The sequence below is a fragment of the Hyla sarda genome, chromosome 8, assembly GCF_029499605.1.
Source record: "Hyla sarda isolate aHylSar1 chromosome 8, aHylSar1.hap1, whole genome shotgun sequence".
Taxonomy (NCBI): domain Eukaryota; kingdom Metazoa; phylum Chordata; class Amphibia; order Anura; family Hylidae; genus Hyla; species Hyla sarda.
This window is the reverse complement of record NC_079196.1, coordinates 111,194,310-111,266,398: the sequence shown is the minus strand read 5'-3', so window position 1 is coordinate 111,266,398 and position 72,089 is coordinate 111,194,310. Positions and strand designations below refer to the sequence as shown.

At 41.7% G+C, this 72,089-nt stretch overlaps 3 protein-coding genes across 3 annotated transcripts in view; all 3 read left to right on the top strand.

Moving 5' to 3' along the window:
* Positions 1-14,341: 14,341 nt before the first annotated feature.
* On the top strand, positions 14,342-19,603 carry LOC130284497 (gamma-crystallin 1-like). The gene is made up of 3 exons (XM_056534899.1): positions 14,342-14,350; positions 17,221-17,463; positions 19,328-19,603. The coding sequence occupies exons 1-3, from the start codon at positions 14,342-14,344 to the stop codon at positions 19,601-19,603; spliced, it is 528 nt and encodes a 175-aa protein (XP_056390874.1).
* A 7,675-nt stretch (positions 19,604-27,278) lies between these two features.
* LOC130284496 (gamma-crystallin 1-like) lies at positions 27,279-46,608 on the top strand. Its single transcript, XM_056534898.1, has 3 exons — positions 27,279-27,338; positions 42,458-42,700; positions 46,333-46,608. Exons 1-3 carry the CDS (start codon positions 27,330-27,332, stop codon positions 46,606-46,608), a joined length of 528 nt encoding a protein of 175 aa, XP_056390873.1. The 5' UTR covers positions 27,279-27,329.
* A 22,546-nt stretch (positions 46,609-69,154) lies between these two features.
* LOC130283935 (gamma-crystallin 1) overlaps positions 69,155-72,089 on the top strand; it is a 3,226-nt gene continuing 291 nt past the window's right edge. The window contains exons 1-2 of the mRNA XM_056533717.1: positions 69,155-69,163; positions 70,654-70,896. Coding sequence (XP_056389692.1) covers positions 69,155-69,163; positions 70,654-70,896 — 252 coding nt within the window. The remainder of the gene's footprint in view (positions 69,164-70,653; positions 70,897-72,089) is intronic.

Here is a 72,089-nt window from a genome sequence, read left to right as displayed (position 1 = left end):
GGATAGGATGACGGGATAGGAGGTTGCGATAGGAGGACAGAATATGAGGATGAGATAGGAGGTCGGGATAGGAGGACAGGATAGGAGGACGGGATAGGAGGTCGGGATAGGAGGATGGGATGGGAGGACAGAATATGAGGACGGGATAGGAGGTCAGAATAGGAGGTCAGGATAGGAGGTCGGGATAGGAGGTCGAGATAGGAGGACGGGATTGGAGGATGGGATAGGAGGACGGGATAGTAAGACGAGATAGGAGGTCGAGATAGGAGGTCGAGATAGGAGGACGGGATAGGAGTTTGGCATAGGAGGGATAGGAGGTCGGGATATGAGGACAGGATAAGAGGTCGGGATAGGAGGTCGGGATAGGAAGTCGAAATAGGAGGATGGGATAGGAGGTCAGGATAGGTGGTTGGGATAGGAGGACGGTATAGGAGGTCGGGATAGGAGGAAAATATAGGAGGTCAAGATAAGAGGTCGAGATAGGAGGAAGGGATAGGAGGACGTGATAGGAGGCCGGGATAGGAGGTCGGGATAGGAGGTCAGGATAGGAGGTCAGGTTATGAGGTCGAGATAGGAGGTTGAGATATGAGGACGGGATAGGAGGACGGGATATGAGGACGGGATAGGAGGTCGAGATAGGAGGTCGGGATAGGAGGTCGGGATAGGAGGTAAAGATAGGAGGTCGAGATAGCAGGTCGAGATAGGAGGAAGGGATAGAAGGATGGGATAGGAGGTCTGCATAGGAGGTCGTGATAGGAGGTCGGGATAGCAGGTCGGGTTAGGAGGTCAAGATAAGAGGTCGAGATAGGAGGACGGGATAGGAGGACGGGATATGAGGACGGGATATGAGGATGAGATAGGAGGTCGAGATAAGAGGTCGAGATAAGAGGACAGGATAGGAGGACGGAATAGTAGGACGGGATAGTAGGGCGGGATAGTAGGACGGGATAGGAGTTTGAGATAGGAGGTTGAGATAGGAGGACAGGATAGGAGGTCGGGATAGGAAAGATAGGAAGATGGGATATGAGGACATGATAGGAGGTCAGGATTGGAGGACGGGATAGGAGGCCGGCATAGGAGATCGGGATGGGAGGTCTGGATAGGAGGTCAGGATAGGAGTTCAAGATATGAGGTCAAGATAGGAGGTCGAGATAGGAGGACAAGATAGGAGGACAGGATAGGAGGATGGGATATGAGGGTGGGATATGAGGACTGTTGGCATTATGTAAGCAGCGAGAGAAGGTGGGTTCCCCTGCACGCAGACTTGGTAAAAGTCCCCTAAGGATGACGACCTTCAGTTCCATGAAACAGCAGATGTAATGTTTCGGGTTGTTTGGATACCCGTAGTCTTTACCCAGAGCTGCCTCATTACTATAGGATCATAACAAGTAAATCTACGTTACCCCAAATTTAACATGAGCGAAGCCGCGGGCAAAAGCTAGTTGCTAATATAATTCAGTACACATGTTGTTTAGTATAACACTGCATCTGTCATCACCATATATCAACATATAGAGGCCACTCTCTATAATAATATGTATACATACCAGAGTCAACATAGCCTTCAACATAAAATTGTATTTTTTGTGAAAGGCTATATTGACTCTGGCGTTCTTTAGGTATAAAATACAGTATATTGATGGACAGTACAGAGATCTCATTAGTGATTTTTTTTTTTTATACCCAGGATGGTAACCTTGACAAGGTGGCATCCTCTACATCTAGAGGAAAGAAGGTTTCACCATCATCACAGACAGATATTCTTTACTTTAAAAGCAGTGAGACTATGGAACTCTGTGCCACATGGTGTTGTGATATCTGACTCAATAAACAAGTTCAAGGGGGGGGGGGTCTGGATTAAAAAATAAATAACAATACAATATTAAAGGTTATGAATATTAGATTAAGGTTAGTTTCCACTTGTTTTTTTAGGTTTTTTTTAATACCTAAAAAAACGCCAGAAAAAATGACAGAGAAGCTGTCACAGCTTTTTCTTGCATTTTGGCGGTTTTTCTGGCGTTTTTTCTGGTGTGTGGAAAAGACAATTTTTTACACTGTGGCAGTTTTCTCACTGCCTTCAGGGTACCATGTGGCAGAATGGGCATTTTTATTGACATTTTTACCAAAAAAAAAGTGGAAACGTAGCCTTAAGGGGATAGAACATTGATCCAGGGATTTATTCTGATTGCCATATTGGAGTTGTTTGGGGCAATTCTTCCTCTGGATCAACACAGTAGGTTTTAAGGTTGAACCTTATGGACTCTTGTCTTTTTTCAACCTTATAAACTATAAGGGAGATTAATCAAAACCTGAGAAGAGAAGGAGTTGTGCAGTTGCCCATGTCAACCAATCAGATTTATTCTTTCATTTTTTCAGAGGTCTCTTTAAAATCAAAGAAGAAATTTGATTGGTTGCTATGGGCAACTGTACCACTCTTCCTCTATACAAGTTTTGATAAATCTCCCCTATGTTACTATGTTACAAAAGATGTGACATATTACCTCATTTTAACTTTCATAGTTGATGTATAATTCAAGTGTGCTAACTACTGAGTAAAGAGATATGAGCCATAAGCTGTAGCAAAAAAAAAAAAAAAAAAAAAATAGAACAAATGATGCAGTCCATTTTCATCTGGTCTCTTCTAGAATCAACTTGGACATGAATGTTTGCTTCTTGTCTTAGGCATTTTTGTAAGAAGAAATAGTATCCTATGGTATTGGAGGTGTTATCAGGGGAACAAGTGAAAGGTCTTGCATGGTGGCCCAGTCTGGGATTTGTAGATGTAGATATAGGGCTTGTAGTAAGACATCCTGGTCCGAGTAGGTACAACAGTTGTTGCACACCCAAATAGAAAAAGTCCCCTGTGATGGTTTCTTCATGGCAACTACACTCATTAATAGGGTGCTGTGAAGGGTTCCCATTGGTGTAGGTGTTTGGACATAGCACCAATCTGTACAGTAGAGTTAAAAAGAAAAAGCAACTATAAGAGGTAGCACTTAAAGGGGTACTCCCGTGGAAAACTTTTTTTTTTTTTTTTTTAAATCAACTGGTACCAGAAAATTAAACAGATTTGTAAATTACTTCTATTAAAAAATTCTTAATCCTTCCAGTACTTTTTAGGGGCTATATACTACAGAGGAAATGTTTTTCTTTTTTTTTTTTTATTTCTCCTCTGTCACGACCACAGTGCTCTCTGTTGACCTCTGCTGTCCATTTTAGAAACTGTACAGAGCAGCATATGTTTGTTATGAGGATTTTCTCCTGCCCTGGACAGTTCCTAAAATTGACAGCAGAGGTCAGCAGAGAGCACTGTGGTCGTAACAGAAGAGAAATCCAAAAAGAAAAGCATTATCTTTGTAGTATACAGCCCCTAAAATGCGCTGGTCCGGCTGGGGTACGGGAGAGCCCGGTTTGCCCATCCCCCAGCTGGATCCGGCACCCGTAGTGTAAAAACGAAATGTGAATGCAGCCTAGGGCTAAGTCAATGTCAAAGTTAATGTCGACATGCAGTAACCCATGGTAATCAACAGCTTATTTGAAAACATATCAGATTTTGTATGCTTTTTAACAGTAAAATAAAGATGCATAAAGTATTGCTTTTTGTTGTCAGATGCCTGCCAGTGCGAAAATGCACATGAATGTATCAGAACACGCAATGGCATTTTCCAAGTGTTGCTTAAATTATGCCTTTTGGGAGTACAGCAGAATTGGTGTCCCAAAATATTGAAGTATAAAAAGTAAAAAAAATATTATCCCTTTTTTTTTTAGGGATCACGGGATGTGTATGATCAGGCCTGGCTGGTAGTAGCAGCAACAAGGGTGGTAGTCATGGTAGTTGTAATGGCCAGTGGACAGCAGGAAGTGGTGGACTAGTGATAGCTGTAGCCAGCGGACAGGAGAGCAGGCATTGATGGGTGGACTACTGATTGTAGTTGTAGAAGCCAGAGGACAGCAGGCAGTGTGGGCTGGTGGTAGTTGTAGTAGCCAGTGGACAGCAGGCATTGGTGGGTTGGCAATAGTTGTAGCCGGAGAACAGCGAGCAGTGATGGATGGACTAATGATAATTTTAGTACCCAGCGGGCATCAGAGGTGATAGTAGTATAAGTGACATCTGGCACATGAGTTTTAAATTTCTAATTGATCCATGCCTGATTCATTTTAAGAAATGTTCTAATCTGTTGACCCAGAAGTCAGGGCTCGTGAGGTCTTTCAGAGAAAGGGCACAGCTTAGGTATGCATGAACCTGGTTGTTCAGGTAGTGGTGTACATCTCTTTGGTGATAAGTCATATCAGGTTGAAATACTAGGTGTAAAAACGTTGTCATCATGTGCTCCAACATGAAGTTGCCGCTGCTGGCAGAGAGAGCAGAGATCAGACCTACGTTGAGTTTTTTGCTGGAAAGCAGTGGCAAGCTGGCTGCATAGCTTCTCCCTATAAAAATACAAATGATCTTCTTTCTCAGAAGGGAAAGGCCATTTCTGGCTATATATAAAGGGTCAAAGGGTCTAGTGGTCTAGGGTCAAGTAGTCATCTCTTTCCTTCAAGTGTCCAATATGCCTGTCAGAGCGCAAGCAAGAAAGCATACTTTCTTTTCCATAGGCCCAACTGGATTTGCCTTCCCCCCTATACTGCCAAGGTTGGTCAACAAGGTCGTCATCATCATCATCACTGTCACCATGTGTAGGTTCCTCATCCCTTATCCCTTCGACATATTCTATCTCCAAATCCTAGTCATGTCCCACTTCCTCATCCAAGAACATACATACTGCTGCCAGCCAGATGGGAACCTCCAGAAGGAATATCAGTGGCATAACATCAATAATAATGACAAATCTTGTTGCCTCTTTGAAAGGCCTGAGCATGAAGCAGGTGTCTGATTGCCAATGTCTCAGCTGAAAGTCACACTGGCTCCAAAAACTGTGCCAGGAGGATAGGTGGAAGGTGGAAGGAGTTGAACAGGATCAGCACAACTGTGAAGGTGTCACTATTATTTCCTGGTCTTATTGCGCTCGAGCCTCCTTTTGCAAGATTTTGACCTGATGGATTGCATAAGACATACATGTCTGCTCTGCCATATCTACTACTCAATCTTCTGTAGCATGGACAGTACATGGTCCATTAGGTATGCAGCACCTGGGCATTAGTTGCCTAAAGGCTGTGGAGTCAACAAGATAGTACAATAGCGCATGCACCAGCAATAACTTAGCCAGGTGTGAATTAAGCAACACTACAATAGGGTGACTGGATGACAGATTCCATATACAAATCCTCCTCAGGCCCAAATTTCCAACACCTCTTTAAGAAAAACATCCAAACTGCTGCCAGCAAGACACGACATAGAAGGAAGACACAACAGTGATGAGGGCAAGACAGAGAATGCTCTGCCTGTGGACAAGGCCTGGCTGCTAGACAGATAAGAACAACAATAGCAGCAAGTGCAAAGTTTTCTTCTACAGTTATATGGCGTTGCGGTCTGCCTTTTGCCAATAAGAATGTTGGTGGCATTACCACTAAAAGTAAAGGTAGCAGCAGTAGCCAGGTGTTTTTACTGTCTTCCAGGTTTTTTTTTTGGTTTCGTAGGATAGTGTGTTCTTTCTGGACTAGTTGACTCAGTTGAGGCAGGTCATATGACATTGAGGCAGGTGGATTCATCATCATCATCATCATCATCATCATCTACAGTTACATGGCATGGTGGAAATGTTGGTAGTAGATGGTCTGTTCCATCAGCTCTGTCTTTTCTTTGCCACTCTAGTGCTAAGTATGAGGATAGCATTAGCCACAAGGAGGAGTTGTGTATAAACAGTCAGCCTTTGGAATGCGTTGCAGAGGTGGTAGAATTGGTGGTGGTAGACATGGTGGTGATTCTATAAGACATCATGGTGAATATGCTGAGGGGGAGCAAAGAGCTCAGGATCAGACATCAGAAGTTCATTCAGAAGTTCATGCTGAGAGAAATGGTAGGGACGGTGAAGAGTTTGATCATGATAAAGTAGTGTTGGACAGGTTGTGGGAACCAGGTCAGATGTCCATCTTTGTGGTCTAGCACAAAAAGAATTGGGGATTTTCTAGTTTTGGCATCGGTCATGTATGAATCATAGATGTGAGCCTCCTCCCTGTCAGCAATTATATCTGCCCTATGCCGCCTGTTAACAGCTTTGCTGCTTGCACCATCAATGGCTCCTTTTTCGGCATGGACAGGTACCTGGTTCCTCTGCTGGACTCTATGTCAGATCAGCTGCACACTGTGAGGTGAGATGTGACCATCATGGCGCCTGTCAATGCAGCAGAGCAGACTACATTTTGAAGCTTTGTAGTGTATATAGGCCAAGTACAAAAACAACAACTGGGCAATACTGGTGTATATATATTTTTTTTATACCCAAGTTTACCATGTGGCCATGCCACAGTTAAGCTGTGAAGCAATCTTAACATTTTAGCATTATAATAATAATTCAATGTTCCTGCCCTGAAATGACCCCACATATGATCTCCAGTTCAAATTAAGGTAATTCATTGATCATTTTACCACTACATTTGCAGAGATGTATAGCTCCGAAAAATACATTTCAATTGACAAGTCCCTGAATAAATTCAAAGGGAGGTCCCAATTCCAAGGTATGGCATGAAAATGTATGAAAGGATTCAACTGTCAGAATGCCCCTCCATCTTGGTAGTTGGTGAGAAAATAGTGGGTACTCAATCCTGGATCAGGGTTACCACATCTATGTGGATAACTTCTATATCCGCACACCCCTCTTCCAGTCCTTTAAAGCCAGAGCTACTGCAACTCATGGTACTGAGCAAAAAAAAAAAAAAAAAAAAAAAAATCAAAGAGGCCTCCTAAGATATCCAGTAGTGCAACTGATCCTACAGCATGAGAGCAGAGCCCTTTGTAGCAATAAACATGATTTTGGTGAGGTATAAGGACAAAAGGGATGCAGAAATATATTGTAATAGCAGCACCCCTGTCCATGTTCAAGGTACCACAACAATGACCCAAAAAACTTATTGTGTTTTGGATTACAATTGGTACATGAGAGAAGAAGATCTCAAGCCATATACAGAAAAATCTCCCATAACGGACACCTCCCAATAGTGGATACCTTCTATATAGCGGAAAATTTCATATTCCCCGGTATAGTCCCATAAGACTTAAAGGGTACCTCTCCTCAAATAAACTTTTGATATATTTTAGATTAATGAATGTTGAATAACTTTCCAATAGCATGTTAATGAAAAATATGCTTCTTTCTATTGTATTTTCTCGATCAGTCCTGTCAGCAAGCATTTCTGACTCATGCTGGAGTCCTAAACACTCAGAGCTGCCAGCCTGCTTTGTTCACAGCCAAACAGGCTGTGAACAAAGCAGGCTGGCAGCTCTGAGTGTTCTCCTTTGTGAACAAAGCAGACTGGCAGCTCGTAGTGTTTAGGACTCCAGCATTAATCTGAAATGCTTGCTGCCAGGACTGGTAGGGAGACCTCTAGTGGTCATTTCTTCAAAGTGGAAAATGAAATAGAAAGAAGCATATTTTTTTATAACATTCAATTGTAAAGTTATTCTGCATACATTAATCTATAATATATCAAAAGTTTTTAGAACCCTTTAATGTACTTGTACCCGAATAGCGGAGACTCACAATTGCGAACACACACACACACACCCATGCTGAGCAAACCACTCCCAATAGTGGACAACCAGGCTTATGTTCTGGCCCCACCAGGCACTACCTTGTACACAGGGCCCCAGTCAGGAAGGTACAGTCAATACCCCAGAAAGGGGTCCTGGCCCAGCGGCACCCCATCTCATCTTTCCCTGTGCCATTTTATTCTCCCCTCTGATCCCCCTGTATTCCCCTGTGCCAAATCATACCCTCCTTTATTACCTCCTGTGCTACATTATTTTCCTCTTCCCTCATCCCTCTGACCCCTGTTGTTCTTCTTACCTGGCCAGCAGGCCTGCGTCTCCGTGAGCTTGACGACCTCTGCACTGACTCATGATTTTTATCGCATTTTATAGGTAATTACACTCTGGAGTGAGCACAGTACAGTATTCAGTCATTTGGAAAGATTTTTTATCCTTTTTTTCCAACAGGAGACCTCTTCCAAAAGTACACACTTTTTTTTGTCCCATTAGTATCCACCATTGGGGAATTCTATTGTAGCATCATGCGTAAAACCAAAGTATGATACAAAAAGCTGGCTGTGCACATGGTATCCACATCACTGTACAAATGGTACAAATGTCACTGTCTTAAAGCACAAAAAGTCATGTAGTTCAAAATTTAGTCACTTATGGATGTTTCTATTTTTATATACCATATATGCCTCAAATGTGCATGGTGCTCTCTCACTCATGAACTGTTGCTAGGGTTCTAAAACACCTGGGGCATCCATCTGTGTATTTTGCGCTTCAGATCCTCAGTCAGGCCAAAAAAGAACAACACCACCATAAAAGTAGGTTAATGTGCCAACTACTAGTAATACTGCACCAAAAAACAAAATAAGTGCACACTAAAAACTGAATTTAATCAAAATATACCCTTATCAAACATATGTTACGATAAAACTTAATCACAAAAAATATATAAAGATACCAGAACACATACTGGAAAGCACATATGGAAAAGGTGCACAAACACTGGGGCTTAGGATACATACATAAGAGATAATGAAAAGACAAAATAAAGCCAGGGTTACTCTATAACTTGTATGAGGTGGCAGATAGAAATTTACTGCTAGCTTCAAAATAGGAATAGATAGTAGCAAATACAAAAAGAGTCTGAGAAACTGACAAGGAATAACCCAATGCACGTTTCAATGTTGGGAGCTTTGTCAGGGTGTGTGGCTAAAATGGTGATTGGTACACCTTTTTTTTACCTTCTAACAGCCAATCACATACAAAATCTCACGTCAAGAGTCCTGGTCATGTGACCGGTAAAGCATGCACATATAAGGCTAGAGTTACATATATGCGGCGTCCTGCTCTGGCGAAACTGGCAAAAATTGCCACAACTGATGCCAGAAGTACATCAGCTGGCATCAGTTGTGCATCATCCGGGGTCCATTGTTTGTGATAGATAGACAGGGGTACACAGCAAGATGCCTTCCCCTGTCTGTGCCTGTCCGGTGAGTCCAATCATCCTACGTTCAAGCTGAGATGCCGGATGATTGTGAACTGCCCCATTCAAGTGAATGGGATCATTTTTTTTTTTTTTGCAGTGCCGGAGGGCAAAATAAACTGACAATGCATATATGTAAAGGAGGCCTAAAGGAGCAAACTCTGGAGACTAACACTGACAAATACACATAGAAAATAACAGTACACACTCATTTATTCATTCATTCATTTTTTTCTCATCCGTCTTTTTTCTCACTTTTTTTTTTCACCCTCACATCCTTTTCATACACTCATATATATTGTGCATTCGTTTGTATACACTATGTGCTATGCTATGGTTGTGTGTCTATTTTAATGTTCACTTGTGTTGATCTTTGTTTCATTTGTATGTGTGTACTGATATTCTCTACGTGCAGTGTTGAATTCCAGAGTTTCTTTTTTTATGTGTATACTCTATCTTCATCAGATGACTGATGATGTCATCTGTGTGCTTCGGGGGTCAGATGAGGCTTATCCGGGGTGTTTATAAACAAAGCTAGGAAAGGTAGGGAGGATACATTTTCTGACACTTAATCGTGGCCTTATGTCCATCCAGGTGTGCTTATTAGTACCAGTAGTACTGGGTGGGTTTTCTATTGGATAATAGGTATGTCCATCAACTGATTTTGTATGTGATTGGCTGCTAGGAGGTATATAGAGGTGTATAGAGCAGTCACCATGTTAGCCACACCATATGACGAAGCTCCCAACAGTGAAACATGCGTTGGGGTAGGTATGTATGGTCTTGGCCTCCCACATGGTTTTTGGTGTTTTTCCTTGTCAGTCACCCTATAGATAAAATTAAGGAGGGACATTTTAGACGATTATGCCATAGGGAGATGTACTGGATTTTAAGCCCTCATGGATTTAATGAGACCTTGAAATCTGTCTTTTGAGGAAAATCAGGCATCCCTGGTGCAAGTTCCGGGGAAGGTGGAATCGGAAGGGATGACATTGATGTAACATTCCATAGGGGACAGACCGAAAGGGACGCTTTCAGCACTGCTCATGCCAGAAAGAAGGAACTAACCACAAGCAATGCCGCTTTGTTTGATTGTAAGTATAAAAGAACTACTTTTGGTGGTATATGATAACCCTGAGGAAGGGGGGTTTAAGCAAACAACCCCCCGAAATGCATTGACATTCACTGCTGTATGTTTTCTTGTTTTATCTGTCCCTATTCTTTGGAAAATAAATTGTGAAAATAAACAGATAAAAACTCCAGGATGTGGACAGGATGCACGGGCGCTTGACAACCAGGTAACAGGATAAAAAGTTTTATTTTCCCATAATGCAACGCGTTTCACAGCACAGCTGCTTCATCAGGCATTGGAAAATTAATTGTTATAGTAATCATCAGTGGAGAATTCTGCTATATTTGATCCTGTGATTCTGGTTTGATGTGTGGAGAGACGTCCATGTGATATACTTCCCTGGAGGGGGGTACTGGTTATTTTTCTGGTCCCCCCACCGTGAAGAGAGTTACACTTATTTTAGATATTTCTTAGTATAGTTTTTCATTCCTACTCTGAGCACTGGTTTTGTGCACTTTTTCTTGTCTTATCTACTGTTTTGATGCCTGGACCAACCATTGAGGAATCTGGGATTATTATTGCGCTCTCCACCCGAAATTGAGTGGATCTTTGGAAGAAGGAGGATTTGGATACATCTTCTGTCTTGGCTTGGATGTTGTGAAGTGGTGCTGGGTATAGCCCATTGGCCCTCCGTGTACACCGGTAGAGTCTGTTTACAAACTATTCAGTTACTAAAAATAGAGATAGTGGATGAGCGACGCATTTTGTTTGTCAATTATTTATCTTTCTTTTCGTTTTAACAGAATCTTTTTGTTTTTGCTACTATCTATTTCTATTGTAAAGCTAGAAGTATATTTTTATCTGCCACTTCTTAAGGGTTATAGAGTAACCCTGGCTCTAATTTGTCTTTTCATTATCTCTTATATATGTTTCCTGAGCCCCAGTGTTTGTGCACCTTGGGGGAGATTGATCAAAACCTGTGCAGAGGAAAAGTTGTCCAGTTGCCCATAGCAACCAATCAGATCACTTCTTTCATTTTTAGGAAGGCCTGTGAAAAATGAAACAAGCAATCTGATTGGTTGCTATGGGCAACTGGGCAACTTTTCCTCTGCACAGGTTTTGATAAATCTCCCCCTTGTCCCTACATGCTTTCCAGTATGTGCTCTGGTGTCTTACATATTTTATGAAATAAAATTTTATTATAGCATATGTTCAATAAAGGTATAATTTGGTTAAATTCAGCTTTTTTGTTCACTTATTTTGTTTTTTGATGTAGTAAAAATGAATTTGTGAAAGAGGCCTTAGGGTGGATTCACATGTGCTGTTCTTTAATGCAAGACAAATCCTTATAAAATCTTAAGAATGTACATGCAGTGTTAAATGCATATTTGTTGCAAGTTTAACAAATGAAGTCTGATTGTGATTATGTTTGCCCTGGTTTTTCCCGTGTCAGCAAAAACAAAAAAAACTTATGTATATAACTCAGAGGGGCTCACTGGAACCCGGAACATAATCGCAGGGCTTCCGTAGGCTAAAATGGCAGAGGAGGGTCCCCTTGCCTGCCTCCTGCTGCCGATCTAACTAATGTAGCCTGGCTTAGCCAGGCTAGATCAGTGGATTCCCGATAAGGTATAGTATTTTACAGTAAATGCAATCTAAAGATTGCATATCAAAGTCCACTTAAAAAGTGTAAAATCCCCTCCCCTAATACAAAATAAATTTCCCATTGTACAAAAAAAGGGAAAAAAATTAACAAATTATGTATCGCCGTGTGTGTAAATGTCCAAACTATTAAAATTCAATGGGGGAGATTCTCAAAGAATTTTGCGCCAAAAATAAATTAACAACTCAAATCAATGCTGGGAGTTGTAGTTTCTAAATCAGCACTGAGGCTTCTTCGAGGTGTACCTATGTATATAGTCTGCAATAGAAATGCCTAATCACGGAGAGATTTACTTGAGAAATAGCTTGCCCCACCTTTTTTCCCTGGGTTAACAATTTTGGCGCATAGCTCCGAAAAAGTGGCGCAGAATTGTCACTATTTGGCAAAAAAAAATCAAAAAAGTGGCATGAAATTTTTAAGACCACATATTAAAAAAAGGGGGGCTTTGAAAATCCCAAGTAAATTAATAATTAATGAAAAGACATGCAGAAAAATACATCAATCTTTGAATATGCCTGCCAATATATCATTTTTACCATAAAGTGCACTGCGTAACCCCCCTCCCCCTACCCCCAAAAAAATATAAAAAGTTGCAAAATTGCAGTTTTCTTGTAAATTTCCATCCACAAATAAACATTTTTGGGTTTCATGGTGCATCTTATGTGAAAATGAAAGATATCATTACAAAGTACCGTATTTATCTGGGTATACTACGCACCGGCCTATAACACGCACCCTCATTTTACCAAGGATATTTGGGTAAAAAAAGTTTTTTACCCAAATATCTATGGTAAAATGAGGGTGCGTGTTTGCGCGTGTATACCCCGATACACCCCCAGGAAAGGCAGGGGGAGAGAGGCCGTCGCTGCCGGCTTCTCTCCCCCTGCCTTTCCTGGGGTCTAGAGCCCTGCTGCCGGCCCTTCTCTCCCCCTGACTATCGGTGCCGGCGCCCCATTGCCGGCGCCGATAGCCAGGGGGAGAGAAGCGGCGCCGACAGACAGGGGGAGAGAAGGGGCAGCGGCACCCATTGCCGGCGCCGCTGCCCCGTTGCCTCCCCCCATCCCCGGTTGCATAATTACCTGTTGCCGGGGTCGGGTCTGCGCTGCTTCAGGCCTCCGGTGTGCGTCCCCTGCGTCGTTGCTATGCACTGCATGGCGCGGCGCACTGACTTCATGTGCCGTGCCGTGCAGTGCATAGCAACGATGCAGGGGACGCACACCGGAGGCCTGAAGCAGCGCGGACCCGACCCCGGCAACAGGTAATTATGCAACCGGGGATGGGGGGAAGCAATGGGTGCCGCTGCCCCTTCTCTCCCCCTGGCTGTCGGCGCCGCTTCTCTCCCCCTGGCTATCGGCACCGGCAATGGGTGCCGGAACCGATAGTCAGGGGGACAGAAAGGGCAGCGGCGCCGATAGCCAGGGGGAGAGAAGGGCCGGCAGCAGGGCTCTAGACCCCAGGAAAGGCAGGGGGAGAGAATCCGGCAGCGACGGCCTCTCTCCCCCTGCCTTTCCTGGGGGTGTATCGGCATATAACACGCACATAGACTTTAGGCTAAAAATTTTAGCCTAAAAAGTGCGTGTTATACGCCGATAAATACGGTACATATGGTCGTGCAAAAAAACAAGCCCTCATTTGGGTCTGTAGGTGAAAATATAAAAGTGGTATGGATTTTAAAAGAGTAGAGGAAAAATAAAAGCACAAAAAGGAAAATTAGCCTGATCTCCAAAGGGGTACTCTGGTGGAAAACTATTTTTTTCTAATCAACTGGTGCCAGAAAGTTAAACACATTTGTAAATTACTTCTATATAAAAATCTTAATCCTTCCAGTACTTATCAGCTGCTGTATGCTACAGAGAAAGTTGAGTGGTTCTTTTCAGTCTGACCATAGTGCTCTCTACTGACACCTCTGTCCATGTCAGGAACTGCCCAGAGCAGGAGAGGTTTGCTATGGGGATTTGTTCCTACTCTGGAGAGTTCCTGACATGGCCAGAGGTGTCAGCAGAGAGCACTGTGGTCAGACAGAAAATTATTTTTAAATTGAAGTAATTTACATATCTGTTTAACTTTTTGGCTCCAGTTATAAAAAAAAAAAAAAATATATATATATATATATATATATATATATATATATATATAAATATATAAATATGTTTTCCACCGGAGTACCCCTTCAGGGCTAAAATGGGCCATGTCCTTAAGGGGTTATACATCAAGTGCATTGGTTGCTCTTTTTATTATTGAAAATGTAAACAATTTGTTGTTTGTGAGATAAAGACAGTGGGGAGAAGGAACTTGTAAAACAACCGCTCATAGTAAGCATACATTAACAAAGGCAACACACAAAGAACACTCATGAATAAAGCTATAGAGTACATTTAACTTACTAAACAGAAATAGTAGTTTCTTTGAAGTTCTGCTGAGTGTAGCAATCGTCAATGTATATAAAAGGACAGAATGAAACTCTCTAACAACTCTCCTTCCACAATGGGAAAGGTAAGTGGCATGCATAATGTCAGCAAATATATTTTATAATTTGAAATTTTTAGGATAATACATTATTATTTGTTTTGTGTTAGGATTACAACTTATGTGACATATAATACAAAGTTGTAACATATTTGTGCATACATTTTTTTATTAAACCGGATGTATTTTCATCCATATTCAGAGGAACATATAGTAGTATGAATAACATTTCACTAAGGTTGCCCATACAATTAAGGTAGCCTTGTAGCTGATATAGGAGCCTTGTTAACGGAGATCCAAGTCTGGTAAGACCTGGTACTCTGGGTTACAAAGCAGCAACAAGAATCGGTCTATTCTGTCTTATTTTATTTTTTATTATTTTTATTTTTACAGTTATTCATGCACCATTGTATGTCACTTTATTTCTCCATTATCATGTACTCACACCACATACATAAAAATGCAAAATGTATGCCACAATTATTGTGTCAAGAAACAATAAAGTTGAAATGCATATATTTGGATATCAAAATATGTACTGAAACAATATTTAGAATGGAATACATAGTGGAGAATATATATAATCTGCTACATTTTTGTGCGCCACATATAAATAAAGCTTGCCTATTTTGGGTTTGCTGGATTTATTAAGAGATGTACAACTCTTAGTAAATCCAGTGTTTTCATGGCTAGCCTTGCACTCGACACACAAATATATACACCACTTATTGGGGTGGTGAATATTTCTGTGACTTTAGGTGTTGTAAGTCACATGTGAGTAGGACACACCCCTGAGTGCCTCCTCCATCCGAGACTGAGCCCCCTCCCAGCCTCCTTCATGCCTCCTTTTAGCAGAATGGAAGGCTTTAGAAGATATGTGCCTCTGCCAGGCCCTGATAAATATACCCCAGTATGTATAGTTGATTATTATATTGTTGATCATATATGAAAATACTATCTACACTGCTCAAAAAAATAAATAAGATAACACATCCTAGATCTGAATGAACTAATCGTATGAAATACTTTCATCTTTACATAGTTGAATGTGCTGACAACAAAATCACACACAAATGATCAATGGAAATCAAATTTATCAACCCATGGAGGTCTGGATATAGAGTCAAACTCAAAATCAAAGTGGAAAACCACACTACAGGCTGAACCAACTTTGATGTAATGTCCATGAAACAAGTGAAAATTAGGCTCATTAGTGTGTGGCCTCCACATGCCCGTATGACCTCCCTGCAATGCTTAGGCATGCTCCTGATGAGGTGGCAGATGGTCTCCCGAGGGATGTCCTCCCTGACCTGGACTAAAGCACTAAAGCTATGGTGCAACGTGGCGTTGGTGGATGGAGCGAGACATGATGCCCCAGATGTGCCCAATCGGATTCAGGTCTGGGGAATGGGCGGGCCAGTCCATAGTATCAATGTCTTCCTCTTGCAGGAACTGCTGACACACTCCAGCCACATAAGGTCTAACATTGTCTTGCATTAGGAGAAACCCAGGGCCAACCGCACCAGCATATGGTCTCACAAGGGGTGTGAGGATCTCATCTCGGTACCTAATGGCAGTCAGGCTACCTCTCGCAAGAACATGGAGGGCTGTGCGCCCCCCAAAGAAATGCCACCCCACACCATTACTGACCCACCGCCAAACCGATCATGCTTTAGGATGTTGCAGGCAGCAGAACATTCTCCACAGCATCTACAGACTCATCTGTCACATGTGCTCAGTGTGAACCTGCTTTCATCTGTGAAGAGCACAGGGTGCCAGTGGTGAATTTGCCAATCTTGGTGTTCGCTGGCAAATGCCAAACGTCCTGCACAATGTTGCGCTGTAAGCACAACCTCCACCTGTGGACGTTGGGCCCTTATACCACCCTCATGTTTCTGACCATATGAGTGGACACATGCACATTTGTGGCCTACTGGAGGTCATTTTGCAGTGTGCTGGCAGTGCTCCTCCTGCTCCTCCTTGCACATAGGCGGAAGTAGTGGTCCGGCTTCTGGGTTGTTGCCCTCCTATGGCCTCCTCCACATCTCATGATGTACTGGCCTGTCTCCTGGTAGCGCCTCCATTCTCTGAGCAGTGTATTTTACAATGTTTAGGACAAAATAAGTGAAAACATTTTTTGCTTACCAGATTACTTGTTTTTAGATTAACAGATCAATTTGAAGAAATAAATATATGAATGAATGAATTATTTAATTAATAAATAAGTCTCTATATCACAAGCATTCACATATTACAGTGGTCCATGCGCCTGTTTACTTAAAAATATAATTTGTCATCTTTGTTGGGGTTTTCCAAATTATCTATTGTTTTTAAAAACAATTGAAACAAAGCTTATGTAGGTAAACAATTTTACTAATTTGTGTGGTGGTAATGTTTATGTGCACCAAGTTTATTAACCCCTTAAGGATTTAGCACATGTTGGCCTTAAGGACGCAGCAAGTGGGTGCTGCATGCGAGATAGCGGGGGTCCCCAGCGGATAGGGGATAAGATGTCTTAGGGCCGAAATACCCCTTTAAGTACCAAGGGTTGTGTCTGTAAGGGGTTAAATGATTGCATGGCATTTGATAATACAACTTTTTTGTTAATTTTTAACCTGTTGAGAATTTGCGCTACTTTTTACTAATGCTGTCCACAGCCAGTTTTGTAAGTCACCACAGAACTGGTGAAGATTTTTTTGGTGATTTTTTTTCCCAAAAGAAAAAACAACTTGATTTTGACATACCTACACAATCATGTGTCTACTTAAAAAATTGCCAAAAAAAAGTTGCAAAAAAGAAACTGAGACAAATTTCGAGCAACAATATAATCTACATATAATAATAAATTCCCCCAGTATGTTAAAGATAACAATGAATATTTATTGAATACATTACAGATAATCTTCTACGAAGACAAGAACTTCCAGGGCCGCTCCTATGAGTGCAGCTCTGACTGCTCTGAACTGTCCTCATATTTCAGTCATTGTAACTCCATCCGAGTGGAGAGTGGAAACTGGATTCTCTATGAGCAATCTAACTACAAGGGATATCAGTATTATCTGAGGAGAGGAGAGTATCCTGATTTCCAGCAATGGTTGGGATTTAATGACTCCATTAGATCTTGTCATCTAACCACTCAGGTATGCAGGTTTATCAGTATAGAGAATTTTTTTTATTTGTAAACAGAGCTAAAAGATACCTGTATTATTTTACTTTGCTCAATTGTATTTTTCAAAAATACTTGTTCATACACTGCAAAATTAAAAGAAAAAACACTGTAAAATAAGTACCGTATTTATCGGCGTATGACGCGCACTTTTTAGGCTAACATTTTTTGCCTAAAGTCTACCTGCCCGTTATACGCCGATAAGCCGCTGCAGTTCAATGAATTAAAGTGGGCGCTTTAAATGAATGAACTGCAGCGGCTTTGCAGGTGCAGAGACCTGCCGTCGCTGCCGGCTTCTCTGCCCCTGCCTGTCCTGGGGTCTAGAACCCTGCTGCCAGCCCTTCTCTCACCCTGGCTATCGGTGCCGCTGCCCGTTCTCTCCCCCCTGGCTATCGGTGCTGCTGCCCCATTGCCGGCGCCGATAGCCAGGGGGAGAGAAGCGGTGCCAGCAATGGGGCAGCAGCGCCGACAGACAGGGGGAGAGAAGGGGCAGCGGCACCCATTGCCGGCGCCGCTGCCCCGTTGCCTCCCCCATCCCCGGTTGTATAATTACCTGTTGCCGGGGTCGGGTCCGCGCTGCTTCAGGCCTCCGGTGAGCGTCCCCTGCATCGTTGCTATGCGCTGCGAGACGCAATGACGTCACAGGGGTGATATCAGAGCCACAATTAAAGCCCATGTAATTAGCTACAGCAGACATTTTACATATAGCAGGTGTTAGGAGAAGCTCTCTGTGAGGGATATTAGGCAGTCAATAACACAGATAGAAATAGGACCACATGAACACAAACATTGAAGTAAAGCACCACTACAGAGAATGCTCTGCATTTGTTCTGTCAGTGTAAAATCTGTTTTAATTGCAAGTTAAAGGGGTACTCTGGTGAAAACCTTTTTTTCTTTTAAATCAACTGGTGGCAGAAAGTTAATCATATTTGTAAATTACTTCTATTAAAAAATCAATCCTTCCAGTACTTATTAGCTGCTGAATGCTACTGAGGAAATTCCTTTCTTTTTGGAACACTGATGACATCACGAGCACAGTGCTCTCTGCTGACATCTCTGTCCATTTTAGCAACCATGAATAGCAGATGCATAGCAGATGTATGCTAAGGGCAGCATGGTGGCTCAGTGGTTAGCACTGCTGCCTTGCAGTGCTGGGGACTTGGGTTCAAATCCCACTAAGGACAACAATAAATAAAGTGTTATTATTATCATAATGTCAGCAGAGAGAACTGTGCTCGTGATGTCATCAGAGAGCATTCCAAAAAGAAAAGAATTTCCTCTGTAGTATTCAGCAGCTAATAAGTATAGGAAGATTTTTTAATAGAAGTAATTTACAAATATGTTTAACTTTCTGTCATCAGTTGATTTAAAAGAAAAAAGGTTTTCACCGGAGTACCCCTTTAAAGTTTATCTGTCATTAGAAAAATCTTTTGACATTTCCTCAGAAAATTTTGATTGGCGGGTGTCTGAATGTTCAGACCTTCACTAATAAGGAGAACAAGTCGGGAGAAGATGACGCTATTGTCACAGACATTGTCTCTTCTTATTCTCCTGATCAGGGGAGGTTTGAACACTCAGACACCTGGCAATCAAACTTTTGACATTTCATTAGGATATGTCAAAAGTTTTTTTTATAACAGCGGCCATTTAAGTGTGACAGTTCTTTTTGTGGAAATTTGCTGCTGCCCAAATTCGATAATTTTTTCCCGGAAATTCTGGCACACGACACATGCAACCCAAAAAACCCTACAAAATCTTAGTAAATGAGGTCCAATATGTTACAGATTTGTTGCATAGTTCCAGTCTGTTTTTTATAACTAACCTGCTTTCTATCATAGCATCGAGGTCCTTTCATCATTAAGGTTTATGAGAAAGAAGATTTCAGAGGTCAAATGATGGAGTTCACTGAAGACTGTCAGTGTGTCTATGAGAAGTTTCATTACCATGATATCCACTCCTGCAATGTTCTTGATGGCCACTGGATGTTCTATGAGGAGCCCAATTACAAGGGACGTCAATATTACCTGAGACCTGGAGAGTACAGGAGTTATACCAAGTGGGGAGCCAATAGCTCAAGAGTAGGATCATTCAGACGTGTCCAGCATCTGTATTAATTGATAGAAATTTTACTTTTATTCCCCATTAAATAATGTTTATAAAAAAAATATTGGTATGTATTCATCAATCTTGAAATATTACATGACTTTTTAAGTGCTCTTGGAATTCTGTCTACAGATGTCTCAGGGTATGTAAGTGCAGATATAATCAGCCATACTTAAGTACTTTTAGTATATATAATGTATATCTCTTGCTCAGCATTAGCATCACTGGGCTATGCACCACTGTATACTATACGGCTGGGGGAGGTAACTAGTGATGCTATATATCACAACTTACCTACTTACACTCCATTGGCTGGGTGCCTTGCATCTGACCCATGAAGTGGTACCCTGAAGTCAGTGAAAAATTGCCAGATGGTACAAAAATGTTTCCACACACCAGCAAAAACCCCATAAAAACTGCCAAAACGCCCGAAAAAGCTGTTGCAGCTTTTCCGGTGTTGTGATGTTTATGCAAATGTTCTTTTTCAATAAGTAGTATTATTGCACTAAAAAGAGTTTCAGTTTTGCAGTTGTAGCTGAGTTATCAATTGAGACAATTTAACATTGCCACAATTTTTGTGAGCTTGCTATAATTTTTGCTTTTCTAGCCTTGACTACACTTTGAAACTTGTCTAGATTTAAAGGGGTATCCCAGAATTTTTTTTTTATTTGACTATGCTACAGGGGATGTAAATTTAGTGTAATTCATAATATAGTGTATTTACCTGTGTGTGATGTTTTTCTCACAATTCTTCTATGATTTTCCTCCCAATATTTATGTTTAACAGCATACAAAATGACTGCTGTCTCAGATTTTTCCCAGCTTGAAATGCAGCCGAGACCTGACTCACTAGTCAGCTGATGACAGGGAGCCTATCTGCTTCAATGGGTGGAGGGATCGCTTGGTGGGAGAGAGATCAATCTGCAACTAATGCAGCTGTAGGCACCCTGATTGAAAACCACAGGTCTTTTGAATGGATGCAGCTCATTTATTTTTCAATGGGTGAGGTGGCTGATGTGTGGGAGGGAGGAAAATGGAATTATGGAATTTGTAGGCAAAGAAGAAAACTCAAATAGGAAATATCAGTTCACAAAAAGCTAACCACAGTGTTATGGTAATCTCACAACATAGCCATTTAGCCCCAAGACAAGCGCAGAGCCTTCCTAAGCATGTCCATTACTGTCTGCCAGGTACGTACTAAAATCACCTTATGGTGGATAACCCCTTTAAGTTTTTTAGCTATTGATGAAGCTATTTGTGCACCTTTTTGATAAATTTGGATAAAGCACACAGCTCACAGGAAAATGGAAGGAAAAATTATTTGTTTAATGCAAAACAATAATCAATTCCCCCCCTTTCTCCACTCAACTTCATTCTCCTTGCTAGTTACATAAAACGGACTCCTCAGGAGACACAATTCAACAGCAGACACAGATCAGAATCCTAAAATAAATCCATTTATAATTATATGTTATGATCGATCACTCTTCCTAGAGAGTTCTGAAAAAATCAAATTTTTTCTTGATATTGATATTTTATTGGCTTATAGGACAAGATAAATTCCAAATTCTGCTAGACTGTTAAATCACTAGGTCACACGGCCCAAATAAAACATAAGAATTTTCCTAAATTTTGAAAGCAGCAATTTATATGAATGATAATAATATGAAAAAGATGTTATAAGACAGTGAAGCAATAGTTTATAACAGTGGAGTCTAGACATTGGGGTCCCTTCCAATAATAAGGAGGCAGAGCACTTGCATATCCCAGGGTTCTTGCAAATCCTCGCGCAGTAATTGGTAAATAACAAGGTATGACCTGCTGCTATTTCCCCTGTTTTTACCTGCCTAGTCTCACTGCTCACCATTTTTTGGTTTCTGTCTGGATATAAGGAAGTGTCCACTCACTGAGCACAGTAGTTACCTATTTCAGCCAGTGAATGGTTCACTGGGCATTTCCTTGAGTCGAAAAGAGGGCAGGAAATGGTGAGCAGTGCCTACTGGACATTGCTGGAACAGCAACAGTGAAGAATCACTGTAGGGGATTATATTTTCTTTTAGCCCAGCCTCATCAAAATTAATCATAGAATACATTGCTAGACAACTCCATGAACATATAAATTCCTATGATAACATTAAATGATTCCATAATTCATAATATAGTTGAATTTATGACTTTTGATTATTTAGGAAATCCACAGAACATGCTATACATACATGACCTGTGTCTTCAACTTCTGGGACATTTATCAGTTATGATTCTCAAATGTTGCATACATTTTGCAAATAAGGGTCTAATTCCTGCTTTATGTAATAATTAAATGATTATGATGCTCCTGTTAGGCTTAAATTACACACAAACTTTCTCTAGCATTTTTTTCGGCCAGAAAAAAAAAATGCAAAAAACTGCCGCCTCACTTTGCACTCCCAAATGCCATTTTAGTGTTAATTACTGTTGCCATTTTTTCTTTGGCATTATATACCCTGTGTTTTTCCATTACAAGTTGTGTGACTCTTTTATCATGTGACTTGACAACACCATAAAAAGAAACTAAATATATTTTTTTCTCCCATAGAAGTCTGTGAGAGTAAAAAGTTAAATTTGGGAAATTGCCACTGAGCCTAAAAACACAAGAAAAAGGTGAAAAAATGCATGCCATTTCTTATTTCTCTACTGAATCATAGCTAAAATCTGGCCACAATGGCAAAAAAAAATGGCTGAACATGCGATGCTCTAGTCATGTGCAGCAGGTCCCGGCTGCTGATAGCAGCCAGGGACCCACCGGTAATGACTGAGATCCGCGATCACCCATATCTCTGCCATTAACCCCTCAGATGCCGTGATCAATACAGATCACGGCATCTGTGGCAGTGTGGCTACATTTTATGCCAATCTGATCGCCCGCGGGGATCAGTTCAGCTAGCATGGCGGAAGGAGGTCCCATAACCTGCCTCCGCCGCTTTCTCGCCTTCTTCTGCTCTGACCTGCCTTCCGGCAGACCAGAGCAGAAGATCATCGATAATACTGATCAGTGCTATGCCCTATGCACAGCACTGAACAGTAATAGCAATCAAGTTGTTGCTATAAATAGTCCCCTATGGCAGACATAAATAGTGTAAAAAAAGAAGTAAAAAAATTGAAAAATACCCTCCCGCCAATAAAATTATAAAATGTCCCTTTTTCCCATTTTACTCCCAAAAAGTGTAAAAAAATAAAATAAATTTATAAATATATTTGGTATCCCGCATGTGTAAATATCCAAACTATTAAGATATATTGTTAAAGATCCCGTATGGTGAACGACGTGAACGTAAAAAAAAAAAGTCAAAAATTGCAGATTTTTTGTCACATTTTATTTAAAAAATAATAAAAAAAACATGTATTAAATTTTTATATACACAAATGTGGTATCAATAAAAAGTACAGATCACAGCACAAAAAATGAGCCCTCATACCTCCACTTCTACGGAAAGATGAAAAAGGTATAGGTCGTCAAAATAGAGGGATTTTAAATTTAACTTTAATTTCCCTACCCAAATAGTATTTATTTGGTTGCACCATACATTTTATGGTAAAATGAGTGATGTCATTACAAAGGACAGCTGGTCGTGCAAAAAACAAACCCTCATACTAATCTGTAAGGCGAGAAGGAAAAAACGAAAAAGCAAAATAAAATTGGCCTGGTCCTTAAAGGGGTACTCCACTGGAACACATTTTCTTTTTTAACCCCTTAAGGACCGGAGGTTTTTCCGTTTTTGCATTTTCGTTTTTTGCTCCTTGCCTTTAAAAAATCATAACTCTTTCAAATTTACACCTAAAAATCCATATGATGGCTTATTTTTTGCGCCACCAATTCTACTTTGTAATGACGTCAGTCATTTTGCCCAAAAATCTATGGTGAAGCGGGAAAAAAAATCATTGTGCGACAAAATTGAAAAAAAAACGCTGTTTTGTAACTTTTGGGGGCTTCCGTTTCTACGTAGTACATTTTTCGGTAAAAATGACACCTGATATGTATTCTGTAGGTCCATACGATTAAAATGATACCCTACTTATATAGGTTTGATTTTTTCGGACTTCTGGAAAAAATCATAACTACATGCAGGAAAATTAATACGTTTAAAATTGTCATCTTCTGACCCCTATAACTTTTTTATTTTTCCGTGTATGGGGCGGTATGAGGGCTCATTTTTTGCGCCGTGATCTGAAGTTTTTAACGGTACCATTTTTGCATTGATAGCACTTATTGATCACTTTTTATTCATTTTTAAATGATATAAAAAGTGACCAAAAATGCACTATTTTGGACTTTGGAATTTTTTTGCGCGCACGCCATTGACCGAGCGGTTTAATTAATGATATATTTTTATAATTCGGACATTTCCGCACGCGGTGATACCACATATGTTTATTTTTATTTTTATTTACACTGTGTTTTTTTTTTTATTGGAAAAGGGGGGTGATTCAAACTTTTAATAGGGGAGGAGTTAAATGATGTTTATTCACTTTTTTTTTTCACTTTTTTTTTGCAGTGTTATAGGTCCCATAGGGACCTATAACACTGCACACACTGATCTCCTATGTTGATCACTGGTTTCTCATAAGAAACCAGTGATCAACGATTCTGCCGGATGACTGCTCATGCCTGGATCTCAGGCACTGAGCAGTCATTCGGCGATCGGACAGCGAGGAGGCAGGTAGGGGCCCTCCCGCTGTCCTGTCAGCTGTTCGGGATGCCGCGATTTCACCGCGGCTATCCCGAACAGCCCACTGAGCTAGCCGGGATGCTTTCGGTTTCACTTTAGACGCGGCGTTCAACTTTGAACGCCGCGTCTAAAGGGTTAATAGCGCGCGGCACAGCGATCAATGCCGCGCGCTATTAGCCACGGGTCCCGGCCGTTGTTAGAGGCCGGGCCCGACCCGCTATGACGCGGGGCCACGCCGTGGCCCCGCGTTATAGATCGGGAGTGGACACATGACGTTCCAGTACGTCATGTGTCCTTAAGGGGTTAAATTAACTGGTGCCAGAAAGATAAACAGATTTATAAATTACTTCTATTAAAAAATCTTAGTCCTTCCAGTAATTATCAGCTGCTCTTATGATCCACAGGAAGTTATTTTTTAATTTCCTTTCTGCCTGACCACAGTGCTCTCTGCTGACACCTCTGTCCATTTTAGGAACTGTCCAGAGCACGATAGGTTTACTATGGAGATTTTCTCCTACTCTGGACAGTTCCTAAAATTGACAGAAGTGTCAGCACAGAGCACTGTGGTCAGGCAGAAAGGAAATTCAAAAAGTAAAGAACTTCCTGTAGATAATAACAGCAGCTGATACATACTGTAAGGATTAAGATTTTTTAACAGAAGTAATTTACAAATCTGTTTAACTTTCTGGCACCAGTTTATTAAAAAGAAAAAAAAGTTTTCCAGTGGAGTACCCCTTTAAGGTCAAAATGGGCTTTGTCCTTAAGGGGCTAAAGAAATCATGGCTTATAAAAAAAAAAAAAAAAAGACTGTCCAGAGCAGAAGAGGTTTACTATGGGGATTTGCTCCTGCTCTGGACAGTTCCTGACATGGACAGAGGTGTCAGCAGAGAGAAGTGTGGTCAGTCAGAAAAGAACTATACAACTTCCTCTGCAGCATACATCATCTGAAGTACTGGAAGGATTAAGATTTTTTAATAGAAGTGATTTACAAATCTGTTTAACTTTCTAGCACCAGTTGAGATTTAGAATCAAATGTGTTATGTAAATGTCCTGAGTGTATGGTATGATATAACGCCCCCTCCCCTTTCTGTTTTGCTCGTCAATTTATGTTGCTTGAAAGAGTTGTATGAGATGAGAAAATAAGGATGTGTTTACTAGAAGAAGCTCTATTTTCTCACATGAACCAAGTCTAGTCAATATTACAAATGCTCCGGCTCAGACCCTTCAAATGCCAGAGACCTCTATTCAGGGCAGCCATCAGGGGGGTACAGCCAGTACCCCAGTAAGGGCTCCCCGCTACATCCCCCTGCAGCAACCCCAGCACAGAAGCAGAAAACCACTGTTAAAACAGCAGTCTCCTGCTTCCACTGGCAGCTGCAACTGAATACTCACTACATCTGTCCTCTTCTCCCTGTATGAGCGGAGGCTCTTAGAGGCAGCAGCAGCAACAGCATTACAGTGGAGCGATTAACTGCCGAACATCTGGCTGACTATGGGATGGCAGAAGACCTTCGATGCTGTAATTTCCATGTGATCGGTCCCAAGGGTGGGAGGAGCCTGACTGCTGTGCTACGGAGGCCCAGGAAGAAGTTCCTGTATAGGGGAATGTGTATAATGAGATGGTAACCTATAGAACATACACACTCACACAAATAACTATATCTGTGTTTTTCAAACAGGGTGTCTTCAGCTGTTACAAAACTACAACTCCCAGCATTCCCATAGAGCCGACAGCTGTCTGGGTATGCTGGGAGTTGTAGTTTTGCAACAGCTGGAGATACATTGTTTGGAAAACACTGCACTATAAAATTCACACACACAGCATTTAACACACCCACCATACACCCCATATTTCCCATTTTTTTTAAGTAAAATAATTTAAGAATCCAAACATGTGGTATTGCCATGTGCATAAATGTCCAAACTATTACAATATAACGTTAAATAACCCGCATGGTCAATGGCGTGATTGTAAAAAAAATACCACAGTCCACAATTGCTAATTGTAAGTTATTTCATATACCATAAAAAATAAATAAAACTAATCAAAAATTCCCATCAAAATAAAAATATGGTACCAGTGAAAACTACAGATCAAAGCACAAAAGGTGAACCCTCACACAGCCCAATATATGGAAAAATTCTAAAGTGATAGGGGTCAGAAGAGGATGATTTTAAGTGTACTACATTTTGCATAAAAAGTTATTTTAAAAAAATTGTTAAATAAAACAAAGCCTAGAAAAATTGTATGGAACTACAGAATAAAGATAATATCATTTTTACTGAAAAGTGCACATGGTAGAAACGGAATAAAGTGACACGGGGGGGGGGGATCAGAGGAGGGGCAAATGATATAGCACAGGGGGTTGATCAAGGGGGGAGGGGATAAAAGTGCATGGAGGGTAGCAGCCCGATTTGTAATACGGATACTGGTATAATGTTGTACGTTATAGGACGTGCAACGTGATATGTGCAATTGGCGGTATTGTGAGGGGCGTCCAGGGTGCCCAGGCCTGAGCTTTGTACGGGGCCCCAAAATTTCTGATGGCAGCCCTGCCTCTATTCATCTACCTAAATTGCCTGTGAACTCATTGTGGCAAAGTTACTCATCTATTAAAGCCTGTGAAATATGTAAACAATTATTGATTTAAAGCTGAACACTTCATTGATAAACATTTCCCAGTTTTTATAATCATTTCTTCATGGTTGACTTTTTTAGATCAATATTTTACTAAAACAACAGTAAAACCACATTGTAGGTTTAGAAGTACATTCACTAACTTGTCGACAATTCCACTCTGCTGCACTAAACAATTATGTGAGTTGTGAGCAGAGCCAATAATCAGAGAACAAAGGCTTTGTCCACCACTGAAAAAATAATGAGCCCTCTGGATAAAAAGATTAAACTAAAAGGTACTTTTTCCAAACACAACATTTTTCATTTAGTATTTGCTGACCTAGCAATGGACATGTTTATATAGAAGCTCTTACCTCTCTTATTACAGATCATTGAGCCTTTCATGAAGTCAAAATGGGAAAGGTAAGTATTGTAGAAGCTGCTGCCATTTACACAGTTGTAGGAACTGTATATATATTTGTAGTCACTGTTAACAAACATTTACAGCAGAAATGTAAATTTACAATATTAGCTTTTTGGTGAATATTAGTTTATGGTGAGATTATTTTAGATAGAAATTGTTTACATTGTTTTAAAAGGAATCTGTCATCAGTGCCACCTGCAGTAGTCTGTTGGTACAGGCTTGTAATGCAGGTGACACTGGATAAATTCATACTTACTGATCTTCTGACCGTGGTTCCATTCTTTGTCAATCCCTGGTTTTCTGGTAATAAGCCGTGGTGCACAGGGGGCATTCCCAAGCCCTTCATGCACAAAGACATCCAGTGTTCTGAAGATCTGTGTCTTGCCTGCGTCTTCATTGTAATGCCTCCTATGCCTGCTATGCTGCAGAATGAAGCTTCACTCTGCAGCATAATAGCTGTGGCCATGGCTATTGTGCATGCAGAAGGAGAGCCATTATGCTGCAGAGTAAGACTCTATTCTTCAGCATAGCAGGCTCAGCACAGAGTAAGAAGGCATTGCAATGAAGCAGCCAAAGCGCACAGATCTTCACAACTCTTTGGAATGCCCCCCACCCCATGCACCAAGCTCCAGATTACCATATCTGGAAGCCCAGGGATTACAGATGAACAGTGCCATGGACAGAAGATCAGTAAGCATGATTTTCATCAGTGTCACCTGCCATAAACCCTATAAACCGCTATATACCAACAGGTTAGTGCAGGTGCCATTGATGACAGATTTCCTTTAAGTATATTTCATTTCTTATAAATATGCACTTTACAGTGATTCTTACTATTTAAGTATACTAAAGAGAGATTGTACAGTAAAGTATTAATCTTTGCAGAAGATACTCAACTGTGTAAAAATATAACACAAAAGAGGACAGTGCACTGTTACAAATGGATCTGGATAGGTTGGAAACTTGGGCTTAGATGTGACAGAGGAAGTTGAACACTGATAAATGTAAGGCTATGCCCATGGAGGAAAATCCAGGTGGAAATATGTATACAATGGGAACATACTGGGGACAACTGACATGGAAAAGGACTTTTAGTCCAGTTTTTTAGGAGTTTTTATTGACAGTAAATTTACCTGTAGCAACCAGTGCCAGGCAGCTGCTTCCAAGGTAAATAAAATCATGGGATTCATCAAAAGGGGCATAGATGCCCACAACATGGAAATAATTCTACCACTGTGCAAATCCCTAATCAGACGACACATGGAATACTGTGTACAGTACTGGGCACCAGTGTAGAAGAAAGTTATAGTGGAGCCGGAAAGGGTTTGAAGACAGGCAACTAGAGTAATAAGAGGAAGGTGAGGATTAGAGTACCCAGAAAGATTATCAGAATTATAGTTATTTTGTTTAGAAAAAAGATGGCCAAAGAAGGACAAAATAACTATGTATAGATCTGTCAGGGGGCAGTTCAGAGATCTCTATCATGATCTATTTATACCTAGGACTGATTCTATAACAAGGGGTATCCTCTATGTCTAGAGGAAAGGAGGTTTCTAAACCAGCACAGACAGGGGTTCTGGACACATTTATAAAGAGTAATAATAGTACAGGTTATGAATCCAGGGATTTATTCTGGACTTTTGTCTTTTTTAATCCTTATGAACTATGATGAACTCTATTATAAACTCTATGTTTCTTAAGTGGTCCACTTAAAAGCATACTGGGGGAGATTCATGAAAACATGTACACATGAAAAGATGATGGGGTAAATTTATCAAAACCTGTCCAGAGAAAAAGTTGCCCAGTTGCCCATAGCAACCAATCAGTTCACTTCTTTCATTTTCAACAAGGCCTCTGCAAAATGAAAGAAGCAATCTGATTGGTTGCTATGGGTAACTGGGCAACCTTTCCTCTGGACAGGTTTTGATAAATCTCCCCTGATGTCTTTTTAAAAATTAAAGAAGTGCTCTGATTGGTTGCTATGAGCAAGAGCTCCACTTTTTCTCAGCACAAGTTTTAATAAATATCACCCACTGTGTTGTGCAGCTCATGAATGTTTTCTGTTATTTATTGGTTTGATTTACTTGCACGCTGTCTACTGTGTTAATTTTAATGTGGATTAGTAGTAGATTTGAATTACTGTAGTAGAGTATGTCTCCTACGTACATGCCAATCTAGTGCGGTACGCCATAAAAACTATAAAGAGCACAGAGATTCCTGTCATTTAACCAGCAGTCCCTACTTCTGTACTATAGTGAGGCAGTGATGTTCTAAGTAGCTTACTGTGCACATTTGTGTTATGTGTTTTTGTTTAAGGACTCCAACATTTTTAATGGCAAGAATAGTATAGACTACATAGCTATTCTCACCTTTAAAATACCAGAACCCCAGTAGAAACCTGATGGACCCTATTATATGTCTACAGCATTAATCGAGAACCATTAAAAATGGATCCAGCATAACTGTCATGTGTAGATTGGGATTTTTATGTAAACAGAGCCTAATGAATATGAATATTGTTTTTAATATAGTGAAACCATTCTTATAAACCACCTATAGACAACTCATATAGACCAGTTTCTCAAAGATTTGATTTCCTGTGACAGACTTTTAGATCCAACAAACATACCGGTGCTAGGACTGCTCAGAAATGTGTCATCTCATAGATGATAATGCATTTCCTTGCGGAATCTGCAAAAATATTGAACATGCTTAGAGATGACACGAATTTTTGAAAGATTTGATTAGGCCGATTCGCCGAAATTTTCCCCCCAAATTAGTCTTGTTCTGAATTTATTTGCGGCAAATTGCTATTAAAAACTGCTATTTCTGGCCTACAGAGCCTCAATAGTGGTGTAGAACACTTTGCCTTGCTGTATTTAAATTTACATTTAAAATTTAAAAGTCATTTTTCATAAAATATAAAAAGTCTTTAACCTCTTTGGGAGGCAGGGCGTATGCATAGGCCTTGCATCCCCAATCTTTAAGGACTTAGTATGTCCTGAGCATTTCTGGTCCCCGCCACTCGCTGGGCGGGGGCTGGACCGGGATGCCTGCTGAAATCATTTAGCAGACATCCTGGCACATCGCCGAGGGGGGTCCTGAAGTCCTCCTTTTTGGCGATCACCGCAAATCACTGGTCAATTCAGACAGGCGATTTGCTGTGATTTCGTTCCCCGCCGCTCACCGGGTGGTCAAATCATTCAGCAGGCATCCTTGCACCTCGCCAAGGAAGGTCCTGAGTACCCTCCATATCGGTGATCGCCGCCGATCGCCGGTAAATACTGACCGGCAATCTGTGGTGATTCCGGGTCTTCTGGGTCACGTGTAACCTGATGACCTGGATAAGGATGATGATTGGTGGTGTAATTATACACCACCAATCACCATACGTACTGTACTGGGATGTGGCAGTGATTGGGCGGTTGTAGTGACTGCACCAATCACAGTGTAAAAGGAGGGGGGAGGAGAGCAGGAGGAACATGTTGCTCCGCTCTGATCAGCACCATTGTACATCTGGTGCTGATCAGAGAGGAGCCCTGTGCTGTATCTCCCCCTTACAGTATTAAAAGTGCCATTTGGCATTGTAGCGTTTAGGGAAAGCAGTGTCGTTTAAGGAAAGCTTTAGATTAGGCAGGGACAGAGTTAGGAGGTGAAAAAAAGATTACATTTTTTTATTTTTGTCAGTGTACCATCTGTAGGTGTCTGCGGGTCCGCATCACCTTTAGCTGCATGACCCGGGCCCTACAGAGTTGCTGTTTTTTATTTTTGGCGCAGACCATTTTTTTTGCTAAACATGTGGCCGGGCCCTCTTACCCATAAAAGAGCGGTCCGCCTCCGTTAGCTAAAGCCCACCCGCCACTGATCAGTGTCGTAGTATTGATCAGCGTTTTAGTTTTTTTTTGTGGTGCAGGCGTTTTTTGCACCTACAGGTGGTCCAGTAGCAGGCCTGTGCTGTGTGGACAGACCGTACCTCTTTTTGCGGCCTGCCCCACCGCTGTCAGTGACTTATCACTAATCAGCGCTTTTTTTGTTCAGGCGGGTGCATTTTTTCTGGTTTAAAAATGTTTTTAATTTTAATTTTCTGGTATTTTGTGTGTGGGTCTGTATGTGCCACCAGCCACTGTTCTGGACTGAGTGGCCGGACCCCCCCTGATTTCTGCGCTCCCTGCCGCCATCAAGCACTAATCAGTGTGCACACCACTGATTAGGTAAACACTTTTTTGCGCAGGGCTTTTTTTGGCGCTAGAGGTCTTTTTTAATGTTTTTTTCCCCTTTTTAGTTGATATTTTTTCTGTTAGGGTGGGTTTAGTTAGGTTAGGGAGGTAGTCTCGGACCACTCCACACCACACACAGCACATACACAAATAAAGTTTTTCCCACACACATACACACCACTCCATCCCCATTAGAGTAGGGAAATGGCCAGCAGGGGGTTTTCAGCGGAGAAGGCATATGCCATAATTGCCTCCGACACTGAAAGCGCCACAGAGGACGAGGAAGACCCCAGCTTCCTTATTTCCTCGTCCTCCTCATCATCTAGTTCTGATGATGAGCCACCAAGGTGGTGGAGTCGGCCCCATGTGGGACCGCAAACTTCCTCTGCTCCTGACCCTGTGCTTCATGCTACTATGAGTCCCCCCTCATACTAATCAAGTCCCCCAGCCAAGTTTACTGGTGCCTGGTATCAGCGAACTTGTCTGAACCACGAGCCTGTGATTCCTGAGTTTGTTGGCGACTCAGGAATCAAGATTGACATTGTTGGGTTCACTGAAATGGACTATTTCAGGTTTTTTTTCAGTGACGACTTTGTTAATCTGATGGGTTGACCAGACGAACCTGTACGCCCAACAGTTCATCACCGCAAACCCGGACTCCTTTTTAGCTAGGCCCGGTGGCTGGTTAGCAGTCAGTGCAGCCGAAATGAGGACCTTTTGGGGCCTCGTGCTGCATATGGGCCTAGTTAAAAAGCCAAAGGTCAGGCAGTACTGGAGCAGGGACGTCCTCTACCAGACCCCGCTCTACAGTATGGACATTACCCATCCCCGGTTCGAGGCCATTCAGAAATGTTTGCATTATGCTGATAATGTCCCCCCTGAAATGATCCTGCGTATGACCGCCTGTATAAAATCAGGCCTGTCATCAATCACTTTGTGGCCAAATTTTGGGAGGCCAATGTCCCTGGAAGAGAGGTTGCTATTGATGAGTTTCTCATCAGCTTCCAGCAATACGTCCCAACCAAGTGAGGGCGGTATGGTGTGAGGATGTATAAACTTTGCAAGAGTTCCTCAGGGTACACTTGCAAGTTTATGGTGTATGAGGGACGAGATTCCCATCTTGAACCCCCAGAATGTCCCCTCACTCTGGGTGTTATCAGGAAAATCGTTTGGGCCTTTTGCACCCATTGCTAGATAAAGATTACCACTAGAGGTAAGCGAATCGAAGTTGATGAACCTGAATTCATTGTGAATTTCACAAAAAATTTGATTTGCAACTAATGCGAATATCGCTGCGATTCTATTGTACAAATCGCTTCATTAAACTCCATTTACTGCGGTCCAGGCTCCAGTGCATCTAAAATGGTGGATCCACATGTCAGGACATGGGACAAGGAACTCTGGGAAGGTGGGAAGGCAAGGCAGGAAGAGAAATAGGCGGGATGACCCTGAATCGCATCAGGAGTCAGTCACCCCTGTGATGTAAAAAGAGAATGAGGGAATAAAATAAAAGAGGACAGCGCCTCGTGTGATACCGTAAATCAAATAAACCCAAGTGGATCCCCCAACGGGGTGTGCTCTCACCTGGTGACCCTCTTGAGGGTTAAGAATGTCTCCCCTTTTGAGGGGTATTTGTTGGTGTCCGTGCTGCAGCCGAAGGTGCCTAGACCAGTGTCCTGTGCAGGAACCCTGTAAGGTGCTTGGATGAGGAAGGAGAAAAAGAAGGCCCTTGCATCCGGCGCTGCTCGGTCCAAAGATGGTTCAGGGAAGATGTAGGTTACATTAAAATAGTTGTGAAAAAAAAAATAGTGAAAGGACAACCAATAGTACACACCTGCTGCTGTTCTAGACAAACACTGTTTTAAGCGTAGTGAAGCGTTTTGTACTCCCCTCATATATGCAATAAGTATGTCAGGCAGAGTAGTGCCAGGACAGTGGAGTGGCAGAGGCCTAAATTCATCAGGCGCAGGCAGAGGTCACAGCAGAGTAGGTGTGTGTGGCAGCCGGAGTCGCAACAAGAGGTCTGCACTCCCCGTATCAGCTAGCAGGCGTGTCTCGACCAGCAACCAAGCAGCCATGATTGATCGGTTCTAGGCTTGTGCAATTCGTTTCGGACATAATTTGTTTTTGTCCGAATTATTCATATTTAGTACATTCGGATTGAGCCGAATCTATGAAATATTTACATCCAAATGAATCCGAATTCGTAACAAAACAAATTGTACATGCCTACGAAATTGTGAAAAATTAATTTTATTTTTGTTAAAACAAAATTTGTTTTCATTTAGAAGCAGGGGACCATTTAATAAAGTGTGTGTGTTTCACTTTTTTCTATCAATTTTTTAAATTTTTTAGGTAGTACTACTACTCCCAGCATGGAACAGACTGTTCCATGCTGGGAGTAGTAGTACCTGTACTAATAGACATATCGCCCTAGGGGTCAGTCTGACACCCAATGCGATCGTCCATAATATAGTAGAGATGTGGAGCGGCTCTATACAGCGCTCGCATCTCTGCCCTATACTCCGTCCAGTGATGTGAATAGAACATCATTCATTCATATTTTCCGCCCAGAGTGAGGATTGGCCGGATGGTTGCAGCCAATCACAGAGGGAAATATGAATGAGTGGCCAGCCGGAGTATATTGCAGAGATGCGAGCGAAGGAGAAAGCCTCTCCATCTCTGCAATAGACAGGTTGATCACATTGTGTCTCAGTAGTGATACCCGCTGTGATCTTTTCTTACCTGCAGGTACTACTACTCCCAACATGGAGCACACTCCTTTCCATGCTGGGAGCTGTAGTACCTCCATTAATAGGAATATCGCAGCGAGTGTAACTTCTGACACCTGTTGCGATCTGTCTATTAATGCAGGTACTACAGCTCCCAGCATGGAGCAGAGTGTGCTCCATGTTGGGATTGGTAGTACCTGCAGTTAAGGAAAGATCACAGCAGATGTCACTCCTGACACCCGCTGTGATCCTCCTGTATAATGTATAGATGCGGCCTGCGCTTTTCTATGGTCCCCTTCACTGACGTATATATACACATATTCATACATCCCACAGAGGGTTGTGATTGGCTGGAACCATCTGGCCAATCACAGCTCTGCGGAAAATATGAATAGGTGTATATATACGGCAGTGCAGGGGGCCATAGAAGATGCATTATACAGGAGGATCGCAACGGAACCCGGGCGATCTGTCAATTAGTTTGGGTACTACTACTCCCATCATGGAACAGTGTGTTCCATGCTGGGAGTAGTAGTACTACCTAAAAAAAATAGAGAAAAAAATGAGAAAAACACATACACTACATTTTTATTTTTGTAGGCTACATTTTTAGTGCCCTGCCTGCCCACATAAATTGATCCCTGTTTAAAAATGTATAAAAAATTTGTTATAAAATAGAAAAATTTCATTAGATACAATTTCTCCCTTCACTACTGAATCTTTTTTTATTTTAGTTTTTTAATGGTACCCTACCAAATTTTATTAAAAGAGGACTCTCCATCTCCAATAACCATAAAAATGAATAACGAAATCGTCCAAAAACTAAAATAAAACTAACGACATGTATAACGAATAGATCCGAAATAACAAATTCATCCAAAAGCCGAACAGTTTCCAAATAGAGCCGAATAAAATATATGAATGCATCCGAAAACAGAATAAAACGAATTACTGTATCCCGAAGGTTTAATAGAACCAAAAATAATTTTGTCCGAAAAAAACGAAATCAGTTTCAGAAGCTCCTTTTCATTAGGGTCACTTTCAGGATTCCTGATGCTGCCACCTCCAGGCTGTCTCATTCAGCCACTATATGGTCTCTTCATGCTTCAGCCAACTCCAGGCTGTGCAATTTTTTGTGCATCCTTTTTACCCACATGACGGGGCCCGGGACAATAAAACTTGGGAGTTAAAATTTAAAAATCCTAATTTTCAATAAAAAAAATCTTAAATTAAAAAATCTAACATTTCAATGGTCTTCTCATGCTTCAGCCACCTCCAGGCTTTGTCAATCAGCCAATATATGGTTTACTGACGCTGGTGGGCCTGGGCCTAAAAAATGTTTATGGTAGCAGTAGCTACCATAAATCTTCAATTTCAATTTCAAAATTCATCTTTTAATCTTGGAGATTGTGAAGCCCTAGTGTCTACTCATGCTGCTGCCAGCTCCAGGCTGTGTCATTCAGTAACTATATGGTCTCCTCATACTACAGGCTGTCTCATTCAGCCACTTTATGGTCTCTTCATGCTTCAGCCAAATCCAGGCTGTGCAATTCAGCCACTATACGGTCTCCTCATGCTGCCAAAAACTCCAAACTCCAGGATGTGCCATTCCTCCACAAAATGGTCTCTTTATGCTGCCCCAAACTCCGGGCTGTGCCATTCAGCCACTATATGGTCTCCTTATGCTTCAACCAACTCAAGGCTGTGCCATTCAGACACTGTATGGTCTCCCTTTGCTGCCAGAAAACTCCAGGCAGTCATTCAGCCACTATATGGTCTCATCATACTGATGCCACCTCCAGGCTCTTTTATTGTGCTGCCATGTGACTCTTTGTTTAGTTTTGGTCCTTTTTACCCACACGACGGGGCCCTGGACACTAAAACTTGGGAGTTAAAATTTTTAAATCCTCATTTTCAATTTAAAAATCTTAAATTTAAAAATCTTACATTTCAATGGTCTTCTCATGCTTCAGCCACCTTCAGGCTGTGTCATTCAGCCAATATATGGTTAACTAACGCTGGTGGGCCTGGGCCTAAAAAAAATTTATGGTGGCAATAGCTACCATAAATCTTCAATTTAAATTTCAAAATTCATCTTTTAATCTTAGGGATTGTGAAGCTCTAGTGTCTACTCATGCTGCTGCCAGCTCCAGGCTGTGTCATTCAGTAACTATATGGTCTCCTCATACTCCAGGCTGTCTCATTCAGCCACTATATGGTCTCTTCATGCTTCAGCCAACTCCAGGCTGTGCAATTCAGCCACTATATGGTCTCCTCATGCTGCCAAAAACTCCAGGATGTGCCATTCAGCCACAAAATGGTCTCTTCATGCTGCCACAAACTCCGGGCTTTGCCATTCAGCCACGATATGGTCTCCTCATGCTTCAACCAACTCAAGGCTGTGCCATTCAGACACTGTATGGTCTCCCCATGCTGCCATAAAACTCCAGGCAGTCATTAAGCCACTATATGGCCTCATCATACTGATGCCACCTTCAGGCTCTTTCATTGTGCTGCCATGTGACTCCTTGTTTGATTTAGTCCTTTGTACCAACACGACGGGGCCCGGGACACTAAAACTTGGGAGTTAAAATGTTAATTAAAAAATCCTCATTTTCAATTAAAAAATCTTAAATTTGAATTTAAAAATCTTAAATTTCAATGGTCTCCTCATGCTTCAGCCACCTCCAGGCTGTGTCATTCAGCCAACATATGGTTTACTGACGCTGGTGGGCCTGGGCCTAAAAAATTTTTATGGTAGCACTAGCTACCATAAATCTTCAATTTAAATTTCCAAATTCATCTTTTAATCTTAGGGTTTGTGAAGCCCTAGTGTCTACTCATGCTGCTGCCAGCTCCAGGCTGTGTCATTCAGTAACTATATGGTCTCCTCATACTGATGCCACCTCCAGGCTCTGTCATTGTGCTGCCATGTGACATGTGACTCCTTGTTAGATTTGGTCAATTGTACCCACACGCCAGTGCCCGGGACACTAAAACTTGGGAATAAAAATTTCAATTTCAAAATCCTCAATTTCAATATCTTACATTTCTATTTCATTTAAATGGTCTCATGCTTCTGCCAACTCCACGCTGTGCCAATCAGACACTATATGGTCTCCTCATGCTTCAGCCACATCCAAGCTGTGTCATTCATCCACTATATGGTCTCCTCATGCTGCCAACACCTCCACGCTGTGTCATTTAGTCACTATATGGTCTCCTCCTGCGGCCAACACCTCCAAGCTGTGTAATTCAGCCACTTTATGGTCTCTTCATGCTTCAGCCACATCCAAGCTGTGTCATTCAGCCACTCTATGGTCTCCTCATGCTGCCAACACCTTTACGCTGTGTAATTTAGCCACTATATGGTCTCCTCATGCTGCCTACACCTCCACGCTGTTTCATTCAGCCACTATATGGTCTCCTCATGCTTATCCACATCCAAGCTGTGTCATTCAGCCACTATATGGTCTCCTTATACCGATGCCACCTCCAGACTCTGTCATTGTGCCGCTCTGCGGCAGTGGTTCTAAATGCGATGCCTATAATCTGCATGTCATACTGAATAACAGTACAGCGTGAGCCATTTATATGGATACACCTTAATAATATGGGAATGTTTGGTGATATTAACTTCCGGTTTGTGGCATATTAGTATATGTGAGGGGCAAACTTTTCAAGATCGGTGATGACCATGGCGGACATTTTGAAGTCGGCCATTTTGAATCCAACTTTTGTTTTTTCAATAGGAAAAGGGTCATGTGACACATCAAATTTATTGGGGCCTTCACAAGAAAAACAATGATGTGCTTGGTTTTAATGTAACTTATTCTTTCATGAGTTATTTACAAGCTTCTGACCACTTATAAAATGTGTTCAATGTGCTACCTATTGTATTGGATTGTCAATGCAACCCTCTTCTCCCAGCACCTTCTGCTAGCACCTGTGAGGTGTAAGTACTCACTGTACCCCTTGTTACCTTCCTTGAGGGGTGTAGTTTCAAAATTGTGGTCACTTTTTATGTCAGAACCTCAACCACTGCAGTGCAAAGCACCCCTTTAGGCCTCAAATCTCATGTGCTGTCTCAGTCCTAAGCCCTGTTTTGCACCCGCATAGACTTTTCCGCCTTATATGGGGTATTTTCTTATTCTGGAGAAATGTGGCTACAAATTTTGTGGAGATTTATTTCTCTCACTACTTGTAAAACTAAAACAATTTTGGTTAATACCAATGTTAAAAATCAATTATTTCACTTTTACGACCCACTGTTCAAAAAACATATGAGGTGTAAGTACTCAATATAACCCTTGTTACGTTCCTTGAGGGGTGTAGTTTATAAAATGGTTTCTGCTGTTCTGGCACCATGGGAGGTTTTTATAATTGCACATGGCCCCTGACTTCAATTCCAACAAGCTTTTCACTCCAAAAGCCCAATGGCGCTCCTTCTATTCTTAGCATTGCAGTGTGCCCGCAGAGCACTTTACATCAACATATGAGGTATTTTCTTTCTCAGGCAAATTGCACTACAAATTTTGGGGGCCTTTTGCCCTATTACCCCATGTGAAAATAAAACATTTGGGGTAATACTATCAACATAGTGAGAAAAATAAAAATTTTCACATTTACACCCACTGTTCAAAAAACCTGTGAGGTGTATGTACTCACTGTAACCCTTGTTACATTCCTGAAGGGGTGTAGTTTCCAAAATGGTGTCACATGTGGGGGGTTTCTGCTGTTCTGGTACCATGGTAGGTTTGTAAATGCACATGGCCCCGACTTCAATTCCAGCAAAATTCTCTCTCCAAAAGTCCAATGGCGCTCCTTCTGTCCTGAGACCTGTAGTGCACCAGCAGAGCACTTAAAGTCCATATATGGGGCATTTTCTTAATCGGGAGAAATTGGGCTTCAAATTTTGGGATCCATTTTCTCCTAATACACCATGTGAAAAATAAACATTTGGGGTAACAACATAATTTTAGTGTTAAAAATCAAATTTTCCATTTTCACTTCCAACTTCAACGCAAAGTTGTCAAACAACTGTGAGGTGTTAAAGCGTACCTGTCATAGTGCAAAAAAAAAGAAAAAAGTGATATGTTACTCAGGACCCATTCCTGATCATGTGCATATAATTTTTATGTGTCTCGGACCTATATATCCAGAGATATAATAATTTATCTGCTGGTGAGTTACTTTTTCATTGTGCAGGCTGGAGGGGGCGTGTCAGTCTGTCTCCCTCACAGGAGCAAGCTTGGGCAGTCAGCCAATCAGTACTCTCTACTCTGTAACCCTTTCCACTCTGGTTTTATGCTGTGTCATGTGTCAGAGGAAGATACTTGGAGCTTGCCTGCAGTAATCAGAAGACATTATAGGGAATTCATAACAGGATAAAATGTATAAATATAAGAATAGATCTTTATAAAATTAGTGCAATAATTTTTTAGATAAAAGTACAGCATTTTTATGAATACATGTTCTATCTGTTTTATCTTCTCCTAGTATAGCTGGATGCTAATCAGCATAGCTGTCACTATGTTTGTCATTCCTCTTTCACAGACTCCTGAATGTCTGATTAACTTCTTCGTCATTCAGGAGTCTGAGAAAGCTTTGACTACTTCAGCATGCTGGGAGTTGTAGTTTAGTAACAACTGAAGCTGCAATGTTTGTAAATAACTGTGTTAGAGCAGTGTTGCCTCCAGCTGTTTTAAAACTACAGCTCCCAGCATGTCCACACATCCTTTATCTGTAGTTTTGCATACACAATAGAAATCTCCTATACTGGATACCGGTATGCTTTACGGCCGGTATCCAGTATGCTGTAAAATCTAGACTAGTCTGTCTGGCTAAAAGACAGGCGACCCCTAGTGGTGGCTATTTTGAGCTCGAATTTTAGGTGAAATGTAAAACATTTTTTTCCGTTGTATATTGTGAAATTTCATATTATAATGAGTCCTGCAATATATGAAAAGTTTTTTTTACAATGACAGTGCCTCTTTAAGGCTCACTCTACCCCTTGTTACGTTCCTTGAGGGTTATAGTTTCCAATATAGTATGTCATGTGTTTTTTTTGTTTTTGTTTGTTTTTTGCTGTTCTGGCACCATGGGGGCTTCCTAAATGTAACATGCCCCCCAAAAACCATTTCAGCAAAAATTATTTAAAAAATCCCACAGTAGCTCTTTCCCTCTTGAGCCATATTGTGAGCCCGAAGAGCACTTTATGTCAATATATGAGGCATTTCCTTACTCAAGAGAAATTGGGCTACAATTTATTTTATTTATTTATTTATTTTTTTTTGGGGGGGGGCTTTTTTCTCGTTACAATACTTTAAAAAATGCAGATTTTAATTTTTCTCCTCCACTTTGCTGCTATTCTTGTGAACCAACTAAAGGGTTAACAAACTTTCTGAATGTCATTTTGAATACTTTGGGGGGTTTAGTTTTTGAAATGGGGTCATTTGTGGGGTATGTCTCACAGAAAGGCCCCTCAAATGCACTTCAAACTTAACTGTTCCCTGAAAAAAAAGAGATTTTGAAATTTTCGTGAAATTTTTTAAAATTGCTGCTATACTTTGAAGCCCTCTAATGTCTTCAAAAAGTAAAAACATGTCAACTTTATGATACCAACATAAAGTAGACATATTGTATTTGTAATTCAATATATAATTTAGGCAACTGAGGCGATCGCTTCACTCGCCTCATCAGAGCTACAGCCCTGATTACAGAACATACAAGTGCAAACAAAACACAAACTTCAAAAAACACTAAAATCTCTGATAAAAGTGCTGTCAAAAAAAGAGGTAGTATTATTTGTGACAAGGTCATCAAGGGTGGATTTAAAAGGGGTGCATTTTAAGTTGTAGAAATTTCTGCAACAGTGTGTTCCATAAACTTAAGTGGAACTCTAAGGACAATGCGCTCCAGTACGCTAAAAAATTTATTTGTGTATAGCACCAGCCGGTGTGTACTTTTGCCTGGCCTTTCACAGTATCTAGGCCAGTGTTTCCCAACCTGGGTGCCTCCAGGTGTTGCAAAACTACAACTCCCAGAATACCTGGACAGCCAAAGGCTGTCCAGGCATGCTGGGAGTTGTCTTTTTGCAACATCTGGAGGCACCCTGGTGTGAAACACTGATCTAGGCCCTTGAGAGTTTAAAGGGAACAAAATAGTACACCACTGAGATGTACGTATGTGGTATGCACTTTTGAGGGGAGAAAAATGTGCTACAGTACGCTTAAAAAAGTATTTGTGCACAACACCAGCAGTACACACCAGTGCTGCAGCACACAGTCAATGTGTACTACACCCAAAATTGCACTCTCTCAATCTCACTACCTTCCTTATCAGTGTTTCTAGGCAGGATTTGTGCTTGAGCTGAATCGCTGCTGTTCTGTGAAACACTCTGTGCAACACACTGCTCTCTGTCCCTCTCTCTGTGCAACAGAACGCTGACTTGACTAGGAGGTGAATCACTGCTGGATAAAAGCTTTTCTGTGCAACACACAGCGCTGTCTGTCCCTATCTATCTCTCTGCAGTAAAAGGCTGAAGTGACTGGCCGCAATATGGCTGCTGATTATATAGGACTGTGACATCACAGGGGTGACTGGCTGGTGATTGGCTGCATGCTGCATGTGATTCAGAGTCATCCCGCCTACCCTTGTTCCTGCCTTCCCAGGATTCCTTGCCCCATGTCCTCACATGTGGATCCGCCATTTTAGATGCCCTGGAGCCTAGACCGCACTAAATGGAGTTTAATGAAGCGATCGAATCACGCCAATATACACATTCACATTCGTTGTGAATCAAACTTTTCCTGAAATTTGCAATGAATTTGGATTAGTCAGATTCTATTCTCTCATCCCTAAACAAGTTCAAGGTTTTTGCAGACCCTGGAATCAGGATTTCGGCGTCAGATGTTGCTGTTGTGGAAATTCGGCCATGTGAACCGAGCAGCAGAATCCCTTTGAAATCAATGGGGCTCTGCTACTGCAGAATGTCCGTGTAGAATATTCATACAGAATTCCACACGGACATGATGCCGTGTAAACAAAGCCTTAAGAGGTTTCACTGTATTTAGCAAACATTCATTAAATTCTGTTACTATTGTTCTTCTTATAATTAGTTTTATTTTTGTCTTTGTTGTTATTACATTAACATATGCTTTTCTACAGATAACCTTTTACGAGGATAAAAATTTCAAGGGCCGCTCCTTTGAGTGCAGCAGTGACAATAATGACCTGCACTCTCACGTCAGCCGCTGCAACTCCATCAAAGTTGACAATGGCTCTTGGATGATTTATGAGCAGGCCAACAATAAGGGTCACCAATATTTTCTTAAAAAAGGAGAATATCCTGAGTACCAGCACTGGATGGGATTTAATGATACGATCAGTTCCTGCCACATGATTCCTCTGGTCAGTTCCAAAACATTTTCCTAATTAATACATGGTTGTTTATAAACTAACACAATGGTGGGAATTTATTAATAATGTAGGTTTTGTTTGAGTTGTGTGTTTTCAAGTAAGTGTTGTCAAAAATGTGGCACAACACAAAAAAAGTGGTACAATGTGTTAAAAAGGAATGGTATGAATTAATAAAAGTTTTCACAATTTTCCAAGTCACCCTTGTTGGTAATTTCTACATTAACTAGGCTAGCAACTTTAGGTAGTTTCTCACAATAAGCTTATTCCCCCTGTTGGTAGGGCTTTCCTATTGGTGCTTTTCCCTAAAACCCAGGTTACCGTATATATTCGAGTATAAGCCGAGTTTTTCAGCACAAATAATATATACCGTTGGGGGGGGTTGGCCAGACCGTCCATCTTCGCTGCAGGGACCGTCCGACTAGTGACACTACATTGACGCCGCACAGGGATGTCCGTGCGCAGCAGACGTCCGTAACGTCAGGGGCGTCCCTGCGCACAGACGTCCCAGCGTGTCATCGTCACCCTCCCCACCGGAATGCAGATGGTGCCTGCAGCTACTAAGCAACTGGACCGAGAGAACTGGGGAGGAGAGTAGACAATGAGGGGGACCTATATGATGACGGATGGGGCGGTCTGGATGATGACAGGGGGGATTTAGACTGGGGGTGATACTGATAGGGGGGTTTGACAGGGGGTCATGATGACAGGGGTCTGGATGATGATTGGGGGGGTTGACAGGGGATGATGATGACAGGGGGGGTCTGAATGATAACAGGGGGAATGATGTATTTTCCCCCCCTAGGCTTATACTCGAGTCATTACGTTTTCCCAGGTTTTGGGGGTGAAAGTAGGGGCCTCGGCTTATATTCGGTTCGGCTAATACTCGAGTATATACGGTATGTCTAAAAATATTTTGACTATTAACTATATCCCCCTTGTAGGGAGTTTGCCATATTATTATATATGTCCACCCAGTATATAATTTGATTTATTAGCCAGGTTTCCCATGTAGTTTGCCCAATTTTTTTTTTAGTACTTTCCAAAATTAGCCAGGATGACCCTTTTAGGTAGTTTGCACTATAAGCCACATGACCTTTGCAGATTACTGCTACATACTGTAAATGGATGTGTTTGCTCTCAATCTTATTTGTAGGTTTTTATTTAAGCAATAGTATTTCTAATGTTTATTATAAAATGAATAAAATGCAATCATGAATGAACAAATCGAAATCTTTGCTATTTTTTAAAGAAGCAAGCCTAACATTTACAAAACTGGATAGTTTTAACCACTGTTATTCTGGTGAGACTGACCATTTTCAAGGTGAAAAATGTGGGTTTTTATTAGCCAGGTTCCCCATGTAAATTTCCCCAATAATTTTTTTTAGCACTTTCCAAAATTTGCCATTACCACCCTATTAGGCAGTTTGCATTATAAAGCCACATCAGCTTTGCAGATAACTGCTACATACTGTAAATGGATGTGTTTGCTGTCCGTATTATTTGTAGGGTTTTATTTCTTGTAAAGCAATAGTATTTCTAATGTTTATTATAAAATTAATAAAATGCCAACATGAATGAACAGATAAAACAGATCGAAATTTGCTATCTTTTAAAAAAGCAAGCCTAACATTTACAAAACTGGATAGTTTTAACCCCTTTTCTTCTGGTGAAACTGACCATTTTCAAGTTGAAAAATGTGGGTTTTAGTTAATAGATTTCACATATTGTTTCCCCAAACCTCCATCTCTACCACACTGGAGGTTTCACAATATAAACTAAAGGGTTAGTTGAGTTACAAAATAATATGGCACATTAATTGTGCTCTAAAATTGTGGTGCACAGTCCAACAACAAAACTTTAGTTTCAAAATAATACACTGCTCAAAAAAATTAAAGGAACACTTAAACAACACAATGTAACTCCAAGTCAATCACACTTCTGTGAAATCACACTGTCCACTCAGGAAGCAACATTGAATGACAATCAATTTCACATGCTGTTGTTCAAATGGAAAAGACAACAGGTGGAAATTATAGGCAATTAGCAAGACACCCCCCAATAAAGGAGTGGTTCTGCAGGTGATGACCACAGACCTCTTCTCAGTTCCTATGCTTCCTGGCTGATGTTGTGGTCACTTTTGAATGCTGGCGGTGCTTTCACTCTAGTGGTAGCATGAGACAGAGTCTACAACCCACACAAGTTTTTCAGGTAGTACAGCTCATCCAAGATGGCACATCAATGCGAGCTGTGGCAAGAAGGTTTGCTGTATTTGACACCGTAGTGTCCAGAGCATGGAGGCACTACCAGGAGACAGGCCAGTACATCAGGAGATGTGGAGGCCAACAACCCAACAGCAGGACCACTACCTCCGCCTTTGTGCAAGGAGGAGCAGGAGGAGTACTGCCAGAGCCCTGCAAAATGACCTCCAGCAGGCTACAAATGTGCATGTGTCTATTCAAATGGTCAGAAACAGACTCCAATCCAGTTGGGGATTGTGCTTACAGCCCAACACCGTACAGGACGTTTGGCCTTTCCCAGAGAACACCAAGATTGGCAATTTCTCCACTGGCACCCTGTGCTCTTCAAAGATGAAAGCAGGTTCACACTGAGCACAGATGACAGACAAAACAGAGTCTGGAGACACAGTGGAGAGTGTTCTGCTGCCTGCAACATCGTCCAGCATGACCGGTTTGGTGGTGGGTCAGTAATGGTGTGGGGTGGCATTTTTTTTGGGGGGGGGCTGCACAGCCCTCTATGTGCCTGCCAGAGGTAGCCTGACTGCCAGTAGGTACCGAGATAAGATCCTCAGACCCCTTGTGAGACCACATGCTTGTGCGGTTGGCCCTGGGTTCCCCCTAATGCAAAACTATGCAAGACCTCATGTGGCTGGAGTGTGTAAGCAGTTCCTGCAAGAGGAAGGCATTGATGGTATGGACTGTCCCGCCTGTTCCTCAGACCTGAATGCGATTGAGCACATCTGGGACATCATGTCTTGCTCCATCCACCAATGTCACGTTTGCACCACAGACCGTCAAGGAGTTGGCGGATGCTTTAGTCCAGGTCTGGGAGGACATTCCTCAAGAGACCATCCACCACCTCATCAGGAGCATGCCTAGGCGTTGTAGGGAGGTCATACTGGCATGTGGAGGCCACACACACTACTGAGGCTCATTTTGACTTGTTTTAAGGATATAACATCAAAGTTGGATCAGCCTGTAATGTTGTGTTCCACTTTGATTTTGAGTGTGACTCCATATCCAGACCTCCATTGGTTGATAAATTTGATTTCTATTGATAATTTTTGTGTGATTTTGTTATCAACACATTCAACTATGTAAAGATGAAAGTATTTCATACAATTAGTTCATTCATTCAGATCTAGGATGTGTTATCTTAGTGTTCTCTTTATTTTTTGGAGCAGTGTATTTTCCCACCAAAGTTTTCTTGTGTTACAAAAGAAAAGGCAACTTCCAATAACCCATTTGTAGATCATGCTATGAGGTATAGCATGATCTACAAATGGGTTATTGGAAGTTGCCTATGTGAGGTACATATTGTTTTTTTCTGTTCTGCTTTATTTGTATATGTATTCAGATTTATAACATGTCCTCTGAACCCTACAGCACACAGGATCTTTTATAATCAAACTATATGAAAAAGAAGACTTCAGAGGCCAGATGGTTGAACTTACAGAAGATAGTCCACATCTCTATAAAGATTTTAATTTCCGTGATATCAATTCCTGCAATGTTCTTGAAGGCCACTGGATCTTCTATGAGGAACCCAACTACAGAGGATGCCAATATTACCTGAAACCTGGAGAGTACAGAAGGTTCAGTGAATGGGGGGCATCAGTTGCAAGAATTGGTTCCATTAGAAGAGTTCAAGATTTTTACTAGACATTCAAAAAAATGTATTTGTGTATTTCCCTGTAAAAAGGCTGATAAAGAGTTACTGCATAATACTTTCCCTACATTTTCTTATTTCCAATGTTCCAATTGTTTCCATTTTCCAATAGATATTCCTCAGCATCACCTCTGATGTTTATTCTAGTAGGCACATTATCCATTATATTTTTGCATATTAGTCATGCACGGTCATGGAAAAATATACTTTGATGGGCTGAAACAAAAAACTAAATATTCAAATGTTCAATATAAAATATATAAAGTATATTGTAGTTCATTTAACCTGTTTATCACCATGTATGTGGCCTTGGGTTTTTAACCCATGCACTAATAAATATACATCATTGGTTGAAAGCTCCTGCAATAAAACAGGGGCAGGGCATGCCTGCGATGAAGGAAATGGCTGCTGGAAAGTGATCTAAACAGAATTACAGTGAAATGTGACACCAGTAGATCGAGAAGACAAAGGGAGCTCCGGCTTTCCAACCCTATAGAATGACCTCTACACATGTCACAGAGGTGACAGAGCATGTTTACAGATGTGTCTTATTCAAAGCATATGGCTTATGATTATTAGAAAATAGAAGCAGATTAGAAAAAAAAAGAACAAGAACATGTTCCAATATCTGCTTCTAATCCATTAAAACAAATCTAGACAACACATTTACTTTAAGGACAACACATTTACTTTTTTTTTTCATATCCATTTATTGTAGTTGTTTCTTATGATAGGCTATTAATATTAGATCAGTGGCAGTCCACCTCCTCCAGCTGAATTGATTGTCCAGGCACTGTGGTAAAAGCCATGACCCCTTCATTGTTTACAGGTACAGTGCCATATGTTTGGTGGCAGCTGTGCTTGATATTGCTGCTTAGCTCCATTTAGAGCTCGGGGAATGGCTTGATATTTTCTGTGATTGACATTTTTTTTTAATTTCTTTATTAATCCATTAACAACATTGCAATTCAAATAAAACATTACATGTTACATGTTTATTTTTCACCTTTTCTACCTTCCGCCCATCCCAGAAAAAAATATCCTCCTCTTAACCCTTTAATGGGGTACTCCGGTGCTTACACATCTTATTCCCTATCCAAAGGATAGGGGATAAGATGCCTGATCGTGGGAGTCCCGCAGCTGGGGACGCCCGTGATCATGCACGCGGGACCCCATTTGTAATCAGTCCCCGGAGCTATCACGCCCCCTCCCGTAGGCTTGTATTGAGGGGCGGAGCGTGACCTCACACGGGAGCGGAGGCGTGACGTCACACGCCGCCGGCCCTGCGGTCGACCGAAATCAGACCTGGAGCGAACACGCTCCATGGACTGATTACAAATGGGGTGCCGCGTGCATGATCACGGGCGTCCCCAGCTGCGGGACTCCCGCGCTCAGGCCTCTTGTCCCCTATCCTTTGGATAGGGGATAAGATGTGAAAGCACCGGAGTACCCCTTTAAGAACTCAGCCCATTTGGGCCTAAAGGATTCAGACAATTCAATTTTTACGTTTTCGTTTTTTCCTCCTCGCCTTTAAATAATCACAACTCTTTTATATTTTCATCCACAGACTAGTATGATGGCTTGTTTTTTTGCGTGACCAGTTGTCTGTTGTAATGCCATCACTCACTTTACCATAAAATGTATGGCGCAACCTAAAAAATACTATTTGTGTGGGGAAATTAAAAAGAAAACTGCAATTTAGCAAATTTTGGAAGTTTACGTTTTCACGCCGTACAATTTACGATAGAAATTAAATGTGTTCTTTATTCTTTGGGTCAATACGATTAAAATCATAGCCATGATAACATACTTTTCTATTACTGTTGCACTTAAGAAAAATCGCAAACTGTTTAACCAAATTAGTATGTTTAAAATTTTGAAGACCTATAACTTTTTCATTTTTCCGTATGAGGGCTAATTTTTTGCACTGTGATCTGTACTTTTTATTGATACCATATTTGCTTATATAAAACTTTTAATACATTTTTATAAATTTTTTTGGGAATAAAATGTTATAAAAATGCAGCTATTTTGGACTCGATCGCAGACCAGAGCAGAAGACCCATGGAAGGCAGCGGAGGCAGGTTAGGGGACCTCCGTATGCCGCTCTGGATGATCGGATCGCCGCGGCAGCGCTGCGGATGATCATCCATTTTAGTAACTGCGATGCTGCAGATGCCGTGATGAGTATTGATCACGGCATCTGAGGGGTTAATGACGGACATCCACACGATCGCGGATGTCCGACCCTTACCAGCAGGTCCCTGGCTGCTATCAGCAGCCGGAATCTGCCGTGCATGACTGAAGCATGGCTCCGATGCTTGCCGTTATGCATAGGACGTAAATGTATGTCCTGGTGCGTTAAGTACCAGCTCACCAGGACATACATTTACGTTCAGTGTTGTTAAGGGGTTAATACATTGCTGCAAATTCCCATCAATCATATTTATCAAATTATCTTATGCGCTCTACTCCTTCTTACATTCTGAACTCCTTTCTTATCCTTCCTAACTTTTCATATTTATTGGGAGGGTTCAAAGTAATCCATTTTTTAACAATGAGAAATTTTGCACAAAATAACATTTTATGTAACTTGTTATTCTTATCCTTATTACATTTAATTTAATCTCCAGATCTTCTCCTAATATTCCAATTAAAAGGGAGGGGTAGTATTAACTTCTAGTTGTTTCCCTATTTCACTATACACTTCGGATTAAAATTCCTGAATTTTATAACAAACCCACAGCATATGTAAGAACCCTGCCTCCTCTCTGCCACATTTCGGACAGTTACTATTTTGTCTCTTACCTATCTTATACAAAACCAATGGCGTATAGTACAGTCTATGTATAATATGAAATTGCGTCTATCATCTATCAATCCCAAATCTTCTTTCCATGCTCAGGAACTTCCACGTTTCAGATCTTGTCTCGACATGTGAGTCAACACAGTATAAACATAAGGCATTATCTTTTTATTAATCCTACCTTCTATTAATTTTCTAATAAATTCAGGTACTATGCTAAACACCATTCCCTTTTTTATGGTGCTCCTAAATATACTTTTTATCCTAATATATTCAAACCAAGTTCCCATTGCAATTTCCCCCTAGCTTTAATTTCTTCCCACTCAATGAATTTCCCTTCTTGCCAAACGTCCTTTATTAATCTAAACCCTAATCTACCTAGTGTTTTCATCTCTACCATTTTGATTTCCACTGTGAAGTGTATATTGCCCCCAAAGGGGTGCAATATCTAAAATTCCCACTAATAACAACTCCTTTTTAAATAAATCCCAGGATTTAACTAAACTCTCAACTATTTTTTTTTCTTTTCCACCTTTCCCCTCTAAGTTGCCCCGATTCCAAAATCTAATAGACAGTTTCATAATTCCCACTAGTGTTTTTAATTAAAAAGTAAAAAAAAAAAAAAATAATAATAACTTTTTCCATTTCTTTATAAAATATATCAGAGATGCTAAAAAATATGTTTTCATGTATGGGAACGGTAGTCCCCCTCTATCCCTTGGGAGACACAAATAATCTAGTTTCACTTTTCCTGCACCATATAAGATAATTAAAAACTGTAATAGTTCTTTTAAAAAGATAGTTTTCACACCAAATGGGGATGCGCAAAAGCAAGGCGGAAAGAGGACAACCCTGTCTAGTTCCTCTGGATAGAATAAAACTCTCCGATAACCTTCCATTTACTGAAACTCCACTGGATTATGGTAGAGCTAATTACGCATCTTTACAAGCCAATCCCCAAAACCAAACTTCTGTATTATCTCCCATGGAAACTTCCACTCAACCCTGTCAAATGCCTTGACAGCGTCCAATGACAGGATGAAGTGGAAGCTCACCTCCCTCATATGTCCCAACTGAATATTTGACAATACTCTATAATATTATGCTTTACCATACTTCCCAGAATGAATCCACACTGATCTGCTCCAATTTAATCTGATATCACCCCCTGCAGTCTAATGGCCATTGCTTTGGCTGGATTCTTAAAGGGGTACTCCGCCCCTAGACATCTTATCCCCTATCCAAAGGATAGGTAATAAGATGTCAGATCACCGCGGTCCCGCTGCTGGGGAGCCCCGGGATCCCGCTGCGGCACTGAGCTCCCATAGACTTGCATTAAGGGGACGGGCCATGAAGTCATGAGGGGGCGGAGCCATGACGTCACGCTGCTCCGTCCCCTGTATCGCCCGTCATTGCGCACAGAGCGAACTCGCTCTGTGCTGTTATGATAGCGGGGTGCCACAGTGGGGATCCCGGGGCTCCCCAGCAGCGGGACCGCGGTGATCTGACATCTTATCCCCTATCCTTTGGATAGGGGATAAGATGTCTAGGGGCGGAGTACCCCTTTAACATCCGTATTTAGTAATGATATGGGTCTATATGACCCCATATCCTCTTTCTCTTTATTTGGTTTTAAGATTAGAACTATAACTGCTTTACACATTAAACCATTAAGTTTACCCCTTTCCATTCCTGAATTAAAAACTGTTACCAAAGCAGGAATAAGTGCAAGACTAAATTCATGATATATTTCAAATGGGAAACCATCTCCCCTGGTGGTGTGTTACCTCTCCTCGACTGCAGAGCTAGTTCTAATTCCTCGATTGTGAAAGAAGTGTCTGATGCCTCTTTCTGCAATTTATCAAGTTTTGGGAATTCTGTGCCATCCAAATACTCTATTAAATCTGCCCTTATATAATAGTAAATAATAATTCTTAATCTCCCTTGTCATCTCATCTTTCTCTGTACACCATTGTCCCACTTTATTCTTTATTGCTGTGATTTTATGGCTAGCTTGCTGACTCTGTACTATCGCCATTAAGTATTTATTAGGTGCCCCTGTCTGAATAAATATTTGCTGACCCATGAAAAACAGTCTGTTTCTGTTTTTCTCAATTACATATTCATTCAACTCATTCAGATTCTCTTGCGATATTGTCACATCTGGGCAGGGAAGGAGTGCACACTATTCTCGTCCACTTCCCTATCCCTGCCTACTTACGTACCCGCCCTAGACGACGGGTCCATAACCCCGGTGTTGACAGTCCCTCCCTAGACAAGTGATGGGAGTCACTGTCAAAATAATAGAATACAAAAATACAGACACAGGTCAAGGTACAGTAGGGAGCAGACAGACTAACAGAAGCAAAACTAACACACTCACACAATAAGTCAATGTCCACTATCCGCATCAAAACCAGGATTTGTCAAAGTACAAAATCGCTAATACCAGAAGAAGAGTCAGAGAGCGGAGCCAAAGGATCAAAATGCCAGATATAGCAGATACAGATTAAAGCTAGCTTGGAGTACAAACTGAGCTCTTTAGCAGGCAGGGATTGGAAGTAGACTGCCAGCTTAAATAGGCCCAGAGCAGGTGCTCACATCAAGGTCAGCTGACAAAGGGAGAGCTGTCAGAACCATTTAACCCCACCGTTTCTTACACATATATTCTTGTTCTCTTCTGTGGGTTCTTCTGCAAATACATTTTCAGTGGCCCTTACTGACTCCTTCAGGGTCTCTTCCTTTTTTGTTTTAAACTCTTTTCTCTTGTTAATAATAAATCTAGTTCTTTCCCCCCTCAAAAAAGCCTTACTTGTCTCTTAAACTATTAAGTCACTAGCTGATCCCCAATTTTGTAAAAAAAAAAAAAAAAAAAAAAGCTCTTCCAATTTTTTATTAATAATTGCAATATCTGTAAGGTTCTGCCAATGGGGATTCATTTTCCTTAACCCCCTCTACCCTCTTCATCAGTTTTTTTATTTTTTTAAAACAATTCTTTTTTTTATGATTTTAAGTCATTACAGAGGTAAAAGGAACAGAAGAAGCAACCATTGGCTAAACAGTCAAAGATCAGAGAAATATCAATTGACAAATAACAGTTGACATAAATGGTGATCACATATGCCCCCAAACCGGAAAGGTACTTCGTAAGGTTAGTAGATTAGGCTTAAAGAGCAGTGCCAAGGAGGAGCGTCCAGACAGATGCTAAGATATTTTATTATCTCCTCTGGAACTGTCAGTCCAGCCAGGTGAGGCTGGAGATTTTCACCATTGTAGAACTGAAAGGTTAGAAACGTGAGTTGTGACATACAGTCGCGTAAAACAAAGAGCCTAAGTGACAAATGATAGAGAGCGGTGGAGAGGGAGGTATATTAGAAAGAAGGGTGCAGAAAAAGGAGAATAAAGAAAAGGAATAGGGGTTTGTATAAGAGAGGATATGGGGGAGGAAGGAAAGAGGGGGATGGTGTGGAGGGGAAATGGTGGGGAAACGGAGGGAGGGGGGTGGAAATCTACGAGACATGACAAAAAAAGGATAGTAGGGGGGGGGGGGTAGGAAGGAATGTAGCCAAAGTTCGATCTCAGGGCTATATACTGGTTACGGTCCAGAGGAATGAGAGGGCATTGAGGGTGAGGGGAGGGGGAGGGAGAAAGGGTGCAAAGGAAGATAAGGCCTTAGGTAAAAGGCAGCACTTATTAGTGAGCGGCAATGGCCTCAACTTGGGTGTGCATCGGGTGCATGCGACCTGGAGTATCCACGCCATGTTTGGCTAAGTACGACTTCCATGGTTGCCAGATCAGTGTAAAGTGGTTAGAAGTGTGGTTGCTCCAGCTGGAGAGTTCCTCCATTCTTCACAATTGGGAGGCTCTACTTATCCGTTCCTGCAATGTAGGTGGGTCTGTTTGTTTCCAGTGAAGCGGGATGAGAGCCTTGGCGGCTGCTATTAAATTGACCATCAAGGACTTGTGTGATAGTGAGCAGGTCGAGTTAGAGAGGCCCAGAAATATCTGTGAGGGAGTCAACAGGATCTGTGTTCTTGTTTTTGCTGAAAGGGCCTTGGTGAGGTCTCTCCAGAAAGGTGCAACTATTGGGAAATGCCACCACAAATGGGATAGCGACCCAACCGTTGTGTGGCATCTCCAGCAGGAGGGGTCAGGCGATAAGCCCCAGGCATGGAGCAATTCTGGTGTGCGGTACCATCTTGAAAGCAGCTTGTAGTGGCCCTCCTGCAGTTTGACACACTTCGAGAAGCCTTGTGAGTGTGCTAAGATCCATTTCCTCTCTTCCTCCGTGAGCGATATCTCCAACTCCTTTTCCCATGAAGTGAGGAAAAGAGGGGGAGAGCGTGTCGCATCCTCTAAGTAGCTGGAGCAGTACCTATGTAGGTTCGCACTGGAAGCACCAGTCATTGCAAGTTTTTCTAGCCAGGTTAGATCTTCACCTATGCCATAAACTTTCAGTAATGCCACACATGATCTCCTGATCATATACACTTGGAAAAAATTAAGGGGGGTGTTGGGTAATAAGGTCGCGAGTGTAGTTTATGTAGGTGGTTGTCCGGCGGGGCATAAGTCCTTAATAGATATCGTTCGTAAGAGAGCGCAGGTTCCGTCAACTGTCTTTGGGTCATTAAACAGGATCTGTTATAGGCCTTTTTGACTCGTAAAGTGCCTTGCAGTAAGGGATTAGTAATTCCAGAGAGAAGGGACCCAGCAGGGAGCCAAAAGGCCCTCTCAGTCCGGACCGTGGGTGTGGCCAGTTGTGTGAGTTCTAGGGAGTTGCCCTGTAAGAGGCTGGTGGAAGAAATCATTTCGGCCCAACGTTGTAGTTGTATTACTTTATACCATTGCTCCACATCAGGGAGACCCAGTCCGCCCTGGTGTTTTTTCTTAATGAGGAGGGTGTACAGAAGACAGTTTTCAAAATGTCCCCCATTTCCTCCTCAGTGCAAGGCTCCAAGAGGGAAGCTCCTTCCTCCGCTGTGATGGCTGGCAAGTTCAGGGAGTGAAGAAACTGGGCAATAGCGTGGGTTCTGTGCTAGTCGGCAGGGATGGAAAGGGATATATTGTAGAGTTCCGTGTAGTAAGCTTGAAAAGCCGCGGCTATGGCCGCAGTGTCTGTCAGAGATTGATCTGTGTGTGATTTGATAGAGTGAATGAATGTCTTTTCTCTGCGCTTTTTGATCATCGCTGACATCAATCTGCCCCCTTTATCTCTGTGCATGAGCAGTTTCTGCCTAAATCTAATGACATTGTTGGCGTATTTTTTGTGAAGGACGGCCTTCAGCTTTTCCCTAAGGGTGTTTAGCTCTTGAGCTACTTCCGGTGGAATGGAAGCGGGATAGCGATGCCAGGTTGCAGAGTACGGAAGAAAAGTCTTGTATAGAAGCGAGTATGCGGTCATAACATAGTAGATAGTCCAAGCGGTGGGCTGAGGAGTGTTGGGCTGAGTGGAAAGTAAACTGTTGGACATTAGCATTCAGGAGCCTCCTTGTGTCAACTAGGCCTAGTGTAGTCAGCTTACTCCGAAGGGTGCGGAGCGCCAAGGAGGGAACTGCAGATTTATGAGTGGAGGAGTCCCATATCGGGTCCAGAGTGACATTCAAGTTGGCTCCCAAAATAATTGGGGCTTCAGCGAAAGCTCTGAGCTTTTCCAAGATGCTCAGCAACCACGGTACTTGTCATTTGTTAGGAGCATACAAAGTGGCGAATGTGTATGGCACGGTTCCAATCTTACATTTGAGAAAAAGGGCTCGTCCGTCTGCAGAGTCATAGGTATCTAGCAATGTAAAGGGGACATCCTTGTGAATTGCAATAGAGACACTTCTGGAAGAAGAATTGGTGCTTCCGCTGTGAAACCAAAAAGAAAAATAATTAAGAGGCAGTTTTGGGATTCTCCCTTTTTTAAATGAGTTTCCTGCAGGAAGGTCACTGCAACTCTATCTTTTTTCAGAAGGGAAAGCACACTGTGGCGTTTGGAGGGGGAGTTGAATCCCTTTACATTGTAAGTAAGGAACTTAAGGTCCGCCATATTACTTCAAAGTGGTTACACAAAAATCCGGCTAGGGAATAGAGGAGGGTTAGGGGGGGTTGGTGAAACAATAGGTATAAGACACGAGGGGTAGTAGCAAAGAGGGGGAAGAAGTAAAGAGGGGTGATGGAGAAGGGGGGAGAGAAGGGGAGCAGGAGTGAAGTGATAAAGAAAGTGACGAGATGTCAGTAAGCGATCACCTAGTCACACCGTGTAAGAGAAAAGAGGATGCAGAGGGAGAACGTGAAGAAGAGAGGATATGGAAAACAGAAAGTAGGAAGAAAGGTAAAAGTCAAGAGTCACAGAGGTAAGTTGGTGGGAACGGTAGTAATACAAATTCCACCTAACGAGGGGGTAAAATAGGTGCCCTCGTATATAAATTATAATAAATGCCCTTAAATGATGATTAATAATCTACTTACACTATCAGAATCATTAATTAGGCCTAAATGTATAAAACTAGACTTTATTAAATCACAGATACATTTTGACATCAAGACATATAAATATTTTCCAAAAAACAGTACAACATTGTGTCTTTCGACCAGATAAAGGACACAAATCACAGATATGGTAGGGGAGGGGTAAAGGGTACAGGTGAACCCCTACTCAATAAAGAGCCCTACCTAGTCTAAACCCTTGCCCTCACTAGTCAATAAGTGTGGACAGGGACTGGGTGGTATGAATATTCCTTTATAGAAAGGTCATCAACAAAACAAGTTTGTATAGCATCTCGTGCTCCCTTTCCAACGCGTTTCTCCCTTAGCTAATGACTAGGGTTCATCAGGGAATGGAGGAGAAAAAATTAGATCAAATAAATATCAAGAATTGCAGATGATGTACTGTAGTAGAGTAAAATCATATGATGCTAAGGCACAGTTGAGTGAGTCACGACTGTCAAAAGATAATAACAGTCAAACATACGAGCTGAGTTCATTCAACAAATGTATATAGGTCAGTCCATTATTTTACAATGTTGGCCCGTCCTGGTGAAAGCAGAAGCACGTCCCTTCTCATTCAATAGTTACTATGATGGACAATAAAATCAAAATATCAGAATAGCTCCAAAGTCACAATGGAATCCCAATCCACTACCTAGTACAACAATGTATACACAAGCATGCATGACTGGTCTAAGGGTCTTACCCTAATGATAAAGTCCCATAGATGAAGCCGTTGCCAGAAAGTAAGACTATGCGTCCCTGTTTTTCGACCCATTGGTCTTCCTAACAATCAAAGGTACCAAAGTAATGCTAAGTAAAGGTGCCAGCAAAAACAGTCAAATCGTATGAAACACCAATATGGACAACTTACCCCGCCCAGATAGCTCAGACGCATGGACCCACAAGATGTGCGTGTCTAATCTGAGTCCCGCGCTCATTTTATATCAGTCCAGACCGGAATACAGGGGCGGTGTGTACCAAACTAACTTCCGGCCTGTGGAACGCACTCATATATCAGTGATTCCCGGCCGATGTCCAATCAATGCTGGTGATATAGTTTAATGGACTTCCGCCCAGTGATGTAGTTTCCTGGACTTCCGCCCAATGGAACGCATCTGCGCATCAAGAGGAGGTAGCATGAAACGCAGATGCGCGTCACCGGTGGAACGCAAATGCGTGTCACCGGCATTCAAACAAAAAATACTGATCGCTGACCTTAGGGCCCTACTGGTTTTACGCCCAGTGACCGCATATATACAAGGGACATAGCGAATATCTCCAAGTGGCCAGTTAGATTATCAATATTATCAATATGATAGACAAAACGATAGCCACACTCTTGCACATGCGCCCGATGATAGGAGACTCGCATATCAGCGATGCTATAAATATCCATATATCAGCAGTGCTATAAGAACTAATTACCACTAATAGTGGCTTAATGGGGACGCATATCAATGTACTCTTCGTGCAATTGCATATAATAAGATGCTTTAGTATAATAGAAAATGATCCGGGGAAAAATAGGGGCCAAAAAGTAAAAATAAAAAAAGACGTTTCAATGCTATAAGGACCAAAAAACATACAAATGTTTCAATTATGCTAACTGCATGACCACTCGAGTTATCTACTTAGCGAGCTGCCCCTGTCCCTTGGGCTATGTTGGAAAGACGAAGAGGGAACTAAGACGCCGAATTCTTGAACACATTAATGATATCAAACACAAGAAGGAGAAACCGGTGGCACTCCATATGAATCAAAGGCATTCGGGCGATCCCTTTAATATTAGCTTTCAGGCTATAGAGGTACTCAAGCATGATGTTAGTGGAGGTGACGTTGATAAGAGGCTACTGCAAGTAGAGGCCAGGTGGATTTACCGTCTTCGTACGGTGACTCCATATGGCCTAAATGAGCAGATATCGTTTTGCCCGTTCATTTAACCTATTGGATTTTCTAATTTATTTTTGGAGAAGGTCAAGGGTTTGATATTTCCAAAGCTCCCTGTGTTATCATAGATTTTTGTCACTAACTTAGAGTGTGAAATCATGATTTTTGTTTGATTACTAAGGAATCTCCTTCTAGACGCCCCATGAAACCAGGTCCTTGTCTACCTTTGGTAGAAGTTTATTCGACTATAGCCTATTATAACTATCAGGTTCATCTGAAATTAACTGCATTTATAGTAATTTTTATTCTTGGTAGTGGTACTATCGTTTATATATGACCATTTAATCAACAGCTGAGTGAGCATATTATGTAGTTTTGGAGTTGAGTTCATATTTTTTTTTTTTTTTACTTTTTGGCCCCTATTTTTCCCCGGATCATTTTCTATTATACTAAAGCATCTTATTATATGCAATTGCACGAAGGGTACATTGATATGCGTCCCCATTAAGCCACTATTAGTGGTGATCAGTTCTTATAGCACTGCTGATATATGGATATTTATAGCATCGCTGATATGCGAGTCTCCTATCATCGGGCGCATGCGCAAGAGTGGGGCTATCGTTTTGTCTATCATATTGATAATATTGATAATCTAACTGGCCACTTGGACATATTCGCTATGTCCCTTGTATATATGCGGTCACTGGGCGTAAAACCAGTAGGGCCCTAAGGTCAGCGATCAGAATTTTTTGTTTGAATGCCGGTGACACGCATTTGCGTTCCACCGGTGACGCGCATATGCGTTTCATGCTACCTCCTCTTGATGCGCAGATGCGTTCCATTGGGCGGAAGTCCAGGAAACTACATCACTGGGCGGAAGTCCATTAAACTATATCACCAGCATTGATTGGACATCGGCCGGGAATCACTGATATATGAGTGCGTTCCACAGGCCGGAAGCGCAGTGGTTAGTTTGGTACACTCCGCCCCTGTATTTCCGGTCTGGACTGATATAAAATTAGTGCGGGACTCAGATTAGACACGCACATCTTGTGGGTCCATGCGTCTGAGCTATCTGGGCGGGGTAAGTTGTCCATATTGGTGTTTCATACGATTTGACTGTTTTTGCTGGCACCTTTACTTAGCATTACTTTGGTACCTTTGATTGTTAGGAAGACCAATGGGTCGAAAAACAGGGACGCATAGTCTTACTTTCTGGCAACGGCTTCATCTATGGGACTTTATCATCAGGGTAAGACCCTTAGACCAGTCATGCATGCTTGTGTATACATTGTTGTACTAGGTAGTGGATTGGGATTCCATTGTGACTTCGGAGCTATTCTGATATTTTGATTTTATTGTCCATCATAGTAACTATTGTATGAGAAGGGACGTGCCTCTGATTTCACCAGGATGGGCCAACATTGCCTAATCTATAGGATTGTATCATCTTCCAATTGTATGTCTAGGTCCTGAATTGAACTTGGTATGCCATCTTTATCATTTTTTATCCTCTCTGTACATGTGTAGGTACTAGGTCCCACTGCTGTGTATATATTTTGGTAAATGGTGGATTTTATCTCTACAGCCTTTGGGGTCACCTATACCCTATCAATATAGTCCTGTCTGAACTATACTGGGACCATCTTGCTATTTTGCTGTTTCATTGTGAGCTTGACACAGAGGTATTAGGTCTTTTTCTTTTTGTATATGGTTATATGTGAGAATCTCTAACAGTAACCTGATTGGTATATATATTTTTCTGTTTTTGTTACAGTTTTCTCCGGTCATAAGTTGGTACCATCCTGGAAGGGGCCACTCTTATAAAATAATGGCCTGACCTTTATACATTTGTTGAATGAACTCAGCTCGTATGTTTGACTGTTATTATCTTTTGACAGTCGTGACTCACTCAACTGTGCCTTAGCATCATATGATTTTACTCTACTACAGTACATCATCTGCAATTCTTGATATTTATTTGATCTAATTTTTTCTCCTCCATTCCCTGATGAACCCTAGTCATTAGCTAAGGGAGAAACGCGTTGGAAAGGGAGCACGAGATGCTATACAAACTTGTTTTGTTGATGACCTTTCTATAAAGGAATATTCATACCACCCAGTCACTGTCCACACTTATTGACTAGTGAGGGCAAGGGTTTAGACTAGGTAGGGCTCTTTATTGAGTAAGGGTTCATCTGTACCCTTTACCCCTCCCCTACCATATCTGTCATTTGTGTCCTTTATCTGGTCGAAAGACACAATGTTGTACTGTTTTTTGGAAAATATTTATATGTCTTGATATCAAAATGTATCTGTGATTTAATAAAGTCTAGTTTTATACATTTAGGCCTAGTTAATGATTCTGATAGTGTAATGGGAACGGTAGTAATCCTGGGCCGACAGCCGGCCAAACCTACATATACATTATGGGAACAGTAGTCTCATGTCAATAACTTAGTGGAGGAGCAATAGCATATATAACAAGGCAAGGTAATAGACAATGCAAGAGGTATCAAGAGAACAGCAACAAACACAGGGCATAAACTAGGTGGTAACTAAAAAATCAAAAGCGTGAAGACCTCCCAGCCATCTCTGTCTGAGATTAAGTGGAGCAGAGCCCTGCCTACTGTATTTAAGGGAGAATCTGCGGGTCATGTTCAGGTGCAAGATTCGGGGTGACAATAACTCCTAAAGGGGTATTCCAGGCCAAAACTTTTTTATATATATATCAACTGGCTCTGGAAAGTTAAACAGATTTGTAAATTATTTCTATTAAAAAATCTTAATCCTTCCAATAGTTATTAGCTTCTGAAGTTGAGTTGTTGTTTTCTGTCTAACTGCTCTCTGATGACTCACGTCCCAGGAGCTGTGCAGTTCCTATGGGGATATTCTCCCATCATGCACAGCTCCCGGGACGTGACATCATCATTGAGCAGTTAGACAGAAAACTTCAGAAGCTAATAACTATTGGAAGGATTAAGATTTTTTAATAGACGTAATTTACAAATTTGTTTAACTTTCCGGAGCCAGTTGATATATATATATATATATATATATATATATATATATATAAAAGGTTTTGCCTGGAATACCCCTTTAACTGTAATAAACAGGAGATAGTCCTGGGGTCGATGCTGCCAGGTACGACGAACACGTAGCTCGGAGAGAATATGTGGGGTGTAAAGCAACGTCTGTGGGGAGTCCATACTAACGTGCAGAGTTCAAAATGTCAGATGAGACCTCCGTGGCACAGTGCGGGGAAGAGGTCTGAGGCAGAGGGTGTAAGAAAAGGGGGGGGGTGCGTGGATTAGGGACTCTGTCTTAGAGGACCCGACTCTGCCAAACTCTAGATATAATCAGGAAGGGTACTTGGAACATATCGTGAAAAGTCATGCACATGGGGTGGCCAAACTGGACGTACTTAGTCCGGGGGTCACAAAATCAACCGGGGCAGCTGGAACGAGAGCAGGGAGAACAAGGTCCATGAGACCATCATATACTTATCGTCAATGAGGAGCAGCTATGTCGGTGTTCAGCTCCATCAGGTCTCTTTGATGTGCTTCTGGGCTTTCGTCCCCTATTTGCAGGCTTTAGGCGATTTCTATTTGTCACCTTTGAGACTGGATTGCAGTTTCTGGGAGCGCTGGTAGAGATTGGCACATGTCCACTGGAAGCCAGGACGGAATGAGGATCGGTTCTATCCCAACAAACTCCCACACTTTCTCCAGTTCTTCTGGATGTCTGATGGAGATGCGTTTCCCCTCCTTCAGAATGGAAATGCCAAAGGGTACAGCCACATGTAGGGGAGGCGCAGCTCCCGGAGCTTCTGCAGCAGTGAATTCAACATTCTGCGCTTTGCCAGAGTGGAGGGCGCAATGTCTTGAAATATGAGTATGGGGTTACCTTCAAATTGCAGAGAGTCAGCTTCTCTGTTGGCTTTTAGGACAGCAGCAGGGCCCACATAACTCAAGAGTCCACAGATAAGGTCCCTGGGTGGGTCAGTCGGAGCGGGTTTGGGCCGTAGCACCCTGTGTACTCTTTCAATCACAATGGAGGCTGCTCTGTCTTCCCCCAGGAGCGTGGAGAAGATCTGTTTTGTGACCACAGGTAAGGATTCAGCAGAAAAAGATTCTGGGACCCCTTTGATCTTTACATTTTTGTGTCTTCTTCTGTTTTTCTGGTCCTCCAACATTAGAAGAGCTTTGCTAAGGTTGGTTTCTTGTAGTCTCAGTTGTTGAGCAGCCCAGTCACAGAATGTGACTGTGTCTGTCATAGCGGCCTCTAGATGGTCCGTTCTATTACCAGCGTGGCGGACCACTGCCTTTATTTCTGCTAGTTCCTGCAGCACCGGAACGAAGGCCGTGTTCAGTGCTTTAGCAACAGCCTGCTGTACCGTCTTCTTCAGGAAGGACTTTGTAAAGGCCAGTCTTCCCTCCTCACCACCCGAGTCTATCTGGCTGCCGCTGTAGCTCTCCTCTTCTGAGTTGTCATCTCTTTTGGCCTCGCTGGCTGGTGCCGGCACCATCTTGAGACCTCTGACGGGACTCTGTTGGGCCCTTTTCTTCAAGTATTTCGCTAGGTCTGCTTGACTTTTTTGACCTTTAACAGGTCCTGGGGTATTCCCCTGAGTATCCTTGTCTGCCTTGCCCATGTTGGAGCTCCGTCATGCAGCCATCCAGCTCAGCGGTCAGGCTCTGCCCCCTCTTCATCAGTTTTAATCATAATCTCTAAAGCTGAATGATCGAATAAAGAGCGCATCAAGTAACTTTTCCTAGCCACTTTATCTATACTGCACTTATTTCCTAAGCAGATATCTATCCTAGACATAGTTTGGTAGGTTTTATTGCAACAAGAAAACCTCTTTTTTGGGGGGTTCTGAATCCTCCATATATCTTTCAATCCTATTTCACTACAAAATTTAGCTAGAGGTATTTGACCCGGACCATACAAAGTTTTTTTTATTTTATCTCATTCTATCTAGTCCCTCATCAATCACACAATTCATATCCCCTTGGACCAGAACTGGGCATTTGTCCTTGGACATATAAAACTCAATTAGTTTTTTTGAGGACCTCAGATGAATATATAGAAACACAAATCTACCCTCCCTATCCAAAACGTCATTCTTTATTTCCCGATTTATCTTTTTGTGAAATAATACTGTAACCACTCTTGAATAAGAAGTGTGAAAAGAGTGGTAATAATGTGCCCACCGATTTCTATTTACCAAATTTGAATTTTCAATAGTTAAGTGCGTTTCTACTAACCTAACTATCCCTGGTGCATAACTTTTCAGTACCCTCATTATAGTCATTTGTTTATTTTTTAAACAAAAATCTAATTCCCTAACATTCCATAAGTTTGTGTGTAGGGATTCATCTCTTTTTAGTATGGGGTCCCAGGAATTCTTTCTTAGGAGATGTGACGTTTGTTTTGAAGCAAATATAAAATCCCTCCGCAGATCTTAGTTGGAAAGAAACTAGATGCATAATTGATAGTTTTTCCCAAAATCTAATACTCACCAACCCCTGTTCCAAACATCCTTATATTTAATTCAGTTTACTATGTAACATATCTCTTACTACTTCGCTTAGGCAGGGCTCACATCTGCATTCTCAGAATCCATTCAAATTAAATTACTTAAGTTCGGGACATAAGAAGGGACGTAACTCCTGCAAACAATGGAAACCAAATGGAAACCAGACAGACCCCAATTAAAGTCAATGGACTTGTTGTTGTCTGTTGTGCAACGAACTGTTCAGCTCCAAGATGCACTTAACTACCAGACCTTGATGGTATTTATGGCTATTTCGTCAACATATGAGTTAAAGGGGTATTCCTTTTTAATCAACTGGTGTCAGAAAGTTAAACAGATTTGTAAATTACTTATATAAAAAAATCTTAATCATTCCAGTACTTATTAGCTGCTGAATACTACAGAGGAAATTATTTTCTTTTTGGAACACAGAGCTCTCTGCTGACATCATGACCACAGTGCTCTATGCTGACACCTCTGTCCATTTTAAGAACTTTCCAGGGTAAGAGAAAATCCCCATAGAAAACATATGCTCCTCTGGACAGTTTCTAAAATGGACAGAGATGTCAGCAGAGAGCACTGTGGTCGTGATGTCAGCAGAGAGCACTGGGTTCCAAAAAGAAAAGAATTTCCTCTGTAGTATTCAGAAGCTAATAAGTACTGGAAGGATTAAGATTTTTTTGTAGAAGTAATTTACAAATCTGTTTAACCTTCTGGCACCAGTTGATTTAAAAAAAAAAAAGTTTTCCACCGGAGTACCTCTTTAACCTCCTAAGGACCCATGATGTACGCGTACGTCATGACACCCTGTTACTTAAGGACCCATGACGCGTACGTCATGGAGAATTCCGGGCCCCGCCGAGCGCCGGGCGGGGATCGGACCTGGATGCCTGCTGAAATCATTCAGCAGGCATGCCGTGCAAACGCCCAGGGGGCCCCATGTCGGCAATAACGGCAAATCGCAAGTGAATTCACACTTGCGATTTGCACGATTTCGGGTCATTACGGGTCTATGGTGACCAGGAAATTAAGGGGGATCGCGGTTGTCCAATGTTACGCCGTGCGATCCGGGTCCCTGCTCCTCCCCGGAGCGCTCGCGGCGTTCCTCTCTCTGCAGCGCCCCGGTCAGACCCGCCGACCGGGAGTGCTGCACTGACACTGCCGGCGGGGATGCGATTCGCATAGTGGGACGCGCCCGCTCGCGAATCGCATCCCAAGTCACTCACCTGTCCCGGTCCCCGGCTGTCACGTCCTGTTGCGCGCGGCTCCGCTCCTTAGGGCGCGCGCGCCAGCTCTCTAAGATTTAAAGGGCCAGTGCACCAATGATTGGTGCCTGGCCCAATCAGTCTAATTAGCCTCCACCTGCTCCCTGCTCATATAACCTCACTTCCCCTTCACTGCTTTGCTGGATCTTGTTGCCTTGTGCCAGTGTTTGCCTTACCAGTGTTCCTGACCTCTTGCTATCGCCATTGACTACGAACCTTGCCGCCTGACCCGACCTTCTGCTACGTCTGACCTTGCCTCTGTCTAGTCCTCCTGTCCCAGCAGTCAGTGAGGTTGAGCCGTTGCCGGTGGATACGACCTGGTTGCTACCGCCGCAGCAAGACCATCCCGCTTTGCGGCGGGCTCTGGTGAATACCAGTAGCAACCTAGAACCGGTCCACCGACACGGTCCACGCCAATCCCTCGCCTGCCGAATCCTAACATCCAAGACACCGACGATCCCCCTGAAGGGATAGGAGTGAGGTGGCAGGGGTGCCAACCCTCCTATCCCTGCTATTGGTCATATAGATGCTATGACCAATAGCAGATCGGGGGCGGGGGGGGGGGGTTAATTTGGTTTCCCCATTCTGCCCACCCACAATAGGCAGGGCAGAATGGGGAAATCGACAGGGACTGGCGCCGAAGGTCACTTAGCGATCTGCGGAGGCTGCGGGTGACGGTGATCGGAGGGCGGCGATGTGCGGCTGGCTCCTTGGATCTTATAGAAGCCAGTGAGTTGCCTAGTAACATCTGTAGGGCTACAGTTTGAGACAACTATACAGTTATCTCTAAACAGTAGCCCTCCAGATGTTGCAAAACTACAACTACCAGCATGCCCAGACAGCTGTTTGGGCATGATGGGAGTTGTAGTTTTGCAACAGTTGGAGGTCTACAATTTAGAATCCACTGCACAGTGATCTCCAAAGTGTAGCCCTCTAGATCTTGCAAAACTACAACTTCTAGCATGCCCACACAGCAGTTTGCTGTCTGGGCATGCTGGGATTTGTAGTTTTGCAACCTCTGGAGGGCCGCAGTTTGGAGATCACTGTGCAGTGGACTCTAAACTGTAGCCCTCCAGATGTTGCAAAACTGTAAATCCCAGCATGCCCAAACAGCAAACAGCTGTCTCGGCATGCTGGGAGTTGTAGTTGCGCACTTCCAGCTGTATCATAACTACATCTCCCAGCATGCCCTTCGGCGATCAGTACATGCTGGGAGTTGTAGTTTTGCAACAGCTGGAGAAAATACTGAGATAGGTAACAGAACCTAACTGAAGGTTTTCCAACCAGTGTGCCTCCAGCTGTTGCAAAAGTACAACTCCCAGCATGCACGGTCTGTCAGTACATGCTGGGAGTTGTAATTTTGAAGCAGCTGGAGGTCTGCTTCCCCCATGTGAATGTACAGGGTACATTTACACGAGCAGTGTACAGAAAGTTTCCTGCTTGAAGTTTGAACTGCAGCAAATTTTTCGCTGCAGCACAAACTCCTAGCGGGAAACTCACCATAACCCACCAGTGCGAATGTACCCTAAAAACACTACACTACCACATAATAAAGAGTAAATTACTACATATACACTCCCTTACACAGCCCCCTCCCCCCCCCAATAAAAATGAAAAACGTATCGTATGGCAGTTCTTCCAAAATGGAGCCTCCAGCTGTTGCAAAACAACAACTCCCAGCATTTCTGGACAGCCACTGACTGTTCAAGCATGCTGGGAGTTTAGCAACAGCTGGAGGCACCCTGTTTGGGATTCACTGGCATAGAATACCCCTATGTCCACCCCTATGCAATCCCTAAATAAGTCCTCAAATGCGCATGGAGCTCTCTCACTTCAGAGCCCTGTCGTATTTCAAGGAAACAGATTAGGGCCACATATGGGGCATTTCCATACTCGGGACAAATTGCACTACAAATTTTGCGGGGCTTTTTCTCCTTTTACCCCTTATGAAAAGGAAAGGTTGGGGGCTACACCAGCTTGTTAGTGTAAATAAAATCAAAAAATTTACACTAACATGCTGGTGTTTCCCCATATTTTTTATTTTCACAAGCATTAAAAGGAAAAAAAAGACCCCTAAAATTTGTAACGTAATTTCACCTGAGTACGGATATACCCCATATGTGGGCATAAAATCCAAAGGATAGGGGATAAGATGTCAGATCGCCGGGGTCCTGCTGCTGGGGACCCCGGGGATCGCTGCTGCAGCACCCCGCTATCATTACTGCGCAGAGCGAGATCACTCTGCACGTAATGACGGGCAATACAGGGGCCGGAGCATCGTTACATCACGGCTCCTCCCCTCGTGACGTCACGGCCCGTCCCCATCAATACAAGTCTGTGGGAGGGGGCGTGGCAGTTGCCACGCCCCCTGCCATAGACTTGCATTAAGGGGACGGGCTGTGATGTCATGAGGGGCGGACCCATGACGTCACGCTGCTCCGACCCCTGTATCGCCCGTCATTACGTAGCAGTAATGATGACGGGGTGCCGCAGCGGCGATCCCCGGGGTCCCCAGCAGCGGGACCGCGGCGATCTGACATCTTATCCCCTATCCTTTGGATAGGGGATAAGATGCCAGGGGCGGAGTACCCCTTTAACAAAAAGTTGTCAAACACCTGTGGGGTGTTAAGGCTCACTGGACCCTTTGCTACGTGCCTTGAGGGGTGTAGTTTCCAAAATAGTATGCCATGTAGGTTTTTTTTTTGCTGTCCTGGCACCATAGGGGCTTCCTAAATGGGACATGCCCCCCAAAAACCATTTCAGCAAAATTTGCTTTTCAAAAGACAAATGTGACTCCTTCTCTTCACAGCATTGTAGTTTGCCTGCAGAGCATTTTACGTCCTAACCTGGTGTATTTTTTTATACTCAGAAGAGATGGGGTTACACATTTTGTGCGGCATTTTGTCCTATTATCCCTTGTAAAAATTTTACATTTGAGGGAAAACTAGCATTTTAGTGAAAAAAAAAATCATTTACTTATCCAACTTTAACGAAAAGTTGTCAAACACCTGTGGGTGTTAAGGCTCACTGGACTCCTTGTTACGTGCCTTGAGGGTGTAGTTTCCAAAATAGTATGCCATGTGTTTTTTTTTTTTTTGTGACATGCCCCCCAAAAACTATTTCAGAAAAACTCACTCTCCAAAATCCCACTGTCACTCCTTTCCTTCTGAGCCCTCTACTGCGCCCACCGAGCACTTGACATACACACATGAGGTATTTGCTTACTCGAGAGAAATTGGGTTACACATTTTAGGAAGATTTCTCTCCTTTTACCCCATGTAAAAATTTAATAACTGGGTCTACAAGAACATGCCAGTGTAAAAAATGAAGATTTTGAATTTTCTCCTTCAATTTGCTGCTATTCCTGTGAAACACCTAAAGGGTTAACAAACCTTTTGAATGTCATTTTGAATACTTTGAGGGGTGCAGTTTTTATAATGGGGTCATTTATGGGGTACTTCTAATATGAAGGCCATTCAAATCCACTTTAAAACAGAACAGTTCCCTGGAAAACTTCGATTTTGAAAATTTTGTGAAAAATGTGAAAATTGCTGCTATACTTTGAAGCCCTCTGATGTCTTCCAAAAGTCAAAACATGTCAACTTTATGATAGAAACATAAAGTAGACATATTGTATATGTGAATCAATATATAATTTATTTGGAATATTAATTTTCCTTATAAGCAGAGAGCTTCAAAGTGAAAAAAATGCTAAATTTTTAATTTTTTCATCAAATTTTGGAATTTTTCACCAAGAAATTATGCAAGTATCGACAAAATTTTACCACTAACATAAAGTAGAATATGTCACGAAGAAACAGTCTTGGAATCAGAATGAAAGGTAAAAGCATCCCAGAGTTATTAATGTTTAAAGTGACAGTGGTCAGATGTGCAAAAAATGGCCGGGTCCTACAGTGAAAATTGGCTGGGTCCATAAGGGGATAAATACTTTATATGTAGTACACCTGATAGTTACTTATATTGCACTGACTTTTGCTTGTAAGCCAACATACACCTCTATTATCATTAAATACCCTTTTCATTGTTCTCAAAATAACAAAGACATTAAGATACATAGAAAATATGTGGTGTACCAATAGCACAAAATGTCATTAATAAAAATGTAGCTGCAACTGTAAAGTGTAAAAAAAAAACTCTATTAAAAATCCTTACCTGCAAGTAAAGAAACCTCATATTTACATCTATCAAATTACTTTATTTTTATTAATCTTTAAAGAGATACACAAAACTTATTTAAATGTACATGTACTTTTCTGTACTTTTATGGAAAGATGCATTAGCATGTGCAGTTACTTTGCTAATTCTATATTTCCTGACAGTAGCAAATAAACATGGACCCGTGATAATGCAAAGCTGACAAAAGAGGTATACAAAGACTGAAAATTCTCGGCTTTTACATAGAGTGAAAAGAGAAATACTATACATTGTTTGTTCTAAGCGAGATTTCTATTGTGTTAGTAATGCAGATCCAGCAATGGGCATGGTATATAAGGAGAGCTCTGTGTGCCATTCCACATCACCACGGCATCATTAAAGACTCTCTAGGAAAAATGGGCAAGGTAATGTTGTTCACTTTATACAGTAAACAAATTAACTGTTTTCTTTTTCATTTTTGTTTACAGTCTTTATTCAAGGGCCAAGGATTTTCAAAATTTTAATTACATAAACTTTTCTAAAGAAAACCAGTACAGCAATATATTCTTCGCTTAGTATAATTTCTACCAGGAAAGGACCGGTTCACACATTGTATATTCAAAAGAAAAATATGGCACACAATAGGTAGAGAAAATAGAAATATTTTTTTATTTTTATAATATATTATTAAAGTCTAAAAAGGTGTCTGGCAGTGCACACGCTTTTTGATTGCAACATTGTGTGCACTGACAGCTGCTTTTTCATAGACTTTAACAGAACACAATATTAGATTTAAAAAAAACATTGTTTTATTATACCTATTTTAAAGCCAACATTTTCTCTTGAGTTTATGTTGTGTTAACCAAGCCTAATGCTATGTTCTCGCTCTGTTTTAGAGCCATTTTTATAGCTGTTTTTTGTGCCCATTTTGGTCAGTGTTTTTACCATAAACACAAGTGGAACTGACACAGAGAATGAAAGATAAAAAGATTTGCACTTTTTTGGTGTTATGGACCCACTCCTAGTTTTGACAGAAAATACTGACTAGCCGAAATACTGTTTAACAACATGGTGTGAGGCTATCATCACAAACTATTTCTTTTCTGGCTTAATTTTAGGCTGAACAGTTTTGTTAGCCATATTTTGCTTTTAGGCTATTTTCTTAGCCATGTATGGTTCGAAATTTAGGTTCAAAGAATGATCTAGGTACATAGCTCAAGAGTGTCATTACAGAATGAGGATTTTCATTGCAATTATTAAATATAAATCCAGGACAAATTGTAAAATTGAGGACAGGTATAAAGGAAAGACTGAGGCTATGTTCACATGGAATATGTGCGGAATGCAACACATTTGCTAGATTTGGTGGCATCATCTTCATAGACGGCAATGCATTTCCAAGTGGAATCCGCAGAAACAGTGAACCGGTATTTTGGGATTTCCATGGCAGAAACATGTGCCACAGAAATTCTGACATGTGAACAATACAGCCAAATCCCATTGAAATCAATGCAGCGGAATTTAGGAGCAGAATATTCCCACAGAATTACTCTTGGAAATTCTGCCATGTGAACATAGCCTGAGAGTTCTCTTTTCAAATACATTCCTGGCTTTATATTCAATAACTGCAATGAAAAAGCTTAACATGAACTCTCAACTTTACAATGATTGAATATAATGAACTAATTCTAATGTCTGTTTGTATAAGAATTATATCAATGGTATACATATCCATTTCTGCACATTTGTTATAGAAGTACACCTAGACCCAAAATGTTTTATATTATAACAACACTCAATATTGAAATAAAGCCTTTCCTGTTTTATTGTCTTTCACATTTCATTGATGTTGTTGACTTTATAACTTTAATATAGTAAAATTTAGATTGTATGTTTTTTTTTTTTGTTACCTTAGATAATTTTCTATGAGGACAGGAACTTCCAGGGCCGCTCTTATGAGTGCAGCTCTGACTGCTCTGATCTGAACTCATATTTCAGTCGCTGCAATTCCATCCGTGTAGAGAATGGAAACTGGATGTTGTATGAACGTCCCAACTACACTGGACACCAGTACTTCCTGAGAAGGGGTGAATATCCTGACTTCCAGCAGTGGATGGGATTAAATGATTCCATAAGGTCTTGTCGCATTATTCCTCAGGTATAACATATTTTTAACTAGAAAATAAAGTCAAGGGGCATCCTATATAACTTCATTTTTGTAGTAAAAATGACACCTTATCTTTATTCTGTAGGTCCATACAATTAAAATGATACCCTACTTATACAGGTTTGATTTTGTCATACTTCTGGAAAAAAATCATAACTACATGCAGGAAAATGTATACGTTTAAAATTGTCATCTTCTGACCCCTATAACTTTTTTATTTTTCCGCGTACGGGGCGGTATGACGGCTCTTTTTGTTTGCACCGTGATCTGAAGTTTTTAGTGGTATCAATTTGTATTGATTGGACTTTTTGATCACTTTTTATGAATTTTTTCATGATATAAAAAGGGACCAAAAATACGCTATTTTGGATTTGGAATTTATTTGCGCACACTCCATTGACCATGCGGTTTAATTAATGATATATTTTTATAATTTGGACATTTCTGCATGCAGCAATACCACATATGTTTATTTTTTATTTACAGGTTTTTTTTTTAAATGGGAAAGGGGGGGATTTAAACTTTTATTAGGGAAGGGGTTAAATGATCTTTATTCACTTGCACTGAGCAGTCATTCGGTGATCGAACACCAGGAGGCAGGTAAGCTGTCCTACAGCTTTTCGGGATGCCGGGATTTCACCGCGGTGATCCCGAACAGCCCCCTGAGCTAACTGGCAACGTTTTACTTTCACTTTATATGGGGCGTTCAACTTTGAATGCCGTTTCTAAAGGGTTAATAGCACGCAGCACTGATCGCGGTGTCGCACGCTAATAACCCTTTAGAAGTGGTGTTCAAAGTTGAACGCCGCGTATAAAGTCAAAGTAAAACGTTGCCGGTTAGCCATGGGTCCCAGCCATTGTTAGAGCCTGGGGCCGACCATGCTGTGGCCCTGCGTTATAGAACGGGAGCATACTCAAGACGTACAGGTACGCCCTGAGTCCTTAGCTCTTAGCTTCAGCTATTGTAAATAGTGTCTTATCTATACATTGGTGTCACCTTTCACTGTAATATTGCACAGATCACTTGAAAGACAAAACAGGAAGTCTAAGCTTAATTTTAGGCTATTCTCATACAGTGCATTTTTAAGTTGTGCCCGTTTTTGCAATGTGTTCTTTTTAAGTTTAAGGAAAAGTGATTTTCTATGCACACAGTATATAAAACATTTAGAATATTTTTTCCCCAT

What these genes read in the sequence shown, in the direction of transcription:
- LOC130284497 (XM_056534899.1), top strand. An exon ending in CTTGTCATCTAACCACTCAG is followed by an intron (nt 17,464 to 19,327) that starts GTATGCAGGTTT and finishes TTTCTATCATAG; the next exon opens with CATCGAGGTCCTTTCATCAT.
- LOC130284496 (XM_056534898.1), top strand. An exon ending in CCTGCCACATGATTCCTCTG is followed by an intron (nt 42,701 to 46,332) that starts GTCAGTTCCAAA and finishes TGAACCCTACAG; the next exon opens with CACACAGGATCTTTTATAAT.